This window comes from Danio rerio, chromosome 25 (assembly GCF_049306965.1).
Source record: "Danio rerio strain Tuebingen ecotype United States chromosome 25, GRCz12tu, whole genome shotgun sequence".
NCBI lineage: Eukaryota > Metazoa > Chordata > Actinopteri > Cypriniformes > Danionidae > Danio > Danio rerio.
The window spans coordinates 1,918,206-1,990,294 of record NC_133200.1 but is presented as its reverse complement, the minus strand read 5'-3'; the positions used below and the strand labels follow the sequence as shown (position 1 = coordinate 1,990,294).

Sequence of the window (72,089 nt, the reverse complement as noted above, 5' to 3'; positions counted from 1 at the left end):
CTCCTGAATCTGTTCAACATCATTCGGGAAATATTTAAAAACATTGACAGGAGGGTGAATCGCTGTGCTTTCAGCTGGTGAACGCAGCGTCATGTGTTGGCCGGCGTGGAGCGGTCAGTCTTGGGCGAGTGCTGGAGCTCTCTCCAGGTGCTGGAGCTGCAGGTGGGGCTGCGGTTGGCCATGCGGGTCAGCAGTGTGGTTCTGCGGATGCTGCTGTCCGAGTCCTCTTTGCGGAAACTTTTCCGGATCTTCTGGCAGCACGGGAAGCAGAGGGCGAAGTCCTGCAGGAGGTGTCCGCTGAACACCATGTAGATCCACGGGTTACAGCAGCTGTTCAGACTGGCCAGCAGAGCAGACAGAGTGACGGCCGTGTTCTTCGAGTCTACAAACACACACACACCCATATCATATCAATGATGAATCCATCAAACGGTCTTATATTAATAATCAGTGGCAGTGAAAAAAAAGATTTAGCAAATCCAATAAATCATTCAGTGTGAGGGGCTGGTGCCTCATGTCAACAAGCTTCAACCCTCTTTGAATTTGGCTTTGGATTGCACCAACAATTTTGGCTGCAATGCGCTATCAGTCCTGTGGTGGCAGTGATGAGAAATGTATTTTTTGTGCCTCAAATAAAACGCCACCAAGAAGCAAAATCAGCCAGCCAGCATTGGTACATGTAATGTAGTGTAATGTGTATTTATATAGCGCATTTATTGTGTATGGCCAAACACCCAAAGCGCTTCACAATCATGAGGGGGGTGGGGGGTGTTCTCTCCATACCACCACCAGTGTGCAGCATCTACTTGGATGATGCGACGGCAGCCACAGGACAACGGCGGCAGTGCGCTCACCACACACCAGCTATTGATAGAGCCAATTTGGTGGATGGGGATGATTAGGAAGCCATGATCATAGGAGCCAGGACACCGGGGTTACACCCCTACTCTTTCATGAGAAGTGCCATGGGATTTTTAATGACCACAGAGTGTCCGCTTCACTTTTACTGGGGCATTAGGACTCATGCAGACCACAGGTTGAGCGCCCCCTGCTGGCCTCACTAACAGAATATATTATATATATTTACATATTTAATATTTATTTACAGAAGTCAAATATATATTAAAATGTAAATTAAATTTAATAAAAAATAACAATGTTGGGTCAAATATATATAATATATATTAAAATGTTAAATAAATTTAATTAATAACCAACGTTGGGTTAAATATAAATATATAAATGTAAATTACATTGAATTTAAAACAACAATGTTGGGTCAAATATATATTAAAAATGTCATTAAAATTAAAAAAAAAAAATAACAACACACCATTGGGTTAAACATATTAAAAATTTAAATTTAATTTAATTAAAAAACAACAACATTGGGTCATATATACACACACACACACACACACACACACACACACACACACATATATATATACATACAGTGGAAGTCAGAATTATTAGCCCGCTTGTTTATTTTTCCCCAATTTCTGTTTAACGGAGAGCAGATTTCTTCAGCACATTTCTAATCATAATAGTGTTTATAACTCATCTCTAATAACTGATTTATTTTCTCTTTGTCATGATGACAGTAAATAATATTAGACTAGATATTCTTCAAGACACTTCTATACAGCTTAAAGAGACATTTAAAGGCTTCACTAGGGTAATTAGGTTAACTAGGCAGATTAGGGTAATTAGGCAAGTTATTGTATAACGATGGTTTGTTCTGTAGACTATCTAAAAAAAAATTGCTTAAAGGGGCTAATAATATTGTCCTTAAAATGGTGTTTAAAAAATGTAAAACTGCTTTTATTCTAGCCGAAATAAAACAAATAAGGCTTTCCCCAGAAGAAAAAATATTATCAGACACACTGTGAACATTTCCTGAATCTGTTAAACATCATTTGGGAAATATTTAAAGAAGAAAAATAAATTCAAAGGGGGTTTAATAATTTTGACTTTAACTGTATGTATATATATATATATATATATATATATATATATATATATATATATATATATATATATATATATATATATATATATATGTAAATCAAATTAAATTAAAAACAAGAAAATTTGCCATCAGTGGTAAATGGTAGATGCTGTAGATTTTTCGCTTGAGTTTTGTCAGCGTCAGTCCTGCACACATTAAACTTTTCCACATTCAACAGAGTTAAATCCCAAATTGACACACGTAAATAAAAAAATCAAATTCAGACATTTTTATGTTGTGAAAAACATCAAAATATCCAGAGTTGATTATATTAGACTTTTGGTTTTAATGGGGATTTTAAAGCTTTAATATAAGAAGTCCTCAGCTATGCATATTATCAGGGGCAGATTTAGTGATTTTGGGGCCCTACGCAGTTCCAGCCATGGGGCCAAATGTTTCTAAAATGCACCTTTAGTGCTTTAATTTTAGTTTTTCTTGTTCTATCATTTGATCTCCTATTCTACACTTTAACTGCAGGTACAAAAATGAGCCTGGATGAGCTTGAATGTTATAAATGTGTTATTCCACTGCAACACAAAATCACTCGTCAAATCAACATGGACGATTGATCTGAGTTTATTTCATTAGCTTGTTTATGAAGACTGCAGACTGATGCATGAGAAACTGTCTCTTTTTTTTTGGTTTAGGGAGTTTTGTTAGTGACTTATTTTCTCTAAAATAAATGTGTTGATATTTAATCATGCTTTCAGCCATTTTTGCTTTTTATTCCTACTTATTTTTGCCAAAATAAAAATACCTGGCTTTAAAATTATCTTTATTCTTTGCTAAGGAGCATCTCAATGGCAGCTGATACAGAATTAGTTACATACAGCTTGTCATCTAATCAGATAGAAAAGGCATCATCCAATCAGAATCTCATCTACATTCTCTGTGTTGGCCAATCCGCATCCAGGACTGGAATCATATATATCATATAAAGAATTACTATAATATGGTTGAAACACTACAGTATTTACTGTAAGTTACTATATTATTTGTCTAATATGTGTTTATTATTCTTTTTTATGTTACACAAAAATGCTGAGTTGTACTGTCATATATATTTAACAAAAAATAGCCCAATGTTAGTCAAATATATGTTTAAATGTCATTCGAATTTCCTTTAAAAATTATCCAGTGTACAGGGTCAAGTATCTATTAAAAGTGTCATTTAAGTTCAATTAAAAAAAAACAACAACATTGGGTCAAATTTATATAAAAGATGTAATTAAATTAAATTAAATAAAAAACGTGACCTTGCAATTATCTTTATTCTTTGCTGAGGAGCATCTCAATGGCAGCTGATACAGAATTAGTTACATACAGCTTGTCATCTAATCAGATAGAAAAGGCATCATCCAATCAGAATCTCAGTCTACATTCTCTGTGTTGGCCAATCAGCATCCAGGACCGGAACCATATATTGCATATTAAGAATTACTTTAATATTTTACTATAGTATGGTTCAAAAACACTACAGTTTTTACAGTAAGTTACTATGTTATTTGTCTAATATGTGTCTATTATTCTTTATTGTGTTAACACAAATATGCTGAGTTGTATTGTCATTTATATTTAATAAAAAATAACCCAATGTTAGTCAAATATATGTTCAAATGTCATTCGAATTTCTTTTAAGAAAATATATATAATATATATATATATATATGTGTGTGTGTGTAATTAAAATTAAATAAAAAAACAATACCCGACTTTAAATTTATTTTTATTCTTTGCTAAGGAGCATCTCAATGGCAACTGCTACAGAATCAGTTACATACAGCTTGTCATCTCATCAGTTAGAACCAGCCTGATCTCATGAGAAAACGTAAGTATTTTACATTTTGCCAGTTTACTGGCTAACTTGTACGAATTCGAACGAGTTCAGTCGTACAAAATTGTATGATTTTAAAAAGGAGGCGTGGCACCCAGCCCCACCCCTAACCCCAAACGTCATTGGGGGATGAGCAAATCGTACTAAATTGTTCTAATTAGTTTGTACGAATTCATACGAATTAGCCGCTAAAGCAAAAAGTTACGAATCCGCTTGTTAAGTGTGACGTCACACGAAGCGGCTTCCGGGTGCAAGCGCTCTATTCAACTGAATGGGGAGATTCATGAAATGGTAATAGTAAACGTTTACAAAGCGATTTTATACTTTTGAAAGTCACGATCGCAGTATATATATGTCCATGCCTAATATACGATGGCCAGAAAGTGATTCCTTGTTTTATAAATTGTTAAATTTTTGGTATTTGTTATGCAGCAAGCCCAGAGATTGTTGTGTACACTATGACTTTATATAAAATTCACTTTAATGTGTGATAGGAATAAAAACGTGATCATAAACGAATGATTTCTCTACTTAAGTGAATGGCGGCTTGGACCCGGAAACAGTATTACATACGTCACCAACACGTCACCACTTAACAAGCGGATTGCCGTAAGATCAGAATCTCATCTACATTCTCTGTGTTGGCCAATCAGCATCCAGGACCGGAACCATATATTGCATACAAAGAATTCAACTGGATCAAAACGTCTTTAGATTTATTTATAGCATTAAAATTCCTAAATAATTTTTTTGCAATAAATAATTTTCTATTCTGTTCTGTTCAGTTCTGTTCTGTTCAGTTCAGTTCTGTTCTGTTCAGTTCAGTTCTGTTCAGTTCTGTTCTGTTCAGTTCTGTTCAGTTCTATTCTGTTCTGTTCTGTTCAGTTCTGTTCAGTTCTGTTCTGTTCTGTTCTGTTCTGTTCAGTTCTATTCTGTTCTGTTCAGTTCTATTCTGTTCTGTTCTGTTCAGTTCAGTTCTGTTCAGTTCAGTTCTGTTCAGTTCTATTCTGTTCTGTTCAGTTCTGTTCTGTTCTGTTCAGTTCTATTCTGTTCTGTTCAGTTCAGTTCTGTTCAGTTCAGTTCTGTTCTGTTCAGTTCAGTTCTGTTCAGTTCTATTCTGTTCTGTTCAGTTCAGTTCTGTTCTGTTCTGTTCTGTTCTGTTCAGTTCTATTCTGTTCTGTTCTGTTCAGTTCAGTTCTGTTCTGTTCTGTTCAGTTCTGTTCAGTTCAGTTCTATTCAGTTCTGTTCTGTTCTGTTCTGTTCTATTCGATTCGTCTTTAGACATTTTAAAGCATATGGAATTGCCTACTGTGTTGCCAGGTTTGATTGAAAAAAACAACAACAACAAAAACCCTAAACACCCTGAACTAATAATAAATGTCTGTCATTTTTAGGTTGGAAATGAGGTGTAATTGGGTTAAACAAACACGCTTAAGGGAATGTAAATGTGGAATCTGAACGTGAGCTTTACAGATCATAAACGCTACGCAGCTGTTCTGCTTCGACACACTATTCTGGCCTCATGACTTCATTCCTCAAATCATCTTCATAATCATATCAGACACACTATATTTAACACATTAGCACTTCTTTCCATTAGCTGCCATCTGAGCGATTTAAAACGAAACATATTTACTGTGACTTTAAAATACGCTGCTACTGCATATGCAGCCATTTTATTAAATAATACAAAACATATATGCATTATATGAGACAAAACATATGTAGAATTATGTATTATACAAAACATGTTAATGTATATAATACAAAACATATGCATTATATAACACAAAACATTTTATTGTACAATACAAAACATATATGTATTATATTATACATAAACATTTATTATAGAATACAAAACATATTTAACACTCATTAAACAACATATTTATTTGTTAATTAATTAAATTTTTTTAAATATGAAGTGGCCTTATTGTGCATATTTAACACTTAGTTATATTAATAAAGTGTCATGATGGTGAATATTTAACACTTAAAATATAGATGTGGAATGAACAAATGAAACACATCTGTATGCATAAATAAAGTATAAGAATAATTGATTAGTCACGTTATTATATCCGTTAAGTAATAAGTTGTGCTATTTTTTCTTAATTATGCAATATTATGAAACATTATAGAGAGTCATAATGCATATTGAATACTTAAATTATTACTTATATGAAATAATGTTGGTTAAATAATTATGTTACACAAAAATGCTGAGTTGTATTGTCATTTATACTTAATAAAAAATAACCCAATGTTGGTCAAATATATGTTCAAATGTCATTTGAATTTCCTTTAAAAATTACCCAGTGTACAGGGTTAAAAATCTATTTAAAATGTTAAAAAACAACAACATTGGGTCAAATTTATTTTAAAAATGTAATTAAAATTAAATAAAAACAAATAACACAACACTGAGTCAAATATTAAAATGTAAATTAAATTTACTTAAAAAAAACAACATTGGGTCAAATATATAATAAAATGTAAAAAAAATTTATTAAAAAGCAACAAAGTTGGGTCAAATCTATATTAAAATGTAAAAAAAAAATTTTTAAACAACAAAGTTGGGTCAAATATATATTAAAATGTCATTAAAATTTTATTTTAAAAAATACCACAGCACTGGGTCAAATATATAATAAAATGTAAATTAAAATTTATTAAAAAACAACAAAGTTGGGTCAAATATATTCATTAAAAATGTCATTAAAATTGGATTTAAAAAATAACACAGCACTGGGTCGAATATATATTAAAATGTAAATTATAAAAAAATAAAACAGCAACGTTAGGTCAAATACATATAAACAATATCATTAAAATTTAATTTTAAAACATACCACAACACTGGATCAAATATATAATACAATGTAAATTAAATTTATTAAAAAACAACAACGTTGGGTCAAATATATATTAAAATTTAAATTAAACTTAATTAAAAAACAACAACGTTGAGTCAAATATATATAATATATTTTAAAATGTAAAATACATTGATTAATAAACAACGTTGAGTCAAATATATATATAAAATATATATTAAAATGTAGAATACATTGATTGATAAACAATGTTGGGTAAAATATATATATTAAAATGTAAATCAAATTGAATTTAAAACAACTATTTTGGGCCAAATATATATTAAAAATGTCATTTAAATTAAATAAAACAAAATACAACACTGGGTAAAACACATATTAAAATGCAAAAAAATTAATTAAAAACAACAACGTTATATATACGTCATATATATAATGATATATAGTCATAGATATAATGATATATATATATATATATATATATATATATATATATATATATATATATATATATATATATATATATATATATATATATAATGTAAATTCAATGTAATAATACAAAAACTGTTGGGACAAATAAATGTTAAATGTACTTTAAAATTAATTTTAAAAACAATAATGAAAGGGTAAAGCTAATTAAAACTTAACCAAAAAGTGCGCAAGACATCCCCACGCGCACATTTAGTTATGAAACCGCACAGCGATATGAAAAGTAAAGCTTTAGGTCTCACCGTCCCAGTTGAAGCTCTGGTCCCACACCGACCACATCTGCACGGTGAAGAAGGGCGCCCAGCAGATGACATAGGCGAGCACGATCACGAAGGTCATCTTGACGGTGCGCAGCTTCGCCCTGGAGATGCTGGAGACCGAGCTCACCGACTGCTTCCCGAACACCTGCGTCCGCTTGCTCTTATACCTGATGCTCATCCTGATGCTGTGGCAGATGAAGCCATAGCAGGTCATCAGAATCAGCACGGGCACGAGGAAGATCCCCGCGGTGATCCAGGTGATGTACGCGCGCACGCCCCACGGCTGGATGAAGTGCGCCCAGCAATCGAACACCTCCGAGCCGTTCTGGATCTCGCTGAGCGAGAAGATGAAGTACTGCGGGCTGCTGAGGACTAAACTGCACACCCAAGTGCCGCCGATCATCACCTGCGACCTGCGGGTGGACTGCTGGAGGGTCTTCAGCGGGTGGCAGATGGCGATGTAGCGGTCCAGAGTCATCATCACCATCATATAGGTGGACGCGAACATGCCCATCACCTGGAGGTGTTTGACGATCCTGCACAGAAAGTCCGGCCCGTAGAAGCGGAAGGTGATCTCCCAGCAGAGCTGCGGGAGCACCTGGAAGAAGGCCACCACCAGGTCTGCGAGGCTCAGGTGTTTGATGAACAGGTGCATGCGCGAGGTCTTCTTCTTCGTGTTGTGGATCGCCACCAGAACGCTGTAGTTCCCGATCACCGCCACCGCGAAGGTCACGCTGAGCACCGCGATCTCGATTTTAGCCACTTCCTCATCGCGTCCGAAGGGGTCAGAGGTGTTAGGGGGGTGCGACGTGTTACTGTGCGTCTCCATTTTGAGGTTGGCAATGAATTAAAGCAGCTTGATTGATGGAAATACGCGCGCGTAAAGATGGGAACGCCAGAGTCCTGTTGCGCGGCTCCAAAGGTTATACACTGGCAAAAAAAAAAGCTTTAAATCGCACTAGTGTTGAATCCTAAATCAATCGTGCATGGTTAAAGCAGTTATGACTGAAAATACGCGTGCGTAAAATCTGTGGGAACGCCGGAGTCCTGTTGCGCGGCTCAGAAGTTTACGAAGGCAAAACAGCTGTAAGTCGCACTAGCGTTGAATCATAACTCAAATCCATTTTTTGCAGGAAGGCCTACATGTTATTCCTGAAGATTTGATATGGTTTTTATCTTAAAAACCTCAAAGAAACAGTAATGATGCATTTGCGTGTGGAGCGCGGCGCTGATCTCCAAGTGTGTGTCTGTGCCTGAGCGCGACAGCTTTTAAACCCGCCTCAGATTTCAGCCAAACCCACTGCCACTGCCCTCCGCCCACCAGCCCCTGGAGAAAGCACCCCTCTGGCGGTCTGCTTTGTGTGAAGATCAGCTGTGACACATTCCCATATAGAAACATAAATATTAGCGCACTAATGCCTGCGTGTGGAGGACATGCCCGGGTCATGCTTTTGGCTGTAAATAACATCACATAAAAGGAAGGAATAATTGAGTAAATGTCAGATATTAAATATAGAACACACAATCGGTTAAAAAGAAATTATTACTTTTTCATGACAGTTTGAGCAACAAAACAACAAAAACATTTAATTAAATCAAAATGAGAATTAAGTAATATAGTCAACTCAGATGCTATACCTCGTTCATTTCTGACCCAGTGTTGGGATAAGACACCCCAGCATTTTTTTAGAGTGCACAAATGCTAAAGGTTAAACTAAAATATATATGAATTCCATAAATGCTGCAATATATACCCTCACCGGCCACTTTATTAGGTACACCTTACTAGTAACAGGTTGGACCCTCCTTCGCCTTCAGAACTGCCTTAATCCTTCGTGGCAGAGATTCAACAAGACACTGGAAATATTCCTCAGAGATTTTGCTCCATATTGACATGATAGCATCACACAGCTGCTGTAGATTTGTCGGCTGCACATCCATGATGCCAATCTCCCGTTACACCACATCCAAAAGCTGCTCTATTGGATTGAGCTCTGGTGACTGTGGAGGCCATTTGAGTACAGTGAACTCATCGTCATGTTTAAGAAAGCAGTCTGAGATGATTGAGCTTTATGACATGGTGTGTTATCCTGCTGGAAGTAGCCATCAGAAGATGGAGACACTGTGCTCATAAAGGGATGGACATGTGTTGCATGCAGAACTGTTGCACACAATTTATTTGTGTTGAATTTAAGCAAACAAATAAAATTTAATAATGTTCAACTTAATTTGTTTGTTTAAATTCAGCCCAAATAATTTTACTTAACGTAAAAAAATGAGTAAATTCAAGGAATCATCTTTGAATAATTTCTTTCAGTGGAGCAACAATACTCAGGTAGGCTGTGGCGTCGCACACCATTACACCACCACCAGCAGCCTGAACCGCTGATACAAGGCAGGATGATCCATGCTTTCATGTTGTTGAGGCCAAATTGTGAGCCGAGCATCTGAATGTGTGAGCAGAAATGGAGACTCATCAGAGCAGCAACGTTTCTCCAATCTTCTATTGTCCAGTTTTGGTGAGTCTGTGTGAATTGTAGCCTCAGTTTCCTGTTCTTAGCTGACAGGAGCGGCACCCGGTGTGCTCTTCTGCTGCTGTAGCCCATCCGCCTCAAGGTTGGACGTGTTGTGTGTTCAGAGATGCTCTTCTGCAGACCTCGGTTGTAGCGAGTGCTTATTTGAGTTACTGTTGCCTTTCTATCAGCTGGAACCAGTCTGGCCATTCTCCTCTGACCTCTGGCATCAACAAGGCATTTGCGCCCACAGAACTGCCGCTCACTGGATACTTCCTCTGGAGCATTCTCTGTAAACCCTAGAGATGGTTGTGCGTGAAAATACCAGTAGATCCGCAGTTTCTGAAATACTCAGAGCAGCCCGTCTGGCACCAACAACCATGCCACATTCAAAGTCACTTAAATCCCCTTTCTCCCCCATTCTGTTGCACACTATGAACTGCAGCAGATCGCCTTGACCATGTGTACATGCCTAAATGCATTGAGCTGCTGCCATGTGATTGGCTGATTAGAAATTTGCATCAATAAGCAGTTGGACAGGTGTACCTAATAAAGTGGCCGGTGAGGGTATATATTTTTAATTTTCAATACACACATTTCAATTCTTCCCAAATGCAGTTTTAAGCACATCTAAAAATAATAGCTTTAATAACTCATTTATAATTACTCATTCATTTTGTCTTGCCATAATTACAGTACATAATATTTTACTAGATATTTTGCAAGATTCTCACTTAAACTAAAAGAATTTCTGTCATTTCATGAATGCTTTTGTCTTTAATTGTATATTGCTGTGGCGTCACGGTGGCGCAGTGGTTAGCACGATTGCCTCACAGCAAGAAGGTCGCTGGTTCAAGCCTCAGCTGGGTCAGTTGGCGCTTCTGTGTTTGCATGTTCTCCCTGTGTGCGAGTGGGTTTTCTCCGGGTGCTCCGGTTTCCCCCACAGTCCAAACACATGCGCTAAAGGAGAATTAACTACATTGTTAATAGTAGATGTGTGTGAATGAGAGTGTTTGGGTGTTTCCCAGTGATGGGTTGCAGCTGGAAGGGAATCTGCTGCGTAAAGCATATGCTGGATAAGTTGGCGGTTCATTCTGCTGTGGTGAATAAAGGGACTAAACTGAAAAGTAAATGAATGAATGCACATTGCAGCCGCTTGCTGACAGTGCTTTTAAACTAGTTTTCACACCTCTGAATGTCTATGACACTCTCAGGCATTTGCAAAGACTTGATTAGGACTTCAAATGCCTTTAAGAACTAATTAAGAACCAATTTGTGAATCATTTAAAATAACCAGCTCAGAGAGTGCACCGACTCAAAGCACATGAGGATGTTTCACAGAACAAAAGAGCAACATCCAGCCAATTCAATATCTGACAGTGTGGGAATCCTGCATTAAATATTGCTGGACAGAGTCGTCAGGGTCTCGGACGAAGACGAAACACACTGTTCTAGCAAAGTGAAAACAGGATTGCTGATTAGTAAATCACTCACACGTGTTACACATTGTAGATCGTCTGACGAAAGGATCCAAGGAGAGGATCTTATAAACGAAGGCCAATTTGTTATTAGTGTGTGTCCTGAAACTCAGCATTCCTTCCAGTTTGTCCTACAGCGACCTGTGGGTGGGGATTACTGAGGTCACGTGATCAAGTTTGGGTTTGATTAAAAGACAAAGTGAAATCAGAGGCTGGGCAGGACTGGATTTGTTGTGCAGAGATGTGAAATCATTAAACAGAGTAATCAGATCTGTATATTTTCTAAATCTAAAAGAGAAACATAATCGAGTGGTACGCCTGCGCAAATATCTCATATACATCCTGATAACTGTTTCATACAGCAACACTCTGAGAAATAGACAGAACAAACTACCTAGCAATGCACTACCACCTTAGCAACAGCATAGCAACACCTTAGAAAACACCCAACATACTCTAGCAACCGTAATACACCATAAAACAACTCACAGAGCACTCTACTAACAATATAACAAACACAATGTGACAAATACCTTACAATGCCCAGAAAAAACACCTAGCAACACCCTAGCAACTGCATAACAACACCCTGAAGTGTATTCATAATACTGTCCAACCTCAGAACATATTGGCAACACCTTAGAAAAAACCGCAAATAATCTAACAACCAGAACACACCCTAAAACAACACACAGAGCACTCTGCTAACAATGTAACACATGCAATGTGACAAATTCTAAAAAAAAAAAAAAAAACATGCAGAACACCACCTAGCAACACCCTAGCAACTGTATAACAACATCCTGGAGTGTATTCAAAACACTATGCAACCTCAAAACACCTTAGAAAACTCTAGGAGCTAGAAAACACCATAAAAGCAACACACAGAACACTTTAATAACAATATAACAAATGCAATGCGACAAATGCACAAAAACACCCAGAACACCACCTAGCAACAACCTCGCAACTGTATAACAACACCCTGAATTGTATTTACAGTACTATGTAACCTCAAAAAATATTAGCAACACCGTAGAGTTTAATAAAAAAATAACTAAGGAAATGTGATAAATGTCTGAAAAACACCCAAAATAATCACCTAGCAACACCCTAGCAACTGCATTACAACACTTAGAAATGTATTCGAAATACTATGCAACCTCAAAACATCTCAGCAACACCTTAGAAAATCCAGAATACTGTATTTACAATATAACAAATGCAATGTGACAAATGCCTTAAATCACCCAAAATAACCACCTAGCAACACCCTAGCAACTGTATAACAACACCCTGAAATGTATTCACAGTACTATGTAACCTCAAAACATATTAGCAATACAGTAGATTTAAAAAAAAAATAACAAAGGAAATGTGATAAATGTCTGAAAATCACCCAGAATAATCACCTAGCAACACCCTAGCAACTGCATAACAACACCCTGAAATATATTCAAAGTACTATGCAACCTCAGAACAAATTAGCGACACCTTTTAATAAAAACATAACAAAAGAAATGCGACACATTCTTAAAAACACCCAAAATAACGACCAGGCAACACCCTAGCAACTGCATAACAACATCCTGAAATAAATTCAATATGCTATGCAACCTTAGCAACACCTTAAAAAACACCTCAACATATTCTAGAAACCAGAATACACCATAAAAACAACACACAGAGCACTTGACTAAATATAGAACAGATGCAACGTGACAAACTCAAAAACACCCAAAATAAGCCACCTAGCAACAACCTAACAACTGCATAACAACACCCTGAAGTGTATTCAAAATACTATGAAACCTCAAAACACCTTAGAAAACTCTAGAAGCTAGAAAAGAGCATAAAAACAACACACAGAACACTGTAATAACAATATAACAAATGCAATGTGACAAATGCATAAAAACACCCGGAATAACCACTTAGCAACACGCTAGCAACTGCATAACAACGCCCTGAACTATATTAAAAGAACTATGCAACATCAGAACAAATTAGTAACACGTTAGAGTTTAATAAAAACAAAACAAAAGAAATGCGACACATCCTTAAAAACACCCAAAATAACGACCAGGCAACACCCTAGCAACTGCATAACAACATCCTGAAATGTATTCAATACGCTATGCAACCTTAGCAACACCTTAAAAACACCTCAACATATTCTAGAAACCAGAATACACCATAAAAACAACACTCAGAGCACTTTACTAAATATAGAACAGATGCAACGTGACAAACTCAAAAACACCCAAAATAAGCCACCTAGCAACAACCTAACAACTGCATAACAACACCCTGAAGTGTATTCAAAACACTATGCAACCTCAAAACCCCTTAGAAATGTCTAGGAGCTTAAACACACTATAAAAGCAACACACAGAGCACTTTAATAACAATATAACAAATGCAATGTGACAAATGCACAAAACACCCAGAACACCACCTAGCAACACCCTAGCAACTAAATAACAACATCCTAAAATATATTCAAAGTACTATGCAACCTCAGAACACCTTAGCAACACCTTAGAATTTAATAAAAATATAACAAATGAAATATGATAAATGTCATAAAGCACACAGAATAACCACCTAGCAACACCCTAGCAACTGCATAACAACACCCTGGAATCTTTTATGCAACCTATTGACACCTTAGAAAACACTCCAAAACACTCTAGCAGCCAGAATAAATAAAATAAAATAAAAGACACAGAACACTTTGCCAACAATAAAACAAAAGCCTAAAAACACCCAGAATGACCACCTAGCAACACCCTAGCAACTGCATAACAACACCCTGGAATGTATTCAAAGCACTATGCAACCTCAGAACACCTTAGAATTTAATAAAAATATAACAAACGAAATGTGACACATGCCATAAACCACCCAGAATAACCACCTAGCAACACCTTAGCAACTGCATAACAACATCCTGGAATCTTTGTAAAGTACTATGCAACCTATTGACACCTTAGAAAGCACTCCAAAACACTCTAGCAGCCAGAATAAAAAAATAAAAGACACAGAACACTTTGCCAACAATATAACAAAAGCCTGAAAACACCCAGAATGACCACCTAGCAACACCCTAGCAACGAAATAACAACACCCTGGAATGTATTCAAAGCACTATGCAACCTCAGAACACCTTAGAAACCCTTTAGGAAACACTGCAAATACCCTAACTACCAGAATACACCATAAAAACATCACACAGAGCACTTTACTAATATATGGCAAATGCAAAGTGACACAATCAAAAAAACACCCAGAATAGCCACCTAGCAACACCCTAGCAACTATGAGAACATCATAGCATGTGTGTTCTGAAGAAATCTGAGCAACAGTCACAGTCATTCGTGCTCTGTGAATCTGTGGTTGATCGGATCTGACTGCTGTGAGCTGCGTTCGTTCATGGATCATTTGCCGACTCTCACTGTCTGACTGTATTCAGCTAATGGCTCTGGATGAGCAGCAGTTCTGCAGATCTGGACTTTTGCTTCGTAACAGATTTTACTTTGGACAAATGACCCAGCACAGGACCGCATTTTTCCAAAAAGCTCTTTAAACCCCAAATTTGTTCATAATTCTTTGCCTTGTGCAGCTTTTTTTTTTATGTTTTATGACATCGTTATAGTCATTGCATAGTTTTGGATGTTCCTTTTTTCTGTCAAAGACAAAAGAAGATATTTTGAAGAATGTTGAAAACCGGTAACCATCAGATGAGCAGCAGTATTATTGCATTGCTTTTCCTTTGGTGCAAAACTACTTTAAACTAAAAACATTTATGCTAGGTGTTTGCTAGAGTCTTCTGGATGTTTCTTAGGGCGTTGCTATGGTGTTACTAGGGTGTACACTGTTAAAAATTGCTGTTAATTTACGGCAAAATTTTATCAGTATAATCCTGTTATTGTCAAAAGCAGTATGTTGCTGTTTTTTTACGGTTTTCGACATGACATAGACGAAATGTAACATTATTTTACTGTTTTTATCACACTAATGTAAAAAAACAGCAATCAACAGTATTTTTTTAACAGAAGCGTCAGCCATCACATGTGGATTTTCATGCTTCTTTTTACTGTGACTTACTCGGTGAGTGCACCTTTATTTTGCTCATTTTACACAAAATACACATTTGTGATTGCACATAGGTTAACTGGATGCTGATATTGTAACTTTTTTACATCTATTTTAGTGCTAAATCTGTCAATGTGCAAACTGTATCTGCATTGAGTGGAACTGGATTTTTGACACAGATATTTCCTGATTACACGGTAAGTCAGACTATGATAATTAAAAATGATATAAGCTATAAGCTTTTCTACAAAGTCAGTTTTTAAACATATGTAGCAACAAAGTAGTATTGATTTATGTAGCATGATGAAAAGATTGTCATCTCATAGCTAATTTTAGCTTTAGCTTTTAATAGCTAGCTAATATGGCTTCAATGTAGGCTTTGATAAAACATTTATTTCCCTAATGCTGTGTCTGCAAATTTTACTGTTGTTTGTTTGTATTGTAATGCTACTTTGTCGAGTACAATTGGCTAATCACCACGATAAAATGTTTTATATGTCCATTTCAGCGCTGAACCTGTGAACATGCTAACTGCATCATAGAGTGGAGCTGGATTTCTGATACACATATTGATTACTGATTACAAGGTGAGTTTAATGAAACATGATAACATGGTAAAGTTATTATTATTGTCTATATGGTATTATTGTCCTAATAACTAAAAAAAAACAATTAAAAAATGTTACGCATACATTATGGTTGTTAATTTTGTCTCTTTCCACATCATTGTAATTCTTGTCTTAGGCATCTTCTACTGTACCTGATGTAGAAAAGACCCTTGTACAGCTAGATGCTGTTAATTTAACAGTAACTTGCTGGCAACTGTGCTGCCAGTAACTTACTGTTTTTTAACGGGACAATTTTTAACAGTGTAGTGTTTTTCTTGAGGTGTTGTTAGATTTCCAGACGGCTGCTAAGGCAGTACTCGGCTGTTGCTAGGGTGTTCTGTAGTTGATTTTTGCATGTTTCTTGAGTCTGTTCGTATTTCTTTGCCTTGTGCAGTTTTTCATGGTTTTAAAAGATTTTTAAAGATGCTATGCTGTTGCTAGGGTGTAATTTTTTCTTGAGGTGTTGCTATGTTTTTCAAGTGGTTGCTAAGGCATTGCTAGGTGGTATTCTGCTGTCGCTAGGGTGTTCTGTGGTTGCTTTTTTGGATGTTTCTTTTTTCTGTTAAACACAAAAGAAGATACTTTGAAGAATGTTGGAAACCGGTAACCATCTACTCTAAACTAGCATCATTTAAACCTTTTTGGTCGTCTAGGTGACTGCTAGAGTCTTCTGGATGTTTCTTAGGGCATTGCTAGGGTGTTGCTAGGATGTAATTTTTTCTTGAGGTGTTGCTAGGTTTTCGAAGTGGTTGCTAAGGCATTGCTAGGTTGTAATCTGCTGTTGCTAGGGTGTTCTGTAGTTGCTTTTTTGGATGTTTTTTTTCCCCTGTTAAACACAAAAGAAGATACTTTGAAGAATGTTGGAAACCGGTAACCATCTACTTTAAACTACAAGCAATAAAACTTTTGTTAGTCCAGGTGACTGCTAGAGTCTTTTGGACGTTGCTATGTTGTGGCTAGAATGCATTTTTTTCTTGAGGTGTTGCTAGGTTTTCCAAGTGGTTGCTAAGGCATTGCAAGGTGGTATTCTGCTGTCGCTAGGGTGTTCTGTGGTTGCTTTTTTGGATGTTTCTTTTTTCTGTCAAACACAAAAGAAGATATTTTGAAGAATGTTGGAAACCGGTAACCATCTACTCTAAACTACCATTATTTAAACATTTTTGGTCGTCTAGGTGATTGCTAGAGTCTTCTGGATGTTTTAGGGCATTGCTATGGTGTAATTTTTTTCTTGAGGTGTTGCTAGGTTTTCCAAGTGGTTGCTAAGGCATTGCTAGGTGGTATTCTGCTGTTGTTAGGGTGTTCTGTGGTTGCTTTTTTGGATGTTTCTTTTTTCTGTCAAACACAAAAGAAGATATTTTGAAGAATGTTGGAAACTGGAAGCCATCTAGACGAGCAGCAGTTCTGCATCATTTTAACCCCAAATTGTGTTCATGTTTCTATGCCTTGTTCAGTGTTTTCATGGTTTTTAAAGACTTTTAAAGATGCTATGTTGTTGCTAGGGTGCTGCTAGGGTGTCATTTTTTTTCTTGAGGTGTTGCTAGGTTTTCCAAATGGTTGCTAAGGCATTGCTAGGTGGTATTCTGCTTTTGCTAAGGTGTTCTGTGGTTGCTATTTTGGATGCTTCTTTTTTTCTGTCGATCACAAAAGAAGATATTTTGAATAATGTTGGAAACTGGTAGCCATCTGGATGAGTAGTAATTCTCCAGATCTGGGCTTTTGCTTCGTAACAGATTTTACTTTGGACAAATGACCCAGCACAGGACCGGATTTTTCAAAAAAGCGCTTTAAACCCCAAAATGTGTTCATATTTCTTTGCCTTGTGCGGCTTTTTTCATGGTTTTTAAAGTGCATGACATTATGACTGCATGCATGACCCCCCCCCCCCCCCCCAAAATAAGATTGTAGAAATCATTTCCCCCTATATTTGATTAATAATACTGTACTTTTCATTATATCATTGCATTGCTTTTCCTTCTGTGCATTAACTACTTTAAAGACATGCATTAAACAGTTATGTTACTCCAATATGAGCACCTGGCTGTTAAAGTAAGTATATTTCATTCATAAATCTATTATTAATATAATATTAATGAATCTGGATCTCTAATGTCATTGTTCTTTCATTTTTTCCATAACGGCGAGGTTAGTCACCCATGAATCCCAGTCCACCTCTTCACTCCTCTTTTTTTAGAGCCTATTTATATTCGCCCCATCCTGTGTGCTGTTCTTCTTCAAATATTTGCCTCACTTTGTTTTATCCTCTTGGTTTGGCGACATTAATCCCACCCTCTCTCTCTCTCTCTCTCTCTGCCAGCTAAAGCTCAGTTTAACTCTGTAATGCATGCATCAGTTAAATCACAAAGGACAAAAAACAAAAGAAAAAAAAAACAAATAAAAAAACAGGAAAACCCAAAAAATATCCAAAACTTGACATCTTAAAATATTTAGAGTTTAAACAATGTATAAATAACATAATGTTGTGTTATCTAAAATAGATTTGAAAAGGTGTTTAGGGCATAGTTCGGCCAAAAATTAACATCCTGTCATCATTTTCTCTCCCTCCCTTTGATCTAAACCTGTATGACTTTATTTCTATTGTTGAACATAAAAAGAAGATATTTTGAAGAATGTTGGAAACCGGTAACTATTGACTTCTGTGGTCTGTTGCTAGGTTTTTTCAATGTTTTCTAAGGCAATGCTAGGTGGTATTCTGGTAGTTGTTGCTTTTCTTGTTTCTATTCTCTGTTGAACACTCGAGAAGATATTCTGTACAATGTTTGAAACCAGTAACCATTGACTTCCATGCTATGTTTTTCTTCCCACTATAAAGTCTTCTGGGTGTTTCTTAGGGGGTTGCTATGGTGTTGTAGGAGTTATATATTTTTTTAGATTTTGTTAAGATTTTCCAAACGGTTGCTAAGGCATTTCTAGGTGGTATTCTGCTGTTGCTAAGGTGTTCTGTTTCTTTTTTTCTGTTGAACACAAGAGAAGATATTTTGAAGAATGTTGGAAACCGGTAACCATTGACTTCCATGGTATATATTTTTCATACTACGGAAGTCAACACACAGTTGATTGACACACAGTTCCTGTATTTGTCTTGAGGTGCTTAGGAGCTGTAGTTGCTAGAGTGTTGCTAGGTGTTTGCTAGAGTTGTCTGGAGGTTTCTTAGGGAGCTGCTATGGTGTAAAAGTAAAATATATATTTTATTGAGATGTTGTTAGGTTTTCCAAATGGTTGCTAAGGCATCGCTAGGTGATATTCTGCTGTTGCTAGGGTGTTCCGTTTCTTTTTTTTTCTGTTGAACACAACAGAAGATATTCCATTGTTTATTCTTCCTGCTATGAAAGCGAACACACACAGTTGATTGACACACAGTTTCTGTATTTGTCTTGAGGTGTTGTTAAGAAGTTTTCTAGGGTGTTGCTACACTGTTGTTAGGGAGCTGTAGTAGTTAATACGGTGTTGCTAGGTGTTTGCTAGAGTCTGTTAGATGTTTCTTAAGGTGTTGCAGTAGAAATTGCTTTGTTTGAGGTGTTGCTAGGTTTTCCATATGGTTGCTAAGGCATTCTGCTGTTGCTAGGGTGTTCTGTTTCTTTTTTCTGTTGAACACAAAAGAAGATATTTTGAAGAATGTTAAAAACTGGTAACCCTTTTGTGGTATATTTTTTCCTACAAAAGTCAAACAGTTGATTGATACACAGTTTCTGTATTCGTATTGTTTAGAAGTCTTCTCGGGTGTTGCTATGCTGTTATAATAGTTACTAGGAGTCTTCTGGGTGTTTTTTTAGGGTGTTGCAAGGGTTTAAATCATTCTTGAGGTGTTGTTAGTGTAACCACCCAATCCCGCTCTGAGCTGGGATCGAAGCGGCGATCTTCCGCATGGCAGACCATGGCCTCTAGCATCTGTCTCTAGAGCATCTTTAGAGCTCAGAGGAATTAGGTTTACCTTCACTAGCTGGCCTCTGTTCCACTCACTTCCCTAAACCTCACTTCTATCCGGGTCACGGCACCAACGTAACCCCGCTGGTCCAACATTATCCAATCCACTCTGAGCTGGGATCGAACCGGCGACTTTCTGTATGGGAGTTGGTTTCTCAAACCTAGGAGGCTTAATTTTAAAATTAAGATTAGGGTGTTATAGTGGGTAGCTCGATCGCCTCACAGCATGAAGGTCGCTGGTTTGGGTCAATTGGAATTTCTGTGTGGAGTTTGCATGCTCTCCCCGTGTTGGCGTGGGTTTCCTCCAGGTGCTCAGGTTTCCCCCACAGTCCAAACACATGCGCTATAGGGGAATTGGGTATGTTAAAATTGTCAGTAGTGTATGTGTGTGAATGAGAGTGTGTATGGGTGTTTCCCAGTATTGGGTTGCAGCTGGAAGGGCATCCGCAGTGTAAAACATATGCTGGATAAGTTGGCGGTTCATTCCGCTGTGGAGACCCTGATGAATAAAGAGACTAAGCTGAAGGAAAATGAATGAATAAATAAAAATGAAGATTATTAAATCACGATTCACGACCCAATAAACATCCATCGGCCTATAGCTCACAGCAGTGTATTCCCATTAACAGGTCTTCATTACAGTCACTTGTCGCAGCTGTGATGTCGGAGAATCGCGACTGTCCTCCTGACATTAAACCGCGTTCATTATCTGTGTGGTTTCTGCGGCGCTGCTGAGAACTTAAGCTGATCTCTGTGACCGGCATGATAAATCACAGCCCACACATCCATGAAAACAGTCCAAAACTTCCCATCAGAACAGAGACACGAAGCACAGACACTCCATTCCCAGAAAGATCCTGCGGTCGCAGTCTGGACAATCAGATGTGAGCCTATTCTCAAGATGGAGCCAAAGATATTAGTTCCTTATGTTTGACTTCAAGACAAATTCATATTAGTTCAAGTATTGCAGGGTATGATTTAATATTGGACAATCACTTATTATTACTCATGTTGAAGACTAACGATGAACAAATCCCTATACAATATGTGTGTGTGTGTTGTCCTGCAGCATTTATGATGAAGAAATGAATGTCTCATATCATCGGTGTGTTGTTGAGGAGAGTGTGGTGTTTCAACACAATCTCACGGCAATTCGTAACTTTTTCATTTTGTGGCTAATTTGTACAAATTCGTATGATCTAATTCGTACATTTTAGTATGATTTGCTCATCCCCCAATGACGGTTGGGTTTAGGGGTGGGGTTAGGTGCCACGCCTCCTTTTAAAATCGTACAGTTTCTTACGACTGAACTCGTACGAATTCGTACGAATTAGCTACTAAACTGCCAAAACGTAAAATACTTACGTTTTCTTGTGAGATCAGGCTGGGTGTTTTACTGTACAAATATCATGTTTATCATGCTTTTCTTACACCTAGTAACACTCTAGCAATGACCTGTAATACCCAAGGAACTGCATAGAAACACCCTGGAGTCATGGCGACCACAGAGCAACATCTCAAGAAACATCTTAAACGCTCTTGCAACCACTTGGCAACTACCAGAACACCCTAGTAACAGCAAAATGCCTGAGTTACCATCTAAAATCTTGCAACTATGTGACAACAGCCAAGGAAACACCTACAACATTGTAACAAGCACCTGGTAACACCCTAGCAACTATCAGAACATCCTAGCAACAGCATAGCAATGCTGCAGAAAACGACCTAGCAGTGCCCTAGAAACCATCTAAACACTTCTAAGCAATAACACAAAACATACAGAAAAGCCCTGCAACCACCTGGCAACACCCTAGCAACTGCATAGCAATGACCCAGTTAACATTTAGACAACTATATCAACCAATCAAATAACAAAACACTCTGACACACTAATTTTAATACCAAAAATCAGAAAGTTGCGAATTGCCACAAGATCGTACATATTTATATGAATTACACATTAAATAAGAAAGTTACGAATTGTTATGAGATCATACAAATTAATACAAATTAGACACTAAATAAGAAAGTTATGAATTATCATGAGATCGTACAAATTAATACAAATTAAACACTAAACCAGATAGTTACAAATTGCTATAAGATCGTACAAATTTATAAGAATTAGACTCTAAATCAGTAAGTTACGAATTTTCATGAGATCGTACAAATTTATACGAATTAGACACTAAACCAGAACGTAACGAATAGTCATGAGATCGTACAAATTAATACGAATTAGACACTAAATCATAAAGTTACGAATTGTCATTCTCGTACAATTATTACGAATTAGACATTAAATCAGAACATTACGAATTATCATGATCGTACAAATTAATACGAATTAGACACTAAATCAAGAATGTTACCAATTGTCGTTCTCGTACAATTCTTACGAATTAGACATTAAATCAGAAAGCTACGAATTGCAATGAGATCATACAAATGAACACAAAATATACACTAAATCAAAAAGTTACAAATTACCATGAGATAGCACAAATTAGTAATTAGACAGTAAATTAGAAAGTTTCGAATTGCTATGAGATTGTACAAATTGATAGAATTAGACACTAAAAGCAAAAAGTAACAAATTGTCATGAGATCAAACATATTTATACGAATTAGACTCTAAATCAGTAAGTTACAAATTGTCATGAGAGCGTACAAATGAATACAAATTAGACACTAAATCAAGAATGTTACCAATTGTCGTTCTCGTACAATTATTACGAATTAGACATTAAATCAGAAAGCTACGAATTGCAATGAGATCATACAAATGAACACAAAATAGACACTAAATCAAGAATGTTACAAATTACCATGAGATCGTACAAATTAGTAATTAGACAGTAAATTAGAAAGTTTCGAATTGCTATGAGATTGTACAAATTGATAGAATTAGACACTAAAATCAAAGAGTAACAAATTGTCATGAGATCAAACATATTTATACAAATTAGACACTAAATTAGAAAGTTACAAATAGCATTGAGATCATACAAATTATACAACATAGACACTAAATCAAAAAGTTATGAATTATTATAAGATCGTACAATTTTCTACGAATTAGACATTAAATAAGAAACATACGAATTGTCATGAGATCGTACAAATTATTACAAATCAGACATTAAATCAAAAAGTTACGAATTGCAGTGAGATTGTGTTGCAATATAGGCTTCTGAAATAACAGCTGTGTGTGTGCTCCTTCTGTATAGAATTTGGGAAACCGACATTGGAATTGCTTGTTTTCACAACATTTCATCATGTATATTTTTGTAAATTTGTCTTATTCCCTTGCTTAATTTTCTCAATTATCCTCAAATACAACAAGATTTATTATGATAACCGCTCGAATTGGCTTCAGTGCTAAATAAACCCAACTGTGCTGTACAAAATCACTACTAAAGCACATCCAGATGCCAAGCCTTTCTATATTTCTAAAATAAATAAATGCATTTAATATACTCCGGTAATGTGATTGTGGAGGGTGATGTGTCTGTCTGGCCTTTATGTGCCAGCATTGACACGCGTGTATTTAAGCCTGTTGAATTATCCTCCAGAGAGTTCCCTGTGGTGTTATACTTGCACAATGAAAAGCAGAGGGAAAAATATTGTTTGTGCAACACAATGTTCCACAATTCGACACGCCGATTTGTCACAAACCACTTACATTATCAGAGAGAGCTGCTGTGCTACATGCACTCTTATGTCTGTGGCATGAATATAATTGATCCCTTGTGACTTGTGCAAATTTATAGAAATGTGAGATTAATGATGACTTTTATTTTGGCAGTAATAAGAGTAAAGCGCGGTAAACACACCGTCTGTTTCTGATGAGCTCAAGAAAAAAACAAACTTGTTTTTCTGCTGTCAAGATCCAGACAGTCTAATAAAAGATTAATCACAGAAATCCAGACGCTCTAATGTTTACCTCGGACGAGTTCAGGAAATGTGTGGAACTCAATTATCATGTCACGGTGAAAACTAACTTGTGTACGCTGCTTTAATGAAGAGGTGTGAGAATGCGAGTTAAAAAAAACAACACTGGCTCATTCTGAAAGTGTAGCTCTACACACATTTCTGTTTTTGGCTGGTTTTCGTCTTTGATAAATACTATGGCGCTTTACCACTTTTACCAGTTTGCCCAGTGGCTCACTGTGTACATCGGTAGACTTGAGACGCAGAGAGGAGTTGACCACACTGAAAAACTAAAATAAAGAAGTAAAAAACAGGGTGAAATGTGGTAAAAATCAGGCGCCCGTGAAGGCTTATTCTTTTCTGGATTGCTTTTGAAAACACTGTCGGTTGGGTTAGGGAAGGGAGTGGGTGTTTGGGATCAGTCAGTCAGTTAGTGAGTCAGTCAGTCGAAGGCGGCCTCTGGTGGATTCAACAGCAGGTGCGAATGGCGCGAATGGGAAATTTAAGATCTTAAAAGCATACACTGCAGCCTCTGGTAGATTTTCGTGAACAAAAGCTGCAAAAAATAAAAAATAAATAAAAAATAATGGTATGTTTTCAGATGGGTTACAACAAACACTGCCGATCTATAAACGCCTCAATATTGTCCACATGTAATGCCAGAACTAATGGTGAGTTTTAATGCAATTTTTAAAGACATCCTGATGGGACTCATTTTACAATTATTGGCATAAATGAGGATTAAATAAATGTAAAAAACTAAATAATTTAATTTAATTTATCTAATATAATTTATTTTTATATTATTTAAAAAAATAATCAAAAACATTTCCAGCTAGAGTGAGATTTAATTATATATAATAATTTATAGATTAAATTTTAAATGTTTAATTTAAATATATGTAATATATATAAACGAACAAATGAAGGAATGAATGAATAAATAAGGAAGGAAGGAAGGAAGGAAGCAAGGAAGGAAGAAAGGAAGGAAATAATTAGGTAAGTAAGTCAGGACAGAAGTAAGTAAAGAAAGTAAGAAGGAAGAAAGGAAGGAAGTAAGGAAGGAAATAGTAAAGTATGTAAGTAAGTAAGTAAGGAAGGAAGGAAGTATGTAAGTAGGTAAATAAATAAGTAAGGAAGGAAGAAAGGAAGTAAGGAATGAAGGAAAGAGTGAAGTACTTAAGTAAGGAAGGAAGGAAGGAAGGTAGGAAGGAAGGAGGGAGGGAAGTACGCAAGTAAAAAAGGAAGCAAATAAGTAAGGAAGGAAGGAAGGAAGGAAGGTAAGAAGGAAGAAAGGAAGTAATTAAGGAAAGAAGGAAGGAAGTAATTAAGGAAGAAAGGAAGGTAGGAAGAAAGGAAAGAAGTAATTAAGTAAGGAAGGAAGAAAGGAAGTAATTAAGGAAAGAAGGAGGTAAGTAATTAGATAAGGAAGGAAGTAATTAAGTAAGGAAGGATGGAAGAGTCACGATCATCAGCGATCTAACCACCAGAGGTGGCTGGTAAACACTCACAAACACTATGGACTACAAATCCACCATTTACGGACTACATTTTCCTACATGCACTCTGCTCACACACACACACACCTGCTTCTTCATTCAGACTGATTACACTCGCACCACCTGAGGATTGTCAAAGACTGATTACACACACTATTTAAGCAGCACACACACTCACTCCCATTGCCGAGTCTTGTTTACTGTAATTGACAATTCAACGCGTTTTCTTAGTCTTGATTTTCCATGTGGTTGTCTGGTTACCTAGTAATCCCTGTCTGCCGCCTGCCTTTCGACCTCTCGCCTGATACTTCGATTCTGGATTGTCTATATACATCTGTTTTCACCCGTGTTGACCATTGCTTGCCTGACTGCCGAATAAACCTGCATGTGGATCCAAACACAGTTGTCTCTGTCACTCCCAGTGTTACAGGAAAAAAGGAGGAGAGGAAGTAAGTCTCTCCAGGATTTTGCGAGGATATTTTTTTTATTTGTCGCCTAAAAGGATTTTTTCCCCTCAAACATTATGCCATTATTTGCATCCATTCCTGCAACAATAATTTTTATTATTATTACATAGTTATTATTTATTACCTTTGACATTTTATGAGTCAAGGTCTGGTGAATAAATAAATAAACCTTAAAATAAAGTGAATAAATAAACAAACTGCATTAATAAAAAATGTATGAATTATTTAATTATTATTACTTTATATTATAATTAATTTAAATATAATAAATAAATACACAAAGACCAGAGCCTTTTTGAACGATTTCTTAGAGTAAATGACTATAAATAACAATTTTACTTAACTGAACATTGCATGGGGGAACTCAGTGGTTAGCACTGTCGCCTCACAGAAAAAAGGTCACTGGGTCGAGCCTCGGCTGGGTCGTGCTTCGGTTTCCCTCACAGTTCAAACACATACATTCGGTACATTTTTTAACTAAATTGGCTGTAGTGTATGAGTGTGTGTGTGAGAATGAGTGTGTATGGGTGTTTCCCAGTACTGGGTTGCAGCTGGAAGGCCATTCGCTGTGTAAAGCATATGCTAGAATAGTTGGCGGTTCATTCCGCTGTGGCGACCCTTGATGAATAAAGAGACTAAGCTGAAGGAAAATGAATGAAAGAAGAATCTATCATACGCTGAAAGATTTATTAACTAATAATTAATTTGCCACTGGTAAAAATTAAAGTAAGCTTCTCCACCTGTGGTACTTTATCACAGACACGAGTTTGATGAGTTTCATATTAAACTCTGAAATCTAATATGCACTTTTATGAGATTCACATATTGACCCATAAAAGGATATTTGGAGAAACGGGTCAGTTATATAAGATTTAAATGTCTATTAAATGTGTGCTTCTTTTGTAAATATATACAGACGCAAACAAAGACACGCTGACTTTATTGAGCTCTAGCGGATATGGATCTTATATAACATGTACTGTACGTGTATGTATGCGTATGGACACTTATGTAACTCTGACACCTGATATGTCAGACGACATGTGGAAATAATCCAGACGTGCATGCATAAGTACAATATTACGGGGGAAAAGTTCAAGGCATATTTTGCTGATGGATGGATTGGTTCAAGCATGATGGCAGGTAGAGCCATTACTGAAAAATCATGCATAAATCTGCATTAAATTATATGGGGAATCGCTTTAAAGCGGAGCTATTATGCAAAAATCACTTTCATAAGAGATTTGAACAGAGAAGTGTGTGAATACAGCCAGATTCTAATGGTAAGGATGAATTAATTGATCAAAACAGTCTGCAGAAACACTTTGATTGACATTCTTCCTTTGTACGTGTCATCAGAGGGGGAAAGCCCCGCCCACTAGTCACCATCTCTCCCTCATTAGCATATACAGCAGCCCTTAGTGAGAAGCAGCCGTCCTCCATAACAGAGTATCCCTGCTGTACCGTTACAAGCTGAAAGTCAGATTGTTAGCTTGACAGTTGCGTATTGTCCCGCCCCTCCTCCACTGCGATTGGACGGCTAGCTAAAAAGTGACTGGGTTTTTCAACATGCAATAGCTACAAAAACATGGTGCTACCATCGACCATTGTGCTTAATGTGCTGTAGGAAGGCTGAAAACAGTGTATATTCATTTCAAGAGTTCACACTTAGCTGATGATTGATAATAAAGCTAGTTTGGCGTGCTGTCCTGGGAGAGAGCCCTGAGCTTATAAGATCCTCGAGCCCTGGGCTCCCTCCCGTTGCAAGGCGAGAGGGGAGTTTGAGCTCAGGCAGATCTCGATGACTCCCCCTCTTGCTTGTTGTAGCTAAGTGTCAGATATGGATGCTGAAAGGTGTACTCAGAGTTTAGCTAAAGTATGTGGATTAATTGTTTAGAGTGCTTGTTTTTGAACTGTGGGAGGAAACCGGAGGGACCGGGGAAAACCCACGCGACCACGGGGAGAACGAGCAAACTCCACACAGAAATGCCGTCTGGTTTGGAAGGGAATTAAACCAGGGGCATTCTTGCTGTGAGGCAACAGCGCTAATCGCTGGCCACCGTGACGCCCGTTTGAAAGGAGGGAAAGTAGGGTTGGGTGGGGGGGGTTTCTTCAAGACGAAGATATTGAGATGAGAAAGGTCTGGTTATTTATAGTGAGTTAAGGATCGTCTGATAGGATAATCAGTCATTAGCTAAAGTTGGAACAGCTGTGAACAATCAAAAGCACGTGATCCTCTCGAAATTTGTTTAGAAATAAACTTCACTTGTCGCCGTGTCTGAATCCACCAGATCTTGTCAGAGGTGCACCCAGCCCTGTGAGTTCATAAACTCCTCCAGAAACTATACCTGGATGATGGAGGATTTCAGCAGTGCTTCTGACTAATCCCAGCCCAGTTTGATGAACTGTTGTCTAGCAGTAGCCGCGCAAACTTAACTGGAGCTCTAGGTAAACGACAATTTACCTATTCATGGTGTTCGTGCCGTCCTTTCGCGGACAAAAGAGAAGAGCGGGTGGAAGGGGAAGTGTCTCCATGCCGCCTCTAGCAAGATGACGCGCTGGTCGATCACCCACATTGCCTATACCTAAATCCGCAACTGTTGTCTGGTGTTGGCAGAGGATTTCCCCTCAGGACACCAACACCAGGCGCTACATTATTTTCACACCTAAACTAGAGCCAGCTCTTAATTGGCTAACGTGGTGCGAATGTCGACTAAAGTTCAGATTTTCCAACTTGAGCAATTCGCAAGTCAAACACTCAATTTGCACTGCATCATTATTGCCGCCTCATTTATGCGCCATTATTCGCGTCTTTGCATTGACTTAACATGTAAAAATTTGCGCTTGGTGCTTCATCCGCGTCTGGTGTGAACACACCCTTAGAGTTTTCACACCGTACCTGCTGAAGGTAATGTTCAGCCTGATCTCACGAAGAAACTTACGTTTTTTTAAGTTTTGTCAGTTTAGTGGCTAATTCGTACGAATTTGAGGTCAGTCGTACGAAAATGTACGATTTTAAGAAGGAGGTGTGGCACCCAACCCCACCCCTAACCCCAGCCATCATTGGGTGATGAACAGATTGTACTAAATTGTACAAATTCATACAAATTAGCCACTAAAGCAAAAAGTTACGAATTGCCGTGAGATTGCGTTGTTAGCGACTAAAGGATTTTATATGCATTTTTTTATTTCACAAACCATGCACACCGAGTCCGATGCATATTAAATAATATAATATAATCAAAATGTCTTTTGGAATGCGAAAAACAAAAAAAAAAATCCCTGATTCCCCAACCAGACTCAAAGTGCGTCAAAAAGATTGGCACAAAGTGAAGTCAAATAAATTTTTTAACGTTTGAAAATTATGGTTGAAAATTGTTGTATTCAGTGTGTCTGACCTTACATAGATTATAAATGTAGTCTCCATAGACTGCCTTCTTCGTAGACACTTCGTAGACACAGTTGGAGCTTCACTCTACACACTCTAGAGATATCAGAGATTTATTTTACATCTTGTCAAAAATGGCATAATAGGTCTGCTTTAATCTTAAACTACATCTAAACTCTTAACAGTAGCTTTTACAGATGAAAAGAGAATAGATGTGGATTTCCAAAAAAAAAAAATTATAGTTAAATTAGTCACGCTCACACGTCTTATCAGATATAATGTTGAATAAATCTGGCATTGTCTGATATGGATACTGTTGTTTTTTGTTTTTGTAAGGATAAAAGCATCTGGTAAATGCATTTTGTATTCAGTAGAGGTGATTTAAGCGGTTGCATGAAGTCATGTTTCATTCCCTTCAACTCATTAGGTTAAATTTTTCCAGTGTCTTAGTTGGAAACCCTCAACACTATGCCAGTTGACATTGGACGTCCGACTTGGAAACTTGCATGGAAATCTAGATCCCAATTCAGCAAGATCGCAACAGTCGATGAACAGCAATAATACACTCTAATGACATTATTATTATTATTAATGAACTAAATAATAATGTAGTTCAGTTCAGTTTAATTAGTTTTTAGTTGTTTTATAGATGATGTTTCAAAAGAAAACAAAAATCATTTAAAAAAGGTAGCAAAATGGTTGAAGACCCTACACATAATTCATAATATATTTTTACACCGTTTGTGTTATTTCGGACTATTTTGGAGCATCTTTAGGTAAAAAACTTCCAAAATATTCTATAAACGTATGTCAGCATCAAAAAGTGAAACATGTTTAAACTTTTACATATATTTTGCATGCATTCTGGGGCTGAATATTTTTGATAAGTGAAGTTTATTTAATTAATAATAATCATAATAATAATAATAATAATTCCTTACATTTATATAGCGCTTTTCTCGGCACTCAAAGCGCTTTACACAATGGGGGGGAATCTCCTCATCCACCACCAGTGTGCAGCATCCACCTGGATGACGCAACGGCAGCCATTTTTGCGCAAGACCACACACCACACACCAGCTGATTGGTGGAGAGGAGACAGAGATGAAGCCAATTGGAATATGGGGATGGTTGGGAGGCCATGATGGACAGAGGCTAGTGGGCAGATTTGGCCAGGATGCCGGGGTTAAACCCCTACTCTTTTTCGAAGGAAATCCTGGGATTTTTAACGACCACAGAGAGTCGGGACCTCGGTTTATCGTCTCATCCGAAAGACGGCGCTCACTGAGCAGTATAGAGTCCCCGTCACTATACTGGGGCATTAGGACCCACACAGACCGCAGGTTGGGCGCCCCCTGCTTGTCCTCACTAACACCACTTCCGGCAGCAACCTAGCTTTCTCATATGGTCTCCCATCCAAGTACTGACCGGGCGCAGCCCTGCTTAGCTTCAGTGGGCGACCATGTGAGAGTTGCAGAGAGCTAGCTACCGAATTTATAAACTAATTTCGAGAGTATCACGTGCTTATGATTGCTAGCGGCTGGATCCGCTTTATCCAATTCACAATGCACCAATTAGATGACTTCTAAACTACTACAAATACCCTGGGTTACATTCCACTGATATCTTCGTTTTGAAGAATCCCCCCTTCCACCCCGACTCCCCCTTCTTCCTAGATGGGTGACACGGTGGCCCAGTGCTTAGCACTGTTGCCTCACAGCAAGAACGTCTCTGGTTCTAGGCTTTACCAAACCGGTAGACGTTACTGTGCGGAGTTTGCACTTTCTCCCCGTGCTCACGGGGGTTTTTCCCGGGTTCCCCGGTTTCCTTCCATCATCCAAAAACATCCAAATTAAGTTAATTGACTAATCCAAATCAGCACTATAGACAAGCTTCTGTAGTTATCTCCAAAGAGATCTACCTGAGCTCAAACCTTTTTTTTTTGAGCTCAAAAATAAAATGAGGCATAACCTAATATAAAAAACAAAACATTGCAGCAGTTTTGGTGTAGTTCTGTGTAGAATTTATATATTTTTTTAACTAATAAAATGTTTTATTTAATAGAAAAACCTAGCATATATGCACTCTTAAAAATGATGGGTTGTCTTAACCCAATACTGGGTCAAAATGAACAAATCTCCCCAAAATTTGTCATTTAACAGAAAAAAAAATCAAGAGTTCACAACTAGCACATGATTTATAAATAGCTTGTTTGACTTGCTATCCTAGGAGAGAGCCCTGAGCTTAAGGGATCCTCGGGCCCAGGGCTTCCTCCATTTCGCAGGCCGAGGGGAGATTGAGCTCAGGTCGATGTCAAAACTCCCCCACTGCTAAGGCTCCAGTGAAATTCCTGAGAGTAAGACATTTAGGAAAAAATACTTTTTTGTTTGTTATATAGAGCATATTTGGATGGTGGGAGGAAACTAGGGAACCCAGAGGAAACCCACGCGGACACAGGGAGAACATGCAAACTCAGCACAGAAATACACTGTTAAAAAAAAGTAAAATACTGGGCATTAAAATACAGAAATTTATGGTAAAATAACAGACGGTAAATTAAAGAAATTTACCATAAAAAATTACAGCCGGTAAATGACAGACATTTACTGTAAAATAACAGACGGTAAATTACAGAAATCTGCCATTAAAAATTACAGCCGGTAAATGACAGACATTTACTGTAAAATAACAGACTGTAAATTACAGAAATGTGCCATTAAAAATTACAGATTGTAAATTACAGACATTTACCATCAAAAATTACAGTCGGTAAACTAAAGATATTTACCGTAAAATAACAGACCATAAAATACAGAAATTTACTATAAATAATTACAGCCGGTAAATTACAGACATTTACCATAAAACAACAGACAGTAAATTATAGCCATTTACCGTAAAATAACAGACAATAAAAAGACGTAAATTACAGATATTTACATTAAAATTACAGTCGGTAAATTACAGACTTTTACTGTTAAAATTACAGCCGTTAAATTATAGATATTTACTGTAAAATTACAGAAGGTAAATTACAGACATTTACCAATAAAAATTACAGCCGGTAATTTACAGATATCTACCGTAAAATAACAGATGGTAAATTGCAGACATTTACTGTTAAAAATTACAGACGGTAAATTACAGAAATTTACCGTAAAAATTACAGAGGGTAAATGACAGAAAATTACCGTTAAAAATACAGAGGGTAAATTACAGAATTTTACTGTTAAAATTACAGACGGTAAATTACATAAATTTACCTTAAAATACGAGACGGTAAATTACAGACATTTACCATTAAAAATACAGAAGGTAAATTACAGACATTTACAGTAAAATGACAAACCGTAAATTACAGAAATTAACCATAAGATAACAAACACTAAATTACAGAAATTTTGTGTAAATTTAAATGTAAGGACATTTCTGTAATTTAAAGTCAGTTATTTTACATTAAAGGTCTGTAATTGAACAGCCCTTATTTTACTCTTTTTTTACAGTGTACCAGATGGTCCAGCGAAGACCTGAAACCAGTGGTATTCTTGCTGTGAGGCAACACTGGTAGTCACTGGGCCGCCGTGCCCAGTAAATAAAGGTGGAAGAAGGGGGGAAGGGGGTTTCTTTCAAATGAAGATAGTTGTAGAAAGGAAATGTGGATATAGTGACTTGGGATCCTTTGATTGGAGGATCATGATTACCTAATGTGGGCCAGCTGGGTCAATCATGAGCACATTTATAGAGTGTGTTTGTCCATATTTGACTCAAAATGGGGTTAAAACAACCTAATATTTCCTAAAGTGCACTTTAATTATCTGAATGTACATTCATTCATTTTCCTTTGGCTTAGTCACTTATTTATCAGAGGTCGCCACAGTGGAATGAACCAACAACTATTCTAGCAAGTGTTTTACCCAGCGGATGGCCTTCCAGCTGCAACCACAGTACTGGGAAACACTCATACACACTTATTCTCTCTCTCTCTCACACACACACACACACACACACACACACACACACACACACATACACTACGGCCAATTTAGTTGTTCAATTCCCCTATAGTGCATGTGTTTGGACTGTGGGGGGAACCGGAGCACCCGGAGGAACACGCCAACACGGGGAGAACATGCAAACACAGAAACGCCAACTTACTCAGCCGGGACTCAAACCAGCAACCTTCTTGCTTTGAGGCCACAGTGCTAACCACTGAGCCACCATCTCAGTGTACATGTTTTAGATTATAAATACTGAGCATACCTTTTTTTCCCCCAAAAATGCTTTGATATGGTTAATTTCACCTCATCAACTCCACTGTACCCCGAGGCTTTGTTTTCCCACTGACGTTCAGAAACTCTAATGGACTTTATGACTGATCACAGGGGGATCCGGTAATCCGGTAAACCAAGAACTGAACTCCATTCAGACTTCAAAGGTCGCTAAAAAACCAAGACGCTTTGTTTTATTTATCCCACTTAAAAATTGTCATCCCACCACATGGTATTCAACAAGACTTTGACGGCCACATAAATCACCACAGGGTTTAGAGAGCAAGTACATTTCCGAGAGCCAGATCCAAATAAAATAGTATTTAAACCCCCCCACCGGCGCTTTGGATGGTTCATCCCAATGGAGATCTGACTCCTGCATGTAAAGTGTCATGTGAAAGTCATCTCTGATTGCGACTCGGGGGGAATCATGGGATACCGTAGGGGTCTCTCGCTGGCATTCGGCATCGCATCTACTTCTGAATGACCTTTTGTACTGATCGCAGACAAGTTTCTCCCAAACAATCAACATTGACGAGACCTCCACCAGTGTGATACTGAGAAACTAGCCGGACAAACTACAAGCTATACTTGTCATATAGTTCCCACTTCAAGCCAGATATCAAATTTCATGACTTTTTCCATGACCAAAAAGCTCAATTTCACATCTACTTAAAAACCGGCTGCTGATGTCCTTGTGAGATACAGTTGAAGTCAGAATTCTAAGCCCTGCTGTATATTTTTTCTCCAATTTCTGTTTAACGGAGAGCAGATTTTTCAGCACATTTTTAATCATAATAGTTTTAATAACTGATCTCTAATAACCGATTTATTTTATCTTTGCTATGATGACAGTAAATAATATTAGACTAGATATTCAGTGGTTTAACATTAACAATAATAATGGTTTGTTCTGGAGACAAAAAAAAAAAAAAACTCAACACAGGCTAATTGTGGGTACGTACCCCTGTCTACATTTCTGCAGAGTGCAAATTATGTACCCGGAGGTAAGTCTGACTACATTTAGTCTTTAAAATGAATCCTATGGGGTGAACAACGCCAAATAACGTGAAATCACGGCGAAATCAGGTGGCAGTGACGGCTTTTCTTTCTAGATTGCTTTTGAAAACACTATCAGTTGGGTTTAGGGACATGGGTGGCCGGTCAGTCAGTTGACAGCAAGTTGGCCTGGGGTGCGTTTCCCAAACAATGACATAACTACATAGTAACACCCTGTAAGCTACATAGCAACACCCTGGAAACTACATAGCAACAACCAGGAAACTACATAGCAACAACTAGGAAACTACATAGCAACAACCAGGAAACTACATAGCAACAACTAGGAAACTAAATAGCAACACCCTGGAAACTACATAGCAACACTCTGGAAACTACATAGTAACACCCTGTAAACTACATAGTAACACCCTGGAAAATGCATAGTAACACCCTGGAAACTACATAGTGACACCCTGGAAACTACATGGTAACACCCTGGAAAATGCATAGTAACACCCTGGAAACTACATAGCAACACACTAGAAACTACATAGTAACACCCTGGAAACTACATAGTAACACCCTGGAAACTACATAGTAACACCCTGGATAATGCATAGTAACACCCTGGAAAATGCATAGTAACACCCTGGAAAATGCATAGTAACACCCTGGAAACTGCATAGTAACACCCTGGAAACTACATAGTAACACCCTGGAAACTACATAGTAACTCCCTGGAAAATGCATAGTAACACCCTGGAAACTACATAGCAACACACTAGAAACTACATAGTAACACCCTGGAAACTACATAGTGACACCCTGGAAACTACATAGTAACACCCTGGAAACTACATAGTAACACCCTGGAAACTGCATAGTGACACCCTGGAAACTACATAGCAACACACTAGAAACTACATAGTAACACCCTGGAAACTACATAGTGACACCCTGGAAACTACATAGTAACACCCTGGAAACTACATAGTAACACCCTGGAAACTACATAGTAACACCCTGGAAACTACATAGTGACACCCTGGAAACTACATAGTAACACCCTGAAAACTACATAGTAACACCCTGGAAAATGCATAGCAACACACTAGAAACTACATAGCAATTTCAGGAAACTAAACACTGACATCAATGAGGCTAAAAACTGGCTTGTGACTGGACAGGCTATTTTGAGCTATCCACTCCCCAACACTGACCTCAGATCATTGTGAAATGACGACTGCTGCCAATGCCAATTTGGGAAAAAAGCAAAGGGAAGGGACAATGTGTTGTTTCCCAACCCCAGGCCACCCTGATCTCTCCTGGGTTTGCCTCTGAACTCTTGCATTGAACTAGAACGGAAGTCTTCTGTTTTAGCACACAATCGCCAATATTAGAAACCAGTTCTGTTTACATTTTAGCCCCCGCTAGATCGCACAGAAACATGCATGCTCACACACACACACACACACACACACACACACACACACACACACACACACACACACACACACACACACAAAACACACACACACACACACACACACACACACACACACACACACACAGCAATGCAGAACAGAGCTGTGGTTGCAACCCTAATGATAAATTAGCGGATGAAAGCTGTTTGGAATCAGAGCGTGACGAATCACATGATCACCTCCGGCATAGGCCTCGCGAGACCACCACTATCCCTCCATTCAGAAGTTGCTCTCTGGCATGATATTAGATGTCTATGACACTAACAGCCTACTGTGCAGCTCTACTGGGATGCCTTTAATTGCTCATGCTCAGGTTTGTGAAAGTAATTAACCTCCACCAAGCAACAGTTCTGCAACCACTAAAATGCCCAGCAACAGTACATAGAAGCAACTCAGAACAACATAGTAACAACTTAGCAACAATTCTAAAGCTACTCAGAATGTTATAACACCAGCTTAGATATTGTATAGAAAGCAACCACCATTAAGTCCCTTGCAAAGATGCGATAACAACCCAAAGCAACCCAGCAACAGTACTAGAAACTACCGTAGAAACATTTTAAAACTACCTACAACATCAACGCAAAAACGTAAACACAATACATCAACCACTGTACATGGCAACACTCTGGTAACTACATAGCAACACCCTGAAAACTATAAAGCAACACCCAGAAAATTACATAGCAACACATTGAAAAACTACATTGCAACACTCAGGAAACTACATAGCAACACTCTGATAACTACATAGCAACATCCTGGTAACTACATAGCAACACCCTGGTAACTACATAGCAATACCCTGCAAGCTACATAACAACACCCTGGTAACTACATAGCAACACCCTAGAAAGTGCATAGCAACACCCGGGTAACTATAAAGTATCACTCTGATAACTACATAGCAACACCTTGAAAAACTACATAGCAACAACCTAGATACAACATAACAACACCCACGAAACTGCACAGCCACAACCAAGAAAAGCATAACAACACCCAGGTAAATGCATAGAAACACCCTGGTAACTATAGAGCAACACCCTGGAAACTACATAGCAACACTCTGATAACTACATAGCATCACTCTGATAACTACAAAGCATTACCCTGATAACTACATAGCAACACCCTGGTAACTATATAGCAACACCCTGGAAAGTGCATAGCAACACCCTGGTAACTTCATAGCAACACCATAGTAACTACATTGCAACAACCTGGAAACTACATAGCAACAACCTGGAAACTACATAACAACACCCTGGTAACTACATAGCAACAACCTGAAAACTACGTACTGTAGCAACAACATGGAAACTACATAACAACACCATGGTAATTACATAGCAACAACCTGGAAACTACATAGCAACAACCTGGAAACTACATAACAACACCCTGGTAACTAAATAGCAACAACCTGAAAACTACATACTGTAGCAACAACATGGAAACTACATAACAACACCATGGTAACTACATAGCAACAACCTGATAACTACATAGCAACAACCTGGAAACTACATACTGTAGCAACAACCTGGAAACTACATAACACCATGGTAACTACATAGCAACAACCTGGAAACTACATAGCAACACCCTGGAAACTACATACCAACACCCTGGAAATTGCATTGCAACACCCCAAAAACAGCATAGCAACACCCCGATATCTACATAGCAACACCCTGGAAACTACATAGCAACAACCTGATATCTACATAGCAACACCCTGGAAACTACATAGCAACAACCCGATATCTACATAGCAACACCCTGGAAACTACATAGCAACACCCCGATATCTACAAAGCAACAGCCTGGAAACTACATAGCAACAACCTGATATCTACATAGCAACACCCTGGAAACTACATAGCAACACCCCGATATCTACAAAGCAACAGCCTGGAAACTACATAGCAACAACCCGATATCTACATAGCAACACCCTGGAAACTACATAGCAACACCCTAATATCTACATAGCAACGCCCTTGAAACTACATAGCAACAACCCAATATCTACATAGCAACACCCTGGAAGCTACATAGCAACACCCCAGTATCTACATAGGAACACCCTGGAAACTACATAGCAACAACCCAGAAACAGCATAGCAACACCCTAGTAAATAAATGGCAACAGCCAGAAAACTGTATACTGTAGCAACACCCTGGACACCGCTCAGTTTGTAGGTGTGTTTTCAGACGTTCTTCAGTTCCTCATACTCTTGGAGTGTCATGGTAAATCATCCCATCACTGACTGTCAGCTGATATCAGAGGCAACTACAGTAGCCTAATATCATGAGGACCTGGCGGGCTTCTTATCTCTGTTCATTATGGGATGTGAAGTGTTTGTGAGAGCCACAGACCTGATAAAGACCCTCATGGGGCAGGAGAGGGTACATATGATCATCACCCTCTTGTGCCTCTCCAGATCTCTCCACACACTTAAAATACACTGGCAGGAATTTGCCATAATGAGTGCAGCGCAGTCCTCTCTGCCTGCTTTATTTCTCAATGAGGAAATGAAGGGCTAGTTCACCCAAAAACAATAATTCTGCATTTTTATATTGCTCTGTAGCCTCTTTCACTCTCTTCTAGCTGCTGGAATGGGATTGATCTCTCTAAGCAAACCAAGAAAGATCTGACTCATATATTTCCGTCACAGGTCAAGGGTTTTTGCGAAGAGCAGGCCTCTGCGGTTTGTGTGGGTCAAACCGACCCCGCTTGAGGGTTTAATGATGACCCAAGAGTCAAAAAAACAGATTTAATGATCCTCTTTCTAGAAAAAAAGCAATCGGCGGAGTGACTGGAGCTCGACTCTCTCAGAAGATTTTCATAAAAGCCCTGAAAAGTCTTGCTTCGGGTCAGAAAGCAGGCTCTCATGTGGAAACGCCACTAACATCTGCACTGTTTACTTCTGCTGGCGTCTCTATCCTCGATATCTAGCTTATTTTGCAATGGGGAATGGGCTATATGCTGTTTTTCAGCCAATGATTAACTTCTGGTGAAAGCTTAAAGTGATTATTTTCAATTTCATTAGGTCGCTTTTGCAGCATCGATGTTATAATGTAATTACAAAACAATCCACTAGTGCCGTCAGGATCAGCAGGCGAGTGCAGAAACTCCATTGAAAACACTGGGGTCTACAGCTTCAGCCATGTGCAGATGCTTTGTTTGGCACATAGATATATACACTACATATGAGCATGCGTCAATAGCGCTGCCATATTTGTACAGTGCTCCCAGGACAAACGTCATTCAACCGCACTAGTCAAGACAGTGTTACTACGTGAAAACGCTGGACTTTAGTGCTGTCTATGGGTGTAGTAACGAGCAAACAAAGAAAACAAATGCACAAAGGCAGAACATTTTATTATAAATTAATAATGATTTTTACTTTATTTTATTATTAATATTATTATTGGTAGTACTTTATTATTTTATGTTATTATTATTACTTTATTTTATTATTAATATTATTAGTAGTAGTACTTTATTATTTTATGTTATTATTATTACTTTAATTATTACTTTAATTATCAATATTATTATTAGTAGTATTTTATTATTTTATGTTATAATTATTACTTCATTTAATTATTAATATTATTAGTAGTAGTATTTTATTATTTTATGTTATTATTATTACTTTATTTTATTATTAATATTATTATTAGTAGTACTTTATTATTTTATGTTATAATACTTTAATTATCAATATTATTATTAGTAGTATTTTATTATTTTATGTTATAATTATTACTTTATTTTATTAATATTATTAGTAGTAATACTTTATTATTTTATGTTATTATTATTACTTTATTATTAATAATAGTATTACTTTAACATTATAATTAATAATATTATTAATGCTTTATTGTACTATCAGTATTAGTACTTTATTATTATTAACTGATTATTATTATAGTATTTGATATGTTATTAATATTATCACTTAATTTTATTAGTATTATTTTTATTACTTCATTTTATTATTATCATTATTAATATTATTATTACCTTATTTATTATTGTTATGTCATTATTATTATTATTACTACTTTATTTTATTATTATAATTATAATATTACTTTTATTATTATTTCTTTATTAATTATATTATGTTATTATTATTACTACTACTATTATATTATTTTAATATTATATTACAAATATTATTTTATTATTATAGTTTTTTATGACTTTACTTTATTATAAAATATAATACATTATTATAAATAACCTTATTATTATAATTATAAGTAGTACTTTATTATTTTATTATTACTTTTTATTATTTTTAGTACTTTATTATTACTATTAGAATTTATTATTAATAGTATTATTATGTTGTAATTAACCTTATTACTAAATTTTATTATGATTTTTATTACTTTATTTTATTATTATTAATGAAGTAATGATAATGATTATATTTTATTATTTTAATTATGCTATTAGTTTTAATATTACTTTAGTATATTATTATTATTTGTTAATAATATTAATATGTTATTATTATTATTATTGCGTTATTTTATTATTATTACTAGTAGTAGTACTTTTATTATTATCATAATTATATTGTGAAACACAACTCAAACACACAGCTAAAACTACATGCGGTGATGAGAAAAAGTCACTACAGCCACATCTGCCGTCCGGGTTTCTTTTACGGCTCTGGCTTTCCGACATTTCGTTTAGTATTCATTAGAACTTCTAGGCAATAAATTATCGTGTTTTTAAACCAGACTTTCTGTGCAAGCGCATATTTCTCTGTGCATGCTGTAAATCTACACAGACGAATATATAAAAATCTTGAAGAGAACCTGCAGGGAGCACAGGTTTCTGTGTTAATGCTGCTCTGTTCAGGACAGACTGTTTCAAAGCAGCTCCATGTTAATAAAAGAGGAAAATAACAGCGCTAATGTGGTAGAATTCATCAATTATGAAGCAAAGCAGCTTTAGAGGAGATGATTGTGTCATTCTTCAGCTCAGCTCAGGTCAGCAGATGATCATATCAGAGAGTTATGTGTGTAATCTTTGAAAGCACATTATTGGAATACATTAGGAAATGATAGCTTCTCTTAAGGTTTGTGCTGGATCAGGGTTGGTCATCTTAGAAAAGTAAAGCTACGTTATTTCAAGAGAAACATTATGATAATTGCTGCAGAGCAAACAAACTAAAGCTAAAAGCAACGTTTTTTGGCAGGATTATTGAAGTTACTTCAAAATAAAACCATAACATTAAAATGATTTGTGTTTTTATTTTGAAACAAATAGTTTTAAATGAAAACAAAATATAATAATATTTAAAATGAATATAAATATGGTGGTTCAGTGGTTAGCACTGTGGCCTCAGAGCAAGAACGTTGCTAGTTTGAGTCTTGGCTGGATCAGTTGGTGTTTCTATGTGGAGTTTGCATGTTCTCCCTGTGTTGGCGTGGGTTTCCTCCGTGCGCACCGCTTTCTCCCACAGTCCAAACACATGCGGAATTCCTATAGAGGAATTGATGAACTAAACTGGTCGTAGTGTTTGAGTGTGTGAATAAGTGTATGGGTGTTTTCCAGTGCTGGTTTGCAGCTGGAAGGGCATCCCCTGTGTAAAACATATGTTGGATAAGTTGGTGGTTCATTCTGCTGTGGCAACCCCAGATTAATAAAGAGACTAAGCTGAAAAGAAAATGAATTACTATTATTAATAATATTATGTTTTTATTACTTTATAATATAATTATTAAATTTTAATACTATATTAATATTATTATGCAATTATTATTTGTCACCATATTATTTTTATATTATAATAAATTATTATTATTTTACATTATGATTATATTACTTAAATATCGAATTGTTTTAATTCTATTATCATTTTGCTATTATTATTGTTACTGTATTTTATTATTATTTTATTATAATTAATAATATTACATTATTTTTTAAGTTTTATTATTATATTTTATTATAGTCATTAATATTAAATTTTTACATCTACAAAAATAAAGTGAATGATTTCACTGAGTTAATGAATATTTATTAAATTAAATATATATTTTTAATTATTTTTTTTGTTTAATGTTTTAACATTTTATTGTTCCTCAGAAAAAAACAAATATATTTAATTTAATTTTTTATAATTAAAAACGTTCAAATATTCATTCATTAATTTTCTTGTCGGCTTAGTCCCTTTATTAATCTGGGGTCTCCACAGCGGAATGAACCACCAACTCATCCAGCACGTTTTTCCGCAGCGAATGAACCCATCTCTGGGAAACGTTCAAACATTGACAATGGAAAATCATTACAGAAACCTTCCAGGTAAATGCAGATTCAGCTCTTCTGGATTCCCTCAGACTTTTCAGTCAATCTCGCTTTTGCCAAATCTCTGTCCTTTTGACCCAGAACACGTGTGCGAGGCAGGATTCACACTGATTTACTGCTGTTCCTCCTGTCTAAACTTCTGCAGCTCTGATGCTGTGTGGAACAAAATGAAGAAAAGACATCAATCTGGATGAAATGAAGATTATAATAAAGCGGTTGTTGATGGTTCTTTGATCTGATTGGTCGCAGGTGGAAGGGAAAGGTCACAATTGGTCGCTACTTGAACGGAACTTTGATTTATTTAGTTATGAAAATAAAATCAATGAAAGAGTTTGTTGGAAAACTGAGCAAAAATGCAAGGTAGTAGATTTGAAGCAATCAAATAAAATGGGCAATAAAATATGCAAGGAAAAGCACATGAAATAAAATAACCTAAGAGAAATCAAATAAAAGCAAAGTTTAAAAGCCTAAGAAAAATATAATGTAGTAGATTTTAAATTATCAAATGATATAAACAATATATCATGTAAAGAAAAACATATACAAATACAATAAAGTTAAATAAATAAAAAAAGTATGAAACCCTGAGAAAACGTAAGGACAAGCATTTTAATTAATCAAATAAAATCAACATTATAATATGCTGGAATAACACACACACACACACACACACACACACACACACACACACACACGCACACACAAATATAATACAAATAAAATAAACAAATAAATAAAATTGTATAAAAAACAAAGTTTGAAACCCTGAGAAAAATGTAAGGTAATAGATTTTTAAATAACCAAATAAAACAAACAATATAATATGCAAGAAAAAATATATATAATAAATACAATAAAAAATAAATGAAATAAAATAAAAAAATAAAATAAAAATAGTTGAAATAAAATAAGGGACATGTTAGAAAGCCTAAAAAAATGTAAGGTTAGAGACTGTAAATAATCAACTAAAATCAACTATAATATGCAGATTAAAAATAATAATAATAATAATAATAATATAAATAAATTATATATATAAAAAAAAGAAACTAAATAAAATATAAAATAGGTAAAATAAAATAAACGTAATGTTTGAAACCCTAAGAAAAATGTAACGTAATACATTTTAAATAAAAAAATAAAATAAACAATATAATATGCAAAGAAAAACACATAATATAAAATTATATAAAATAAAATAAAAAATAAAATAAAAGTAATGTTTGAAAGCCTATGAAAATTATAAGATGACAAATTGTAAATAACCAACTAAAATAAACTATAATATTCAGAAAAAACACAAAGAATTAAAGAAAATAAAAAATTATAAAATAAAAATAAATAATATTCAAACAAAATATAACAAAACAAAAATAAAATATAAAATAGGTAAAAAAAATAAAGTAATGTTTGAAACCCTAAGACAAATGTAAGGTAGTAGATTGTAAATAATTATATAAAATATACACTATGATATGCAAAGAAAAGCACATAAAATGAAATACAATAAAAAAAGATGATAAATTAAAGGCAATGTTTGAAAGCCTAAGAAAAATGTAAGATGATAGATTGTAAATAATCAAATAAAATAAACTATAACATGCAGAAAAAAACAAAAAAGAAATAAAAATAAATAAATAATAAAACAAAAATATATAAATAGTATTAAAATAAAATATAATAAAACAAAACAAAATATAAAATAGGTAACCCTAAGAAAAATGTAAGGTAATATGTTTTAAATAATCAAATACAATATACAATATGATATGCAAAGAAAAGCACATCAAATAAAAATAAATAAAATAAATGTTTGAAAGCTTATCAAAAATGTAAGATAATAGATTGTAAATAATCAAATAAAAACAAACTATATAATATGCATATAAAAACACACAAAAAATACATATTAAATTAAATAAATAATAAAATAAATACAATAGGTAAAATAAAATAAAAAGCAACGTTTAAAAGTCTGAGAAAAAGGTAAAAGGTAAAAACCACATAAACAAATAAAAACATATATGTTAAAATAAAAAATAATTAAAAAAATAATAAAACTAAATAAAATAAAAGCAATTTTTAAAAGCGAAAAAAGTAAGGCATTAGATTTGAAATAATCAAATAAAATAGACAATATAATGTAAGGAAAAGCGTAAAAGTAGCTTTAGAGAAGCTTTAGAAATCTCTAGATATGAACTCACGTCACATAAACGAAAGAGCGCTCAAAGGGTCAAGCGGTTTGTGCAATGGTGGAGATATCGCTCAGGTTTTCAGCGGATCTTCCAGTGAAATAAACACAGAGTTGCTCAATCCTGATGCAATACAATCACAAAGCACAATATGATTGAAAACATCCCACATTCTCTAGAGATGACCTTTACTGCTCATTAATGCCGGTCAACGTGACACACTACTGAGGGAACACTTGTTAGGGAGCATCTAAATGTCAGCCCAATCAGGGTCGCCATGGTGACACACTTGACAATCTCACTATGCCAACACTTCTGATGACTCTGACGCAAGTAAGCACATTTGCAGGAATATCAATTTCACACTATATAAAGCTGGTATTGCATTTTAATTTCTGATTGAAACGTGTCTTTAGCAGCCAGATATGTTTTATTAACTAATAAAATATCAGAAAAAAAGGTTTTAGTTGTACTGTTTTAGTTTCAGCTCGTTGTATCAACCCTGAAGTGACTTAAAGTGGTTCAAAATACAGATTATTTTGTTGATAAAAAGGTGTTTTAGGAAAACTGAGCAGAGAAGAAGAGCCAAGCGAAACCCTCAGATCACATGACGCTCACATTGACTCACACTGACACGGATCAGGCTCATAATTGGCCCAAATTGGCGGCAAAACCGTTTCCCAGGATTCCACACATCAGCCTAATGAACAATATCAGGTTCAAAGAGAGCCAACACTGAAGCGTTTGACCTGCCGTCTGCTTTAGTTAAGACCAAACACAATAACACCACCAATATATTTATATATATCAGCAAGAGGAGTCTTCAAACTGCAGGAGACGTGCTTAACTGACCAGCTCTGGATGTACTTTCATGAGGAAGATAAAGTCAGAATAAATGAGCTTTGATTCACAGATATGCGAATCGACCATGTGAAAATCAGGGAAATATTAAACCGCTGGGGGTGTGCAAATATTACAGCCCATAGCAACAGATTACAGACCCTAGCAACCATATAAATCCCATTTTAAACACTATTAATGCTATTCACACAGACATTTTAATCTAAATACATATTTCAAGAGTTCACACTTAGCTCATGATTTATACATAGCTTGTTTGGCATGCTGTCCCGGGAGAGAGCCCTGAGCTCAAGGGATCCTCGAGTCCAGGGCTCCCCCCTTTTGCAGGGCGAGTGGAGATTGAGCTCAGGTCTATCTCAAACTCCCGAGAGTAAGACATTATAAAAAAGGTTTAGGCTTGTTTTATCTATAATATAGAGCACATTTGGATGGTGGGAGGAAACCGGGGAACCCGGGGGAAACCCACACGGACACGGGGAGAACATGCAAACTCCACACAGAAATACCAGATGGCTCAGCGAGGACCCAACACCATTGGTATTCTTGCTGTGAGGCAACAGTGCTAGTCACTGGGCCACCGTGCCGCCCATTCTGGATAAAGGAGGAAGGGGAGGAGGGGGGTTTCTTCCAGACGAAGATAGTTGTAGAAAGGAAATGAGGATATATATAGTGATTTGGGATCCTTTGATTGGAGGATCATAATTAGTTAATGTGGACCAGCTGGGTAAATCATGAGCACATGCTCCTCTCGAAATTAGTTTAAAACTAAACTTCACGTGTCACACAAGTTCATTCACTTTCTTTCGGCTTAGTCCCTTATATTCATCAGGGGTCGCCACAGCGGAATGAACCGCCAACTATTCCAGCATGTGTTTAACACAGCCCTTCTAGCGGCAACCCAGTATTGAGAAACACCCATATACAATCACACACACACACTCATACACTACAACCAATTTAATTTAGTCAATTCCCCTAAAGCGCAAGTGTTTGGACTGTGGAGGAAACCGGAGCTGCCGGAGGAAATGGGGAGAGCTCAACATAGAAATGCCAACTGACCCAGCTGGGAGTCAAACTAGCGACTTTCTTGTTGTGAGGCGGCAGTGCTAACCCCTGAGCCACCATGTCGCCCCTGAATACAACATATCCTGTGAAGTGACACTAACGTAATTTACTGTGAAAAATGACGGTAACATGTTGTGAAACTCTGGGAATGTTTGACAGTGTACCTGTGCAACGTAAATGAGCATTGGTGAACTCCCAGTCCTCTTTCGGCAAACACACGCTGCCTCTTTCTCATTTCCTGCATCTTTATACGCACAGCTGTAAAAGTGACAAGCAGCGATGATCCACGGCTCGGCTCAGCGGGCTGCTTTATAGAGATCATATTTGAGTTTTGGAAAAGTCAACATTCGCTGCGGTTTCTGGTCTTCAGACAGAGAGGTGTTACTAAAGAGGAGATCTCCCTGTTCTTAAACTGTTGTTAAAACTCCAGGCAACACAGAAACAAACTCACCTCCACCTGATTTGACTGACTTGCGCTTTATCCACAGGGGTTTCTGTTAGTCATCGGCTTTTCATTTGTGACACGATAGAGCCAGACTGACTGTGGAGACTGACTGTGCTTTTGGATACAAACCAGGATCTTCTCTCAATAACATCTGCACAGACAATGCAAGAAAAAGCATGAACGATTAATGAAATGACACAAGTCGATGGTGTAATTGAAGACAGAGCGCTCAAATTTGGTAGAAATCTTCCTTTAAGCCACCCTGACTGTTTTATAAGGACAAAAAGACTCTTAGGATGAATACGATTGAGAAATAGAAAAGTAGGAGCTTTCTTGCAGCGCAAAAGTGTAAAAAGTTCATCATCGTCTAAAAAAGCAGAAAAACAATAATATAAATAATTCTCATTACTATCCTATTGCAGCTGTGGTTGATCTATAGCTGATTAACCATGTGGATGAATGGTAACAGCCTTCTGAGCCTACCAGTAGGCACAGATGGCCCCTACTGGCGCATATCTATCAGCTGATAACCACTGATAACGCATATTCAATCGAGTGTTATTTTACTTACAGTATATGGGGATTTTTACACCATGACAGGCAGTGATGACCTTCAAAAAGGTAAAGAAAAAAGCATGAACGATTAATGAAATGACACAAGTCGATGGTGTAAATGAAGACAGAACGCTCAAATTTGGTAGAAATCTTCCTTTAAGCCACCCTGACTGTTTTATAAGGACAAAAAGACTCTCAGGATGAATACGATTGAGAAATTGAAAAGTAGGATTGTTTTCTTGCAGCTCAAAAGTGTCATAAAAAGTTCATCAATCGTCTAAAAAAGCAAAAAAAAAAAAAAAAAAAGCTGAAAACCATCATAAAATTGGGAAAACTTAAACCAAAAACTTTAGAAACTTTCAAAATAATATTAATGAGAAAATATTCTGTCACAAAAGATGTCAATGATGACATAAAAGTGCCAAAAATGGTACTGGAAAACAGATTATTGTTATTTTACACATGCTGTCTGGTGATTTTTGCACCTTTACAGGCAGTATCCAATACATCCTCCAATGTAAAAAGTGAAAGAGAAAGCATGAAGGGTTTTCTTGCTCTCCCTGACATTGGTGATATTGCAGAACTTCTCTTGAACTTTGGTGACTCCTGCAGAAGTTGTTTGGCTCTGCATTCGTCATCTTATTTAGAAAGCGGGTCTTATATTTATGGCTGTGCTTATGGGATGCTTCACGGCTCAGCGGGCTGCAGATTCTGTCATTTGCTTCAGGCTCTGCTGGCTGATGGTGTGGGAGTTTCAGACACTTTTTGCCCAGTGGAGGGAGAAAACGCATGATAATAGAGTAGCCGTCGCTCAGGTGGAAAACACACTCCTACTTTTCAATTTCTCAATCTCATTAATCCCGAGAGTGTGTTTGTGTTTATAAAACAGTCAGGGTGGCTTAAAGGAAGATTTCTACCAAATGTGAGCGTTCTGTCTTCATTTACACCATCGACTTGTGTCATTTTAGAAACCTTTTGTTTTTCCTTTCGCTTTTCACATTGGAGGTTGTATCAGTTGCTGCCTTTCAAGGTGCAAAACCCACCATACAGCATGTGTAAAATAACATAATATTAATGTTCTCCAATACCATTTACAGCATTTTCTGTCTTTAAAGACACTTTTTTTGCTATCATGGACACATTTTGACATCTTTTATGACAGAATGTTTCCCCATTTTGCAAGTTTCCAGTTTTTGTGGTAAGTTTTGCCAATTTATTATGTTTTCAGCAATTTTTTTGCTCTTTTGAGATGATCCTTTCCCATAATTTCACACTAGTTTAAAACATTTTCCAGCTTTAATTGAATTTTACGTCTTATTTGACAGTTTTCCCACCAATTATACATTTTTCATGTTTTATGACAAAACTTTCCTGACATTGATGAACATTTTCCAACAACCGTTTTGTGCTGTAAGAAAACACGCTCTTACTTTTTGATTTTTCAGTCTTATTCATCCTGAAAGTGTGTTTGTCTTTATAAAACAGTCAGGGTGGCTTAAAGGAAGATTTCTATCAAATTTAAGCGTTCTGTCTTCATTTACACCATCGACTTGTGTCATTTTAGAAACCTTTTGTTTTTCCTTTCGCTTTTTACATTGGAGGTTGTATCAGTTGCTGCCTTTCAAGGTGCAAAACCCACCATACAGCATGTGTAAAATAACATAATATTAATGTTCTCCAATACCATTTATAGCATTTTCTGTCTTTAAAGACACTTTTTTGCTATCATGGACACATTTTGACATCTTTTATGACAGATTGTTTTCCCATTTTGCAAGTTTCCAAAGTTTATGTGGTAAGTTTTGCCAATTTATTATGTTTTCAGCAATTTTTTTGCTCTTTTGAGATGATCCTTTCCCATAATTTCACACTATTTTAAAACATTTTCCAGCTTTAATTGAATTTTACGTCTTATTTGACAAAGTTTTCCCACCAATTATACATTTTTCATGTTTTATGAAAAAACTTTCTTGACATTAATGAACATTTTCCAACAACCGTTTTGTGCTGTAAGAAAACACGCTCTTACTTTTTGATTTCTCAGTCTTATTCATCCTGAAAGTGTGTTTGTCTTTATAAAATAGTCAGGGTGGCTTAAAGGAAAATGTCTACCAATTGTGAGCGTTCTGTTTTCATTTACACCATCGACTTGTGTCATTTTAGAAACCTTTGTTTGCACTGGAAAAAATATTCATTAGAATTAGTAATTTGTTTAGGGTAAGTGCTTGCAAACAATTAAGTTTATCATTATTTCATTTAATTTAGCCCATGTTAATAATTTCCATTTCTCTTAAATAATGTTTTTAAATCCAACGAATCCTTTTTTTGTGTGTTTGTGCTTTTAATGTAATTTTACTAGTGTATATTTAATCTATAACGTACAGTATATTAAATTGAAAAAACAATAATCAAACATTTAAACAAATAAACAATTGCTATGCATGCATATTAAAATAGAAATTCAATTTTCTGTTGTCATTGCAATATTAGAAAAAAAAGTGATACGGGAGAGTGTTTTTGAGATTTATTTTATTCATAATTTTTTTTTTCGGCTTAGTCCCTTTATTAATCCGGGGTCGCCAGAGCAGAATGAACTGCCAACTTAAGCAGCATATGTTTTACCCAGTGGATGGACTTCCAGCTGCAACCTATCTCTGGGAAACATCCATACACACTCATACACTACGGACAATTTAGCCTACCTAATTCACCTGTACCACATGTGTTTGGACTGTAGTGGAGCACTCAGAGAAAACCCACATGACTGCTGTCCCCGCAACCTGACCCCGAAAAAGCGGATGAAAATAAATGAATGAATGAATCAACACATTTCTTAAGGTTTTTTTAAAGACAACTTAATTGTTTTCTGTTCAATCCACTTAAATTTGTAAAAACAATTAAGTTAACTAAATGGGTTTGTGTTGGGACACAATTTTTTATCTCTATTACAAAATGTTTGTGTTTTAGTTTATTTTGTAATATGTAAATATTCTTTTTTATAAACATCTACATAACCCTGTCTATTTTAGTACTTTTTAACTATGTTTGATTGATGATATAATTCTTGTATTATTTTTTTTAATTTTGTTCAGAGACAACAGATGAAAAATAGCTTTCTGGCTAACTCTAGTGCATTTGCAGAAGTGAAGTTTATTTATAAACAAATTTCGAGAGGATCACGTGCTCAGGGCTGATAGTGGAAAAAATTCCTGAGCCTGAACTTTTTTTCCTTGCCCCTGAGGTGAGTAGGGGTGGGGGGTACTATGTATGCAACGCACTTTTAACACATAACTTGTGGGCCCCTGGGCCCAAATATATTAACAGCCTATGTGTAACCCTGATCATCATTATTGTCAAGTGGCTCTTTTTAGACACATGCCAGTAATGTCAGTGACACATGCCAGTGTCAGTGATCTTGTGACATGTGCCAGTAGATGTCAGTCTAAGCACGTTATAAGCACATTAAGCTTATAAGTCTCTTTGCTTTAATATTTAAAAATCAATAGGCAAATGACACCTGTTATCTTACATGCATATATGTTACGAGTTTTCAACATGCATTTTATTATAACTTTTTAAAGGATATTATTTGAAATACCTTAAAATGAAAATAAGTTAAATAATAAAATAAACGAATGAATTAAAAACATAGAGAAGTCCATATTGTAGGGAACAAAGGAACTGCCAGGATGCAATAATATACAGTACAACAGATAAGTGTAACCCCTCCCATACATAAGCATGCCACAATAAATTTGACTGACATGTACTGTCAAATGACTATATTACGTACGGAAGTATGACTAGGAATACATAAAATAAATGCGTTTAAATTAAAACATCGTGGAGTAGCTCAGCAAATAAACTAATTTGCGACGCGATAAATTAGGTTAAAAGTCGCGCAATGATTAAATATGGTTTTGCTCGTGTTAATTAATAGGCTCGTTTGAGGTGCGCCTCGCCTTGACTGCATTGTAAACGAGAGCAGGCGTGCGCAGTAAGAGGAGGGCTCAAAAATTACATCAGAAGTCGGACACCTGCTGAATCTCGCTGTTTAGCCACCTGGAAACGTCACCAGTGGCGGAGATCTCGTTCGCGTTTTTTATCGCAGACGAATGACCTCATGAAAAAATACTATGGTGATTTGTAGTAAATATTATAACATTTTTGAACATGTTTATTCAGTATTGGGTTGTGTTTATAGTTGTTGTGATACCAGAACTATAAAATTTAAATAGGCTATTTTATAACATGGTTCAAAAGCACTACAGTATACATTACTATAGTATTTTTTAATGTGGGAGTGGATGCAATAGAAATATCACTGTTTTTACAGAGATGGTCAGAATTACAGAAGATGAACCGCTCATTAACTAAAAGGGTGTATTAAAAATATAATTATGTAGGCTATATTCAACAAACGTTAAAAGAATAACAAAATAAACAGCTTATACAGCAAGAAAACTTTCAAGAAACCTAATTTGGCTACATTATAAATGAAGTAGCCATAGATGCTTTTGAGTGACAAGTCCTGACAAATGTTTGTTTGACAAATAAATTCTTAGGGGGTTAATTATATTGACATGCTTATTAGGTCTATATAAACTGCTTTTAGTCCAGCCAGACTAAAATAAATAGCCCAAGACTTTCTCCAGAATAAAAACTATTAGACTGTAGGAAAAACTGTGGAAATGTTCTTGGTCTATTAAACATGACTTTTGACTTCACATACATATACATATACATATGTGTGTGTGTGTGTGCGCGTGTGTGTCTTGTTTACTACACCCTTTTCACTTCTCATATGAAACCACACAAAGATGAGGCATAATGACAAAACAGTCTGATTATCTTTGTATTTCTGAATATATGTATATATTGGATTGACTTTAATGGAATAATGCTGCATAAAAATTACAATACAAAATTCACACAAACATACAAAAAGTGAAAATGACAACAAACAGGATTTAAGACTGAGAGAGAAGTAAAATACAGCACACACACATCCTAATGATTTATTAATAACATTTAGTTATATTGGATAGGTCACGTTATGTTTTACAAAGATGTGTTTTGTTTTTGTTTGCGTGTAAATCTAAATAAATAACCATATTTGATGCTCTTTATGACTTTTTTTTAATTATCAACGAAAATACAAAAAAAAAAGGTATTCAACAAATCCAGGTATAAACCTTAGTAAAACAAGATAATAAAGTGTAATGTGTCAGTCTCATCCAATGAGCATTCAGCTGTGTCGTCAGCCAGTCGTTTCCCATCATGCTTTTGGTAACGCAGTCTTTTGAGAGCAACTGCGGCCGACTGCTCTATCCGAGGTACCCGCCTCGCGATCGCGAGAGTTTTTTGGCGCACGTCAGCGTGACATCAGAGCGAGGCGAAGGCAAGGCGGACACATTTCTAACCGGCATGCATCTTGCGGTGATCACCGGTGATCGATTCTGCGCAGATTTTGGTCAAGTCAAACGAGCCTAATGTCATAAGCTTCGCCGGGTGTCGATGTCACTGCAGTGACATGCAGCGCGACACTCTGAGTGACACAGGTCACTACACATGCCAATAGCGAGTGACACATGACAGTGGAAAACCGTACGTGCCACCGGAAGTGTCACTACTCAGTGGCATGTGCCAGTGTCATCTGTACGTCAGATGTCGTGTCACTCCATGTTAAAACTGCTACTGTGAATCCGCGTTCAAGCGCACACAATAAGCTAAAACTCGCCCCAAGAACCGGCAAAAACAAATAACAATGAATGTGTCGAGGAAAGAGTAAGGACATATCTTAATTATTTATTAATAAACTTATTCTGAGTCAGTGTCGCAAAGATCCTGACTGGCAATCTCCTCTTGGACTCGCCTTTAGAGAGAAATTCATCTTTACGGATTACATGAAGGAGTTTTTTTGTTTTCGATTTGTTTTATTTCGTTAAGTAATAATTTAAAGCTTTCTATAAATATATTTATTATGTCTGTGAGGCATATAGCCTACATTTTGCTTCATTTTGTTAAGCGCTCCTGTTCAAAGACGACAGAAAGCGCATAATTTTGGTTTTCTTTATTTTATAAAAACGCTGTAACGTTTTTTGATGTACTACTCGTACTTTGTGAGCAAAAATGACGGATAACTTTAAATTGCTCCCACTGAAAAAATGCAAGTGATTGCTCTGGCGCCTCGATGTCCTGCAAGCTTTTTATAAGCAAACTATGCGCCTAATAGCACACATTCTTTAACGTTTAAGCTACCATTGTTTTATACTTGAACTGTTTTATATCTTTTATTTTAGGCAAGTCGTGATGATCTGAGAAGGCAAACTGATCAAACAGACAAATACGCAACGCATACTCTCATTTTAAAAAAAATCACGCGACCATCATCTCACAATGTTTAATAATAAATAGCCTATCTTTTTTTTTAATTAAAACGAGTGATTTAGCAATGCCGCGCCATTGACAATCCAACTGCAGAGAAACATCGTGGCAACGTGAGGACTTTTTCCGAAGTTCAGCTTATTTCCACTTGATTATGTGTTTAATGTCAAAAAAATCCATAATGTCTAGGCCAAAAAGATCGAATCCTGTGTGTGCGCGCATCTTTTATAACTGAGGCCGCTCTCTTCAAAAACCGAAAGTTGCTTCTTCTGTCTGGCAATATTTCGGCTTTTAATATATGAAAAGTTTATTTAGATGAGCCAATATTAAAAACTGCAATAAAGTAACTGAGACGTGCGGCCACACATCGAATCTGAGGACTGATTTCTCTCTCTCTCTCTCTCTCTCTCTCTCTCTCTCTCTCTCTCTCTCTCTCTCTCTCTCTCATTCAGACATCGAGCCACAACACAAGTCAAGTTGCAAAACTTAGGCAGGTGCAGCTGACAGGTAGAATAGCTGAAGCCTTTACGAAATCTATCAAAATGCACCTCTGAAATTAATAGCCATAAATGTCTTTGAGCCAAAAAAAAGTCTATTGGTAGGATATCTGTAAAAACGCAATTGGAGCCAAATATATGAGTTGTGTAGCCTATAAATTATAGGCCTATTAATTCTAATAAAATGAAAACTAAAATTAACAATTCATTGCATTTTTCGTTTGATAAAAATATACGTAAAGGAAAAAAAATCAAAGGGTGGCTAATTTGTATTAATGTGTTTTAATTTTAATGAAAATATGCTCAGCATATTTAATTAACGGCTATACGCCGTCAATAGGCAAGCCATTCAAAACATATAATTTTACCGTGTAATGGGTTATAATGTATATTTTACAATAAAAACTAAACGTAGCATGTCTCGCTGTCATTTAAAACGTTTAATTCATACCACACCAGAGCTGTGGACCTGTAGTGTTTAAACTTACAGGGCGGTTGGTCAATAGTCGCACTGAACTCCAATCCGAGGGACTCGATAGTTACTCGATAGACAACATTAACTTGAGAGAATTAAAAAATAAAAGGGGTTTTTTTTTTTAAAGGAACAACGCGCAAATCTGCAACAAAAAAAATAAATAAAAATAAAACGTCTTGGCAGTGCTGTGTGTATTCCGCCACTGACAGTGTGAGACGCCCTTATGCTGCGCCTGTAACTGCCGCTTGTAAGAGAGATCAAAGCTGTATCGATAAAACCAAAAAGCAAGATCATTTAGTTATAAATATTCCATAACAATACTTATCGAAATATTTATACATTTACATGTTGTTTATTGAGATTGTGTGATCTGTATAGGTTGTCTGATCTTTCCAGAAGCTGTAAACTGACACATGTGCGGTGATGTTTAGCTCTGACGAGGCGCTTTTATTTAGCCTGCCCTTTGATTTTTTACATAATGTTCCAATTCTTATTTTTTTTTCATATAGTTTAAATATAAAATGAGTGCTCGCTTGTTTAGTTGTGATCATTATGCAAGGATCATATTTCATATTCGGTTTATTCTTCAATAGCCTATAGATTCGTTAATAATGTATTTTATAAACGGATTGTTCATAAGGACTAAGCTGTTAATATATAACATAGGCGTTTATGGTTGTTATTTGTGTGGTTCCAACTTACACAGTTTTTTTCAGCCTGTAGCAGTGTTGTGTATTATTCGTTATGTAAATAAAAGTTATGTTTTGTTTAATAACAGGAATTTTTTTTGTAGTTTCCTTTCTGTCCATTCAATTGACACCGAATTGGCAACTCCCACAAAACTGAAAGTGAAAGTATTATACGCACGCATTTATAAGCTATTTAAAAGCAGAAAAAAAGAGGAAATGAAAAAATGCCCACTCCCACGGTGATACCGGTATTACCGGTGTTGTCACATGTCGATTAACCGGTGGGGAAATTTCCTCACCGTCACAACCCTACCCGCAGCCACAGCACGCCGGAAATCCGGCGTGGTGCCGGAACGCTATCACCCCTGCATGCTTATGATTGTTCACAGCTGTTCCAACTGTAGCTAATGACTGATTATCCTAGCAGACGATCCTTAACTCACTATAAATAACCAGACCTTTCTCATCTCAATACCTTCGTCTTGAAGAAACCCCCCCACCCAACCCTACTTTCCCTCCTTTCAAACGGGCGTCACGGTGGCCAGCGATTAGCGCTGTTGCCTCACAGCAAGAATGCCCCTGGTTTAATTCCCTTCCAAACCAGACAGCATTTCTGTGCGGAGTTTGCTCGTTCTCCCCGTGGTCGCGTGGGTTTTCCCCGGGTCCTCCGGTTTCCTCCCACAGTTCAAAAACAAGCACTCTAAACAATTAATCCAAATACTTTAGCTAAACTCTGAGTACACCTTTCAGCATCCATATCTGACACTTAGCTACAACAAGCAAGAGGGGGAGTCATCGAGATCTACCTGAGCTCAAACTCCCCTCTCGCCTTGCAACAGGAGGGAGCCCAGGGCTCGAGGATCTTATAAGCTCAGGGCTCTCTCCCAGGACAGCACGCCAAACTAGCTTTATTATCAATCATCAGCTAAGTGTGAACTCTTGAAATGCTAATTAATGTACACTGTCCCTGCCAAATAAATAAAATAAATAAGGAATAGTGTGGAACTGAGTTTTTTTTAAGTGTACAATATACTAAGCTATTTTAATATTAGGTTGACCAATTTACAATAAAAAAATCTGAATCATTTCATTTGTTTCCATCATGTGCCTTATAAATATCTCTTAAATGACTGAAATATTAAGTGTAGCTCAGAAGATTTGGCAGACTGAAAACAATTTAGCCAGATATACTTACTCTGAAGTAATAAAAATCACTAGACCTTCTTCTTTATTGCTCAACTACATTTAAACGGTCACAGATTTTCACCTCAAAACAAACACTGATCGATTATGGTTTCCGGTCGACCCAGATTTTCTGCAGAAGTGTTGGAAGTGGCAGTCAGAAAGGCCAGACCCTGCTGACTCTACACACCAACGCCAGAAACCCAAATTCTTCCCATTCAACCCAATGGAAAAAAGTGCAGGTCTACAGCGAGGACACTGCGGTTTTTCTACAGAAGCCCTGAGAGATAATATCTTGGCTCGGAGTCGGAGATTTACAGTTGTTTTAGCGCACGCCGCTGCGATTTTAAATCACTCCAGTTCATTTGAGCAAATAAACGCGCATATAAAAGCTAAACACGTTGCGGTTTGCTTTGGATTATGCTGAAGCTCGACTCCCCAACACAAACAGCTAAGAATTTATGAACAATGATGTCTCAATAGCAGCGAAGAAAAAAAGAAAAGAAGGCATCCTGACCTTGGCCGACATTGCAGATTACAGGAAGATGAAGTTTTATGTTAATGGAGCAGAGCTGAGCAAACATGGCAGGACAATTTGCTCTCAAAACAACGGCCGAATAAAGATACACGAATGCTGATCAATCTGAGGAACATGAGAAAGTGAACGAGGGGCAATTCTTATTTGCAGCAGACTTTAGAGTGTTTCAAGAGTTCACACTTAGCTGATGAGTGATTATAAGCAAGTTTGGCATGCTGTCCCGGGAGAGAGCCCTGAGCTCAAATGTTCTTGAGCCCTGGGCTCCCTCCCGTTTGAAGGGTAAGATGGGAGCCTTGAGCTCAGGAAGATCTCGACAACTCCCCCTTGATAAAAACTGATGACTAAAATTGAATGCTATGAAGAGAGATCTGCTGCATGGTGAGAAATTAACTGTAGTGCAAAATTTAGATTGATCAATTCACTTGTTGTTTATGTTTTTGGAATGTGGGAGGAAACCGGAGGACCCGGGAAAACCCACGCGAGCACAGGAAGAACATGCAAACTATGCACAGAAACAACCACCGGCCTGTTAAAGGACTAGAACCGGTGACGTTCTTGCTGTGAGGCGACAGTGCTAACCACTGGGCCACCGTGCCACCCTTTGGAGGAAAAGGTGAAGAGGTAGGGGTGGAAGGGGGGATTCTTCAAATCGAAGATGACTGTAGTGAGAAACCCTGACTCTTTATAGTGGGTTAGGACTGGCCTGATTGGTGGATCATCCATGCTAATGCAGAACCAGCCGTGTTCAATCATAATCATGTGAAACATCCTCTCGAAATTAGTTTATGCATAAACTTCACTTAAAAGGTGCAGTAGGTTATTACGGCCACTAGGGTGTGCGTATATCACATATTCACGGAAAAGTTAAATTCAACTCAATTTGTTTATTTCTATCGCACTTTTACAATGTAATTAGTGTCAAAGCAGCTTCACATAGAAGTTCTAGTAAATTGAAACTGTTTAGTTCACTTCAGTTTGGTTTAATTGTGGCTAATTCATATGAAAACGAACATACTCCCAATTTGGGGATGAGCAAATTGTACTAAAACACATAATTGAGATTGTATAAACTCATATGAGTTAGCGACTAAATCAAAATGTTGTGCATTACCATGAGATTGTGTTGGTTTTGTGCATTCAAGAATGGGTCAGATCACAGGTGTCAAACTCAGTTCCTGGAGGGCCGCAGCTCTGCACAGTTTAGTTCCAACCCTAATTAAACACACCTGATCAAACTAATTGAGTCCTTCAAGCTTGTCTGAAACCTACAGGTAAGTGCAACCCAAGCTCATTCTGGAAACGTAGCCCCGCGGACGTTTCTGGAGACCGCGATTTACGTGGCCGGAGATCCGTAAGGCCGTGTTTAGTTTTTTTCTGAGCGAACGCTGCGGGGCGGTGTGGTGCCGCTCCGCCCCTCCTCTTCGCACTCGCCGGCCGACGGCTCGCCTCCGAGTGGAGGGCTTTCCCGATGCAACCAGTTTGTCCGCTTAGCTCACAGCGTTGCGGAGGCCCCGGAGGAGGAGGAGGAGCCGGCCGCGGGGACGACGACCGGGATCGAGTCCGGCGAACAGCGGTTCCGAAAATCAGGTAAGACGAAAAACGGAATCCGAAAAATAAGGGCAAGAATGCTTCGGGATCCGAAAACGCGGTCGAAATCGAAGACGAGGGCTTTTGTTTTTTTTTTTTTCTCGACGGCTTTTGCGAACCGTCGCTCGGGTTTAGGGAAGGAGGAGGAGGAGGAGGAGGAGGAGGAAGAGGAGGGCAGCCAAGTCGGCCGATCCGGCAGCTTTTCGCGCGAGAATGGCGCGGGCACGAATGGCGCGCTCCCGAGAGGCGCCCGAGACGTAAAAAAGCGTGCACAGCGGCCTCTCGCTGATCCGCGAAAACAAAAACCGCTCGAATACGTACCTCCCGGGATGTAAATCACGGTCCGCAGAAACGTCCGCGGGGCTACTTTTCCACAATGAGCCCGGGTTGGGTAAGTGTGTTGGAGCAGGGTTGGAAGTAAACTGTGCAGGGCTTCGGCCCTCCAGGAATTGAGTTTGACACCCCTGGGTTAGATGAACCTTGATTCACTAAAGAACTACAAATCTGGCAGTATATGGACTACAAGTTTCAGTCATGCACCGCTCGCATGCACCTGTTCCTCATTCTATTGATTTCACACACTCATGGCTGGAAGCTGCTCATGAACTGAATGAGGAACAGGTGTGTGTGAGCAGTGCATGACTGGAACCTGTAGTCCATATACTGGCGGATTTGTAGTTCTTTAGTGAACTGTGTTTACCAGCGATAATAACAGCAGCAATAAAAGTTTTCTTGTAATTTTAGAAACTAATGGCTGTGAAATTAATTTATAGTAATCCTGATAACCATGAAAGCGTGATTATTTATTCCACAGATTACAATCAAACCAACAAAATCTACACTCAAAAAATATTTTTGCTGCTGGTTTATATATTTATGTTCCTCCAGTTTAGTCCCTTATTAATCAGGGGTCACCACAGCGAAATGAACCGCCAACTATTCCAGCTTGTTTTTACACGGCAAGTGCCCTTCCAGCCGCAACCCAGTACTTGGAAACACCCATACACACTCATTCATACACACACACTCATACACTTTGGCCAATTTAGTTCACCAATTCCCCTATAGCGCATGTGTTTGAACTGTGGGAGAAACCGGAGCACCCGGAGAAAACCCACGCCAACACGGGGAGAACATGCAAACTCCACACTGTGCCGCCCTTGCTGCTTGTTCAAACTACTGATGTAAAATGAGCTGAAATGACACAATTCTTGAGATTTTTGGGGGACAACTTACTTGCTTTATATACAATACATTTAAATTCGTAACTTAATCGACTTGTGTTGGGACAGCATGAATAAATTGTGTGTAACCCTGTACATTTTACAGTGTTTAATCGTTGCAGCACTAGGTGTGTGACATCATGAACACACACACACACACACACAAACACACACACACATTCCATCTCACTAGCTTAACTTGCTGATTTGTCTGCATTTAAACAATCATCCAAACATTTAGGATACAAAATATATAACACCATTTTAGTGTTATATAAAAGTGTTTATATGCAAAATAATATAATGATCATTTAAAATGACCTAAATATTTGCATAGAGAGAGAAAGCAGATGTAGAAATGCCTCAAGCTGAATGTAAAATGTGGTGTTAAGATGCGATTTCACAACCTCCTCATTCATTCTCCTTTGGTTTAGTCCCTTATTTATCGACACGATGGAATGAACCGCCAACTTATCAAGCATATGTTTTACACAGTGGATGAACTTCCAGCTGTAACCCAGTACTGGGAGATTTTTTTTTACTTTAGAAAATTTTTATGAAAGTTGCAGTGAGCGAATTTAGCCACACCGAGTTGATCTTTAAAAGCATCAGTCAAAAAACATTAAGGAAATCTTCCTCTTTTTACTCACATTTACTAATTCCCATAAAACCTGTTGTGCTGGTTATCCGACAACACATCTAAACCCACTCGTGTTTTAAGTCCTTGCTTTAGAAAGCAAAAACGCAGAACACCAACAACATTTTTCAGCAAACCGACTGAGGGTAAAACTATTTTGATGATTTTCATTGCATGTTTTAATGAATATGATTATTTATCTATTAGAGTATATCAGGAACTCTTGTGATGCTGCTCTTCATTTACTTACAGTATGTTTGGCTTTATAGTTTCAGGTTTGTTTACATGCTATAAGATGAAATTGACTAAACCCGACCTGTGCTTCACACTGACTCTGGCTCTTTACACCATGTCTGTGACAGCAGAAGGTAAAGTACCTGCTCTTTACTGCTATGATGGACTCAGACTGTTAAATGAAATGCAATATTTGGTCTGTTTTGATAGTCACCGTCCTGAATTATGTGATGTAAAACCTATTTGCAGATACATTTCAATCAAATTATTTTAAAAATGGAAAATTAAGTTGCATGTTGTGTGGCTTTGCCCAACTTAATTATCCAATGTGTCCATATGACTGAAATATCCTGAACCAGCAATACTTTTTTGCATTGTCGCATGGGACTCCAGCTTTATATAAAAAAAAAAAAAAATATATATATATATATATATATATATATATATATATATATATATATCATTAATGAACATCAGTAACTCGCCAGTAACTTTTTTAAATGCATGTTCCTGTAAGAAAACCTTTCAAATAATTGGAAATCCGCCTACCGCACTAATCAAACCCTTGGCACCAACTGTGGTCAGAACCAAAGTTCACAGTGACTGTGTTCTCTGGACTCGTCTCAAGTGGTGGACTTGTTTATTCTGATTGCTTGCCGCCGAACCGTGTCATAGCTCATTATCATAAAGTTGACTTGATATCAACTCTCCTGGAGGCCCACACCGGCGAAGACGCACCGCGCTACTACTCACCACCAGCTCTCATTGAAAATGAATGACTTCCGGCTACTTCGACGCTCTCGCCGCTTTCTGTGTAAATGTACAGTGTGTTGCATTGACTCACGAAACTTGTTTCAGAACATTCAAATCATGACAAAAGTGATAATTCTTTCAACCCAACCTCATTCTGAAAACGTAGTCCACCCTAGTAGCAAAGAATTCTGGCCCAGATTTGGCATAAAGCTGGCACAGCAGGCATTTATCCGGCACTGGCATACAGCATGTGGGCCAAACATGGCCCGGGTTTGGCAGAGGCGGCACCGTCTTTAAGGCGGCACACAAGATTTGGGCCAGATGAGAAACGTAGTATTTGGCCCAGATTTTAAAATTTGATAAGTGGGCTATGTGAGTTTGGCCAGTCTTGACCCGCATTTAAAATACACTAAAATCATTTTTGAGTAAAGAAAAAAATTCTACCAATCAGGTCACTTTGAGAAAAAGCGTGCCCATAGTGTGCCTAAAGCGCATCACTCCATGGGTTTATCAATTTCACTGCAATCGTGACACACCAACCTATCTGGCCCAGTTCAGGCCCAGTTATGAGTTATTAACTTGGCTGAGACTTGGCCCAGATATGGTCTGTGTTTGGCCCTTGTCTGGAAGCCAGATTTGGTCCAGTCATGTACCGTAATTCACTGCGGCATGTGGGCCAAGCAAAACCTGATTGTGTGGGCCAGAGAAATTTTGCTATGTGGGCAACGGACGTTTCTGGAGTCCGTGAAATACGCCCCGGGAGGTGCGTATGGCTGTATTTAATTTTTTAAGCGAATGCTGCGGGGCGGTGTGACGGCGTTTTCTTTCGCGCTTGCCGGCTGACCGCTTACCTCCATGTAGAGGGCTTTCCTGCTGCAGTCAGTTTGTCCGGTCAGCTCATCGTGTGCGTCGGTGGACGTTAGATGCAGAGAGGAGGAGTTGACAAAGGCGTTCGGGTTCTAGTTTGGGGAAGAGCGGTTCCAGAAATCAGGTAAGACAAAAACAGAATCCAAAAAATAAAGCGAACGAGTTCATAACAGGGTGAGAACGTGGTGAAATCCGAAAACGTGGTAAAAACAAAAAAACAGACGAGGGCTTTTCTTTTTCTAGACGGCTTTTCTAAATTGTTGTAATAGTTTAGGGAAGTGAGCGGGCGGGCGGGCGGGTCAATCGGTACAACTCGGTACAATCGGTACAGCCGATTGGCCGGTCGCGCAGTCAATCATTCGTTCAGTCAGACAGCGGCCTCTGGTGGGTTGACGCGAGAACAGCGCGGGCGCGAACGGCACTCGCCAGAGACGTTCGAGATGCGAAAAAGTGCACAACAGTGGCCTCTGGCGGATTCGCGAAAAAAAAACCTGCACAAATACGTACCTCCCGTACCTACCTTTTCACTACGTGAGCCTGGGTTGAATTTTATTGTTCAGCTGGACCAATTGATGCTTATGAATGGTTTTGTGGTCCACAGTCACATTTCTCCCAAACATCAAAACTACATGAGATAATCAGGCTTATTTTAAGGGAATATATCTTTCTTAAACCACAGTGGAACATATAAAAAATAACGGAGAAATGATTTACAATGTTTATGCCCCAAAAGTGATAAATGTCATTGTACTTTGAATGTTTTTGTCTACTGTTTATACATTCATAATCTTAAGCTGTTGAATTTAATAAAGACTTTAATGACTGAGTTGGACTGTAATGATTTATAAATACTCGTCTTCATGCACTAGTGTCATATAAATCTACTGAGAGATTCATGTATAAACTGGGCTTCGCTAGTCCTGACTGTAAACATCCATTAAGAGATGATAAGAAACACAAACTGATTTGAGTAAAATATGGACAAACCCAACTGTAGTGTTGAAAAACATCATCAAGACTTGCGTGATGCTTTCACTTTCTCTTCCAGCTCCTGATGCCGAGGCTCTGAGAGTGCTGTCGGTGGGGGTCAGAGGTCAGTCCAGCGTCAGCATTGCTGATCTTCTGTCTGGAAATAAAGAGCAGGAACTGAAGGACGGAGAGATCGTGAAGACTCCAGTAATGACAGACGAGGGTCGCAGACTGACGCTGGTCACTGGACCAAACCTCTGTGAGGAGGACACAGCGAGACAGAGCTTCACCACAGCGCTGTTCCTCTCGTCTCCTGGACCTCACGCCGTTTTAATGCTCCTCCATCTGGAAGATCCACAAGCGGAGCCGCCGTGTGATCTGCTCCAACACGCCCAGGAGCTGCTGGGAGCAGAAGTCCTGCAGTACTGCATTGTTCTTCTGCAGCAAAACCAGCAGGAACGCTTGACAGGAGCGTCCAGAGGGATTGCTGGAGACATGATCAACGCATGTGGAGGAAGATTTCACATCATACCAGACGCTCAGAGCAAACCTGCAGCTCTCCTGGAGGAAATAGACGAGCTGGTTCAGCTTAATGATGGCAGATTTCTCTCAGTATCGACAGATTTAAAACCTAGTCAATATGCAAATGTTCAAAATGATCTTTTGTCTGTAATATATGAAGCTTTAGGAGGAGCAGTTGGGATTGGAGGATTGGTTTTCTGCATTTCTCTCACCGCTTTCGCCGTTCACACTGAAGCAAAGATCCCAATGTTAAACGATGCGGCTAAAGTGTGCGGGCTTGTATTGTTTATGTTCTATCTGAGACATTTTCTGCCTCCAGGTGTTGCTATATGGCTGAATTTGTCTTTGTTAGCATCACTGGTAAACGTTTATACAAACAAACGCAGTTTAGTTGAAAATGCAGAATCTGAAAGCAGCGGCAATACAAAATTCCGAAAAATCCTAAGAAATTTGATAGTCTGTATTATAAACCTACTAATCCGTTGTTGTAATGAAGTGATCAGTTTCGCATTACTCTTGACTTCAGCTCTGGTTTTTGGGTCGATTATCAGCATCAGGACGTGGTCAGATGTGCTTTTCGCATGTTACGCGGCTCCTGGTGTCACAATAGGAGCTTTCGCATTTAAATTTCAGGCCAACGAATTTGACTGTCAATTGTCAGTCTATGCGCTCGGTTCATTCCTGTGTTGTTCAGTCGGTGCGACACTTTCCGCTGGGTTTTTGAATGTGTTGTTTGGCCTTCTTGGAGTGAAACTGACTATAATTCTCGTAATATCACTTTTAATAAAGGCGTATTTCAGTTTAAATAAGCAAGCGTTGACTTTGACATGCCTGATTGTTACCATATTGGTTTTCCCATGTGTTTGTGTACTCATTGCTTCAGTCTTTCTCATTTCATGAGATATTATGTGGAGAAAGTTTGGACCCCTAAATGAGTGATGGGTCAATCTTGAACGATTCGTTGACTTTAAACAAATTAGAAATTTTGACAAATTTAATGAAATCACCAAAAGGTCTGAGTCGATAAAATGATTCAAACTTCCCACCACTAACCCTAATAAATACCAATTTTCCCACAACAGGACATTAAAGATGATCTGATCTTTGGCAGGTCTTAAACTTGAAAAAACAGAATCTACAGGATCTGAATCATAGGCTCTCCTCTTTATTTTTTTATGTAAATAATGAAATGACATCTGAGGTTTGTCTTCTAAATTGTAAGACCTGCCAACAACCATTTTGTTTTATTATTAATACTATGTACTAATACCTGAAGTTCAATAGGGTGTCACAACGTACACATGACTGTAAATGTGTGTAGAAAAATACAGTGGAACATAGTAAATAGTAATGGAGACATGATTAACAATGTTTATGCCTCAAAAGTGTTGAATTTCATTATACTTGAATGTTTTTGTCTTCTGTTGTATTTATTCATAATCTAAACATGAAGATGTTGAATTTAATAAAGACTGGGTTGGACTGTTTATTTATTTTCTTTCGACTTAGTCCTTTTATTTATTAGGGGTCACCACAGTGGAATGAACCACCAAATTATCCCGCATGTTTTACGGAGCAGATGCCCTTCCAGCTGCAACCCAGTACTGGGAAACACCAATAGACTCTCACATTCACACACACACACTCATACACTACGGCCAATTTAGTCCATCAATTCCCCTTTAGTGCATGTGTTTGGACTGTGGGGGAAACCGGAGCACCCGGAGGAAACCCACATGAACACGGGGAGAACATGCAAACTCCACACATAAACGCCAACTAAACCAGCCAGGTCTCAAACCAGCAACCTTCTTGCTGTGAGGCCACAGTGCTAACCACTGAGCCCCCCTGACACCCACACAACCTCCTCAAAACATTAAGAAAAGCATTTGTTTATTAAATTGGTGTCTTGACCAATAGAAATGTTGGCAGAAACTTTTTTCTCTTTGGAAATTTTAACGAATACTGCACTAAGCTAATTTAGGCCCAATCCCAATTCTACCCCTTAGCCCTTACCGTTACCCCTCGTTTTGCGTGTTCACGTGAAGGGGTAGCGGTGTCCCAAATCCCTTGAGCTTGAAGGTGTAGGGCTAAGGGGAAGGGCTAGATACCCCTTGGAACAGAGATTTTTCAGGACCACACTCGAAACCAAAGTGTAAGAAAATTTCCCAGAATACACCAGTGTTACGGCTCAGTATCTGTGCCTGTGTTTGTTTGTATTTTTTTTCTCTCTCCCTCCTTCTCTACCTATCATTTTCTTTAGGTCCACCCAGCTCATCTGCCTATTGGCCAAGCAAGATGCCAGTCATCATTACCATTTGCAATGACATCATCATTGACCAATCACAAGCAGACTTCCCCACTTTAAAAGGAAGCCGGTGCCGTTGAAAGCTAGCTTGCTTTTTGCATGCTCACTGTTGTGTGTTTGCTATGTTGGTTGACTGTGTGTTTTGCTGGATAGCTGGATTATGTGATAGTTTCTTGTGCTATGTGTGTTATAATCATTTGTGCTGACATCAATCTTTAAAAGTGTTCTAATTGTGTTTTCCCTCTGATAACCAGATATACGACATCCATGGGATTCGAGGAACAGGGTAGATGTCACGTGACCTACATGTTGCTACACGTAGGAGATACCAATGTATTATACACACTAGTTTAGAAGTGTGCGCCACTAATTGTAAGTTTTGTTTACGTTTGTGTTTAGAAGTGTAGTTTAGATAGGGCGTGAAAACGCTGAAGACTTTTCTTTCTCTTTCTTTTATTAGATAGTATAGAGATTGTGGTTTCTAGTTAGAGCTGTGTTTTGTTATATTATTTTCTTTTCTTTGGCGCCACTTTTGTTCCTCCTCCCCTTTATTACAACCATTTATTATTCTTGTTTTCTTTATTTTGTATATACTTTGTTTATCAGTTATCCACTTTGTAAAATAAACACTTATTTTGGCATAATTTGGTTGTTTGTCTGGTCCATTGCCGCCACCATTCATAAAGAGTCATAAGTTTTAAATGTTGCTTTAACCCTAGTGTTTCCATCTTAATTAACCGTAACAACCAGCCTCAACCGCAGCATGGCTGCACAGGGAAGTCAGAAGACACACAAACTAGTATGTTTTGTCATTATTACGAAATTCTACAACAAACAAGCACAAGCTTTAATACATTCACAACCGAGTTCGTGTTTTACCATCATGCTTTAAAAAAAAACACTAAAATAAAAACCGCTAAATTTGGCAATCTATAATCCCTAATAATAACTCCTGTACAGCAGTCCCACAACATTCTGACACTGAACGGCACTCGAATCCCCTGCCAGAACAGTCTAGTGGCTGGGAATGAGCTTCTCACAGTGTCTGCTATAATGTTGATGCTGTTTTCGTGTGTTTATATTGACGAATATGGCCACTGTGTAAATGCACAGTACAGTTATGATCTTATAGCCATGTTAGATCATTATGATAACGTAATATTCCTTCAGTGATTTCATGAAGATGAATATCACAAAATAACACAACTGGAATAACTGCAGCAGTCGCCATCGTCTGGTCTCATATGAGGCAAGAGATCGTGATGACGTGTGCAGGTGCTGTCCCATTTCTCAGGGGGACATTTTGAAGCCCTTCCCCTTCACACTCTGTTTCAAGGGCCAAGGGGAAGGGGTACAAAACACACACACCGAGTTGATCTTTGAAAGCATCAGTCAAAAAACATTAAAGTACCTCTTGCTCTTTTTACTTACATTTACTACAGTAAATCCTATAAAACCTGTTGTGCTGGTTATCCGACAACACATCTAAACCCACTCGTGTTTTAAGTCCTTGCTTTAGAAAGCAAAAACGCAGAACACCAACAACATTTTTCAGCAAACCGACTGAGGGTAAAACTATTTTGATGATTTTCATTGCATGTTTTAATGATTATTATTATTTATCTATTAGAGTATATCAGGAACTCTTGTGATGCTGCTCTTCATTTACTTACAGTATGTTTGGCTTTATAGTTTCAGGTTTGTTTACATGCTATAAGATGAAATTGACTAAACCCGACCTGTGCTTCACACTGACTCTGGCTCTTTACACCATGTCTGTGACAGCAGAAGGTAAAATACCTGCTCTTTACTGTTATGATGGACTCAGACTGTTAAATGAAATGCAATATTTGATCTGTTTTGATAGTCACCGTCCTGAATTATGTGATGTAAAACCTATTTGCAGATACATTTCAAAGTTTCACTTTCGGTGGCTAAATTTGGGAGGAGTGTAGTATTTAAATGAATAAATACAAGGTGATTCACTACGGTTTGCATATGCATCATCATATAAATCCCTGAAGAAGCATGTTTTAACACATTTTTAGTATGAGTGTGTTAGCTCTAAGCTTATCTATAAACTAGTGAGCTCCAAAATTTGCACTTAGACGATATAAACCTGATGTAAACATGCAAAGCTTGCAGTTTGCCACTTCTGCCTTTTTTCTGATGTTACCTCATACTTCAGTGTCTCATCAAATCTTCTGACCAATCAAATGCTCTATGGTATCTGACATGCCCCGCACCTTCTTCTCATTGGCTTTTCATTTGATGCGCTTGAGCTCAAACACTCACACTGGCAGAGCTGTGAGAAAAACAAAACACTATTGGCTGTTTTTTTATTTTGTTTTTTTTTTTTAAGGAGAGGAGCTGTCGGCGCTAGTGGCGTAGTGGTTAGTGTGTCGACACATGCACTCTGGTGCTCGCGGTGACCTGGGTTCGAATCAGGTCCTATGCTGATCCTTCCCCTCTCTCTGCTTTCCTGTAAATTCTCTCTACTGTCCTATCAAAAATAAAGGTAAAAACCCCGAAGAAAAAAAAATAAATAAATAAAAATAAGGAGAGGAGCTACTCTATACCTCGCTCTCTCTTCATGTTTCAGTTGAGATTACATCACTTTAAATAAAATGCACAATTCAATGCACTTCACAAGACATTTAGATGGGGAAAAGATCAAATTCTCCAAAATTGTTTGCCAAGTTATATTAATAAATTTCATATTTGAAAAAAAAACAACTAAATTTAACAACAAATTGACTCATGGAACTTGCTTCAGAACATTCGAATCATGACTAATAATGAGAATAATATTTTTTGAGCTTGACCAATTGATGCTTATGAATGGTTTTGTGGTCCACAGTCACATTTCTCCCAAACATCAAAACTGCATGAGATAATCAGGCTTATTTTTAGGGAATATATCTTTCTTAAACCACAGTGGAACATAGTAAATAATAACGGAGATATGATTTACAATGTTTATACCCCAAATTGTACTTTGAATGTTTTTGTCTACTGTTGTTTTCATTCATAATCTAAAGATGAAGCTGTTGAAGACTTTAATGACTGAGTTGGACTGTAATGATTTATAAATGCTCCTCTTCATGCACTAGTGTCATATAAATCTACTGAGAGATTCATGTATAAACTGGGCTTCGCTAGTCCTGACTGTAAACATCCATTAAGAGATGATAAGAAACACAAACTGATTTGAGTAAAATATGGACAAACCCAACTGTAGTGTTGAAAATCATCATCAAGACTTGCGTGATGCTTTCACTTTCTCTTCCAGCTCCTGATGCCGAGGCTCTGAGAGTGCTGTCGGTGGGGGTCAGAGGTCAGTCCAGCGTCAGCATTGCTGATCTTCTGTCTGGAAATAAAGAGCAGGAACTGAAGGACGGAGAGATGGTGAAGACTCCAGTAATGACAGACGAGGGTCGCAGACTGACGCTGGTCACTGGACCAAACCTCTGTGAGGAGGACACAGCGAGACAGAGCTTCACCGCAGCGCTGTTCCTCTCGTCTCCTGGACCTCACGCCGTTTTAATGCTCCTCCATCTGGAAGATCCACAAGCAGAGCCGCCGTGTGATCTGCTCCAACAAGCCCAGGAGCTGCTGGGAGCAGAAGTCCTGCAGTACTGCATTGTTCTTCTGCAGCAAAACCAGCAGGAACGCTTGACAGGAGCGTCCAGAGGGATTGCCGGAGACATGATCAACGCATGTGGAGGAAGATTTCACATCATACCAGACGCTCAGAGCAAACCTGCAGCTCTCCTGGAGGAAATAGACCAGCTGGTTCAGCTTAATGATGGCAGATTTCTCTCAGTATCGACAGATTTAAAACCTAGTCAATATGCAAATGGTACAATTGATATTTTGTCTTTAATATACGACGCTTTCGGAGGAGCAGTTGGGATTGGAGGACTGGTTTTCTGCATTTCTCTCACCGCTTTCGCCGTTCACACTGAAGCAAAGATCCCAATGTTAAACGATGCGGCTAAAGTGTGCGGGCTTGTATTGTTTATGTTCTATCTAAGACATTTTCTGCGTGCAGGTGTTGCTATATTGCTGAATTTGTCTGTGTTAGCATCACTAGCAAATGTATATACAAACGAACGCAGTTTAACTGAAAACGTAGAATTTGAAAGCAGCGGCAAACCAAAGTTCAGAAATATTCTAAGGGATTTCATAGTCTGTATTATAAACGAAGTAATCTGTCTTTATGATGACGTGATTACTTTCGCATTACTCTTGACTTCAGCTCTGGTTTTTGGGTCGATTATCAGCATCAGGACGTGGTCAGATGTGCTTTTCGCATGTTACGCGGCTCCTGGTGTCACAATAGGAGCTTTCGCATTTAAATTTCTGCCCAACGAATTTGACTGTCAATTGTCAGTCTATGCGCTCGGTTCATTCCTGTGTTGTTCATTCGGTGCGACACTTTCTATGGGGTTTTTGAATGTGTTGTTTGGCCTTCTTGGAGTGAAACTGATTATAATTCTCGTAATATCACTTTTAACAATGGTTTATTTACAGTTTAATAAGCAAGCGTTGACTTTGACATGCCTAATTGTTAATATGCTGGTTTTCCCATGTGTTTGTGTACTCATTGGTTCAGTCTTTCTCATTTTATCAGATATCATTTGAAAAAGTTTGGACACCTTAATGAGTGATGGGTCAATCTTGAACGATTCGTTGACTTTAAACAAATTAGAAATTTCGACAAATTCAATAAAACTGCTCAAAAAAAAAAAAAGATTCACTCACCTCAATGACCGAGACTCAGACGTGCACTAACCCTAATAAATAACCATTTTTCGGCAACAGAAATAAAAATGGGAGTTTCCATTTGGGCACGTGCTGATTTTCACAGAGGCAAAATAAACACAGACGCAGGGGAGAAAGACAGTGACTGTGTTTAATGACGGTGGAATGTTTGACACCGCACGTCGTATAAGAGAAAAAACCTCTGCATTTCTTGGTAACTCAGATGCACTTGGTAGGTGAGGAAACCGTGTGTGTGTGGACTATACTGTCACAAAATGCGCCGAAAATAAAACACGACAGATGGCAATAGTTTGATTGCAGTGTTCACGTTTACACTCAGAGAGCAGCATTTACACAAGATCTTTCAGTCCATAATATTGTAGTGATATTAACGTACTGTAAACTAAGTAACTTAGAAATCATTTTGACTAAGGTCTGTCTTTAAACACTAAGGGCTCTATTTTGACAGTCCATGCGCAGAGTGCAAAACGCAGGGCGCAAACGCTTTCAGGGCGTGTCAGAACGCATTTTTGCTAATTTTCTGACGGGAAAATCCGCTTTGCGAAATGGCACATGGTCTAAAAGGGTTGAGTTTATTTTCTTAATGAGTTATAGGTGTGTTTTGAGAATAAACCAATCAGAGTCTCATCTCCCATTCCCTTTAAGACCCAGCTGCGTCACGCCAAGAGCGCATTCGCTATTTACAGGACGCAAAGTAAGTGTAAGTGGAAAAAATGAGCATTTCACAAGCAAACAGTTCACAGTTAAACAGAGCATCTACTGCGTGAGAATGAGAGATAATGGATCTACTTTCACTTTCGCTCTTGGATAGGGAAACCTTTACACAGACATCAATTAGTCTATAAATAAATA

The 72,089-nt window shown here is 37.5% G+C and overlaps 2 protein-coding genes across 4 annotated transcripts; one reads left to right on the top strand and one right to left on the bottom strand.

Moving 5' to 3' along the window:
• Positions 1-79: 79 nt before the first annotated feature.
• On the bottom strand, positions 80-8,292 carry avpr1aa (arginine vasopressin receptor 1Aa). Its single transcript, NM_001301114.1, is given in 2 exon segments — positions 80-382; positions 7,420-8,292. Coding segments are annotated over 2 exon segments (1,140 nt in total). The 5' UTR covers positions 8,267-8,292; the 3' UTR covers positions 80-89.
• Positions 8,293-15,460: 7,168 nt separating this feature from the next.
• LOC141380846 (uncharacterized) lies at positions 15,461-68,973 on the top strand. 3 transcript variants are annotated; one of them, XR_012400093.1, is made up of 4 exons: positions 15,461-15,541; positions 15,645-15,723; positions 16,035-16,113; positions 63,699-65,628. XR_012400093.1 is itself a non-coding variant. In XM_073942581.1 (3 exons), the coding sequence occupies exons 2-3, from the start codon at positions 61,092-61,094 to the stop codon at positions 65,039-65,041; spliced, it is 1,416 nt and encodes a 471-aa protein (XP_073798682.1). In that variant the 5' UTR covers positions 60,897-60,942; positions 61,066-61,091; the 3' UTR covers positions 65,042-68,973. The 3 variants fall into 3 exon arrangements, 2 of the variants coding, with proteins under 2 accessions (XP_073798682.1, XP_073798681.1); XM_073942581.1 differs by lacking the exons at positions 15,461-15,541; positions 15,645-15,723; positions 16,035-16,113 and adding exons at positions 60,897-60,942; positions 61,066-61,164 and having other exon boundaries at positions 63,699-68,973; XM_073942580.1 differs by lacking the exons at positions 15,461-15,541; positions 15,645-15,723; positions 16,035-16,113 and adding an exon at positions 61,012-61,164 and having other exon boundaries at positions 63,699-68,973.
• Positions 68,974-72,089: the final 3,116 nt, after the last annotated feature.

Excerpts from the sequence above, each read along its gene's own strand:
- LOC141380846 (XM_073942580.1), top strand. The coding sequence starts at position 61,050 with ATGTTTGGCTTTATAGTTTCAGGTTTGTTTACATGCTATAAGATGAAA. Across the intron at positions 61,165-63,698 it reads CATGTCTGTGACAGCAGAAG|CTCCTGATGCCGAGGCTCTG; the intron begins GTAAAGTACCTG and ends TTTCTCTTCCAG.